Below are 71,425 nucleotides of genomic sequence, written 5' to 3' on the forward strand. Positions count from 1 at the left end.
GGGATTCTTTCAGACCGAGTTCAGAAAAAAATATATCAGCCAGAGGTTCCTTGACCAGAAAAGAAAAGAATTTCTGAGCTAAAACAGGGCAATAGATCAGTATCTGAATATGAAAGAGAATTTGTTCGATTGAGTAAATATGCTCGAGAATGGGTACAGTCAGAAGTTGAAATGTGTAAACGATTCGAAGAAGGGTTGAATGAAGACATTAAGTTACTGATCGGAATTCTTGAAATTCGAGAGTTTGCTACATTGGCAGAGAGAGCTTATAAAGCAGAAAATTGAGCAAAGAAAAGAAACAGGCTGAGAGGGAAGCTCGAATTTTTAGTAAAAGACCGATGGGAAAATCCCAGTTTTCTGCTTCAAAGAAATTGAAGAAATATCAGGATCGTTCTACTTCAGCCATTGGGTATTCGGCAAAGAACGAGGTTCTCAACGCACTAATCCAAGGCCTTCTACTCCATCAGTGACCAGTGTTGGCAGTGTTGGCACTCCTAAACCGAGATGCCAGTACTGTAATAAAGCTCATTTTGGTGAATGCCGATTTAAGAGTGGGCTTGTTACCGATGTGGTTCTTTTACCATTCCTCAGAGATTGTCCAGAAGGGTTGAAAAAGAAGTTGAACATATATCGAAGCCGAGTAATCTAGTTCGAGGGCAGACCACCTCGACCATCCGGTAATGTCAGTGGTAGTCGAGGAGCTACAAAGATACTATAGTAGGCCTGAGGTACGAGCACCTGCTAGGACATATGCATTCGTGCAGAGAAGATGCTTCAGCACCCGATTTATTACTGGTACATTTTCTTTACTTGATACTGATATTACTGCATTGATTGATCCTGGTTCTACGCATTCATATATATGTGTTAAACTTGCAATTGTTAAAATTTATCTGTTGAACCTACTGAATTTGTGGTTAAAGTCTCGAACCCCCTGGGCCAGTCTGTGTTAGTGGATAAAATTTGTAAAAATTGTCCACTGATGGTAAGAGGTTATTGTTTCCCGGCTGATTTGATGTTACTGCCATTTGATGAATTTGACGTGATATTGGGTATGGATTGGTTAACCCAGCATGATGCGGTAGTAAATTGTAAACAAAATATATTGTGTTAAAATGTCAGAATGGTGAGTTGCTCCGGGTTAAATCTGATCAGACAGAGGGGTTATCTGATATGATTTCAGTAATGGCAGCACAGAGGTATGTCAAAAAGGGGTATGATGCTTACTTGGCTTATGTACTCGACACCAAGGTATCTGAGTCAAAGATACAGGCAGTTCCAGTGGTATGTGAATTTTCTGATGTGTTTCCAGAAGAATTACCAGGATTGCCACCAGAAAGAGAAGTGGAATTTTCTATAGATTTGATTCCGGGAACTACTCCGATCTCCATAGCTCCGTACCGGATGGCTCCTATAGAATTAAAGAGTTAAAGACACATTGCAAGAGCTTGTTGACAGGGGTTTTGTTCGACCGAGTCATTCACCTTGGGGTGCTCCGGTTCTGTTTGTGAAAAGAAAGATGGGTCTTTGAGATTGTGTATCGACTACCGGCAGCTTAATAAAGTAACCATAAAGAATAAGTACCCGTTACCCCGGATTGATGATTTATTGATCAGCTGAAAGGTGCTACTATGTTTTCAAGATTGATCTTCGATCAGGTTATTATCAGTTACGGTAAAGGAGTCAGATGTGCCAAAAACACCTTTAGAACAGGTACGGGCATTATGAGTTTCTAGTTATGTCGTTTGGGCTAACTAATGCACCTGCAGTATTCATGGATTTGATGAACCGGATATTTAGACCGTACTTAGACAGATTTGTAGTAGTATTCATTGATGATATTTTGGTTTATTCTCGGGATGAAGAAGAACATGCAGAACATTTGAGAATTGTGTTGCAAATTCTACGAGAGAAGCAGTTGTATGCTAAATTCAGTAAATGTGAATTTGGCTTCGAGAAGTGAGTTTCTTGGACACATTGTATCTGCCGAAGGCATCAGGGTAGATCCAAGTAAAATCTCAGCTATTGTCAATTGGAGTCCACCGAAGAATGTATCTGAAGTTAGAAGTTTCTTGGTTTAGCTGGTTATTATCGGAGATTTGTACAGGATTCTCTATGATAGCTTCTCCAATGACTCGATTATTGCAGAAAGATGTAAAGTTCGAGTGGACTGATGAATGTCAACAAGTTCAACCGATTGAAAGACCTATTAACGAAAGCACCTGTATTAGTGCAGCTGAACCGGTAAGGAATTTGTTATTTACAGTGATGCCTCATTAAATGGTTTAGGTTGTGTTTTGATGCAAGAAGGTAAAGTAATAGCCTATGCTTCAAGACAACTTAAACCACATAAAGAAATTACCCAGTACATGATCTTGAATTAGCTGCTATTGTATTTGCGCTGAAGATATGGCGCATTACTTGTACGGTGAGAAATGTCATATTTATACTGATCATAAAAGCTTGAAATATTTGATGACACAGAAAGATTTGAATTTGAGACAGCGCAGGTGGCTTGAACTGATAAAGGACTATGATTTGATTATTGATTACCATCCGGGTAAGGCTAATGTTGTAGCTGATGCTTTGAGCCGGAAATCTCTGTTTGCTTTACGAGCTATGAATATCCGGTTATCATTGACTGATGATGGTTCAATCCTAGCTGAATTGAGAGCTAAACCGACATTTTACAGCAAATATGTGAAGCTCAGAAGAATGATGAGAAGTTACAGGTTAAAGGGCACAGTGTGAGTCAGGTAATGATTCTGAATTTCAGATTGGTTCTGATGATTGTTTATTATTCAGAGGTAGGGTATGTGTACCTCAGAATTAGAGCTCATACAGAAGATTCTACGCGAGGCCACAGTAGTACTATGTCTGTACATCCGGGAGTAATAAAATGTATAATGATCTGAAAAAGATGTACTGGTGGTCGGGAATGAAACGTGATATCTCTGAGTTGTATCAAGGTGTTTAATATGTCAACAAGTTAAAGCTGAACATCAGGTACCTTCGGGTTACTTCAGCCAATTACTATACGGAATGAAATGGGAAAGAATCACTATGGATTTGTATCGGGCTACCTTGTCTCCGAGAAAAAGATGCTATTTGATTGTAGACGATTGACAAGTCAGCTCACTTTATTCGTACGTATGGATTATTCTTAGATAAATAGCTGAACTGTACATATCTGAGATTGTCAGGTTACATGGAGTGCTGTTCCATTATATCAGATAGAGATCCCGATTTACGTCTCGTTCTGGACAAATGCAAGAAGCTTGGTACTCAGTTGTATTTCAGCACTGCATTCACCTCAGACAGATGTCATCTGAGCGTGTATCAGTATTGGATATGCTCGATTGTATACTAGTTGAAGTAATGGAAGTATCTACTTGATTGAATTGTCAATAAATTATCATCTAGTATTAAATGGCTCCGTATGAAGCTTTGTATGGTAGAAAATGTAGAACACCGTTATATTGGACAGAGCTCAGTGAAAGGAAGATACAAGGGTTGATTTGATCCGGGAAACAGAAGAAAAGTAAAGGTTATTCGAGATAGTCTAAAAGCAGCTTCCGATCGTCAAAAATCATATGCCGACCTTAAGCGAAAAGAGATTAAATTTCAAGTCGGTGACAAGGTATTTCTGAAAGTGTCTCATTGGAAGAAAGTTCTTCGATTCGGTCGAAAGGGTAAATTGAGTCCAAGATTTATCGGGCCCTATGAAATCATAGAAAGAATTGGACTGGTCGCTTATCGATTGGCATTACCACCGGAACTTGATAGAATCCATAATTTTTTCATGTATCTATGTTACGTCGATATCGATCAGATCCTTCACATGTTATTTCTCCGACAGAAGTAGAGATTCAACCGGATATGACTTACAGTGAAGAACCGGTCAAGATATTGGCACGGGAGACAAAAGAGCTTAGAAATAAAAAAATAAATTTGGTGAAAGTATTGTGGCAAAAGCACGGATTGAGGAAGCAACATGGGAACCGGAGGAGGCAATGAGAAAACAATACCCAAACCTCTTTACTGGTAAGATTTTCAAGGACGAAAATCCTTAAAAGGGGGAGAGTTGTAATGGCGTAAATTCAATGTTATCGGAACAGTGGTTTCGTAACCACAAATTCGATTTAAAGAGAAAATTATTTCAATATTTTGCTTGAAAATTTATATGATAGGAAAATCGTGTGAAAATATTGATAGGAAAATTTTATCAATTTAGTGATTAGTTAGAAAAAGAAATTATTGAAGAAATTGGGTAAAATAAGATATCGGGACCTCTATCTCGTAAAAATGAGTCAAAAATAATTTTATAAATATTTATGAAATGTTATTAATGTGGTATTAAAATTTCGTTAGGAAATTTTAATGTTTGGGTAGTCAATTAAATGAAAAGGACTGAATTGTAATAGGTGTAAAAGTTGCTATTGTGATTAAATAGCTTATTAGTCTAATGAGAAAGGATATAAAAGGCAATTACACCCAAAATTTATTTGGGCTGGACGGCAAGGGTATGAAATCAGCAGAAAAATTGATAAATTAAGGGTAAAATTGGAATATTGCAAAATTAACTAAATAAAACTAGGACTAAATAGGAAATATCTAGATTTCTCTTCATTTCTCTTCAATTCCAGCAGCTAAAAACGCCATAGGAGGGTTCTATAAGCTGGTATTTCATAATTTTTGCACCAAGTGAGTTAATCCTTGCCGTTTTCTTGTAATTTTTGTGTTTCTAAGACTTTTACAACTAGATCCTACTATTAAATTCATTAGTTTTTGATTTCATGGATGAAATTTAAAGTCACCATGGTTGAGTTCTGTAAGTTTATGATGAAATAGAATGAAATTAAAGCTTTAATTTGTTTATGAGATGATTTTATTAGGCAATTTCAATGGAAATTGATTTTTGGGACCTAATTGTGAAAATATTTGGAATTAAAGTCTATTGCTGAAATTCTGATTCCTAAAGGTTGTAAACTAGTTTAAAGTGATAGAATAAAATGTTAATTGCGAAAAATCAGCTCAATTGAGAGGCTAATTGAGTAGGGATGAAATTATCATTTATTAAAAGCTTAGGGGAAAAATGGTAATAAACAGCTTGCACTAAAACAGTTTGGACAGCAGCAGTAGACTAACTTTGAAAAATCACCAAAAATTGTAGGAATCGAATTAGAAGATTAACAAAATATGGAATTAAAGCTTATTGAGTCTAGTTTCTCATAGAAGAAATATTGTAAGCAATGGATTTGTAAATTTTGAGATATAATGAATTTTGTGAGACAAGGTCAGAATGAATTCGGGTTCCCCTATTCTGACTTTGAAAAATTATAAAAAATTGAATAAAAATAATTAGGGACTTAAATTTATATGTCTAGAATTCTGAATGAGTCTATTTTTAATAGAAACAAACAAGAACATCATTTGAATTCTGTATAAAGAGATAATTTATTTTTAGTAAAGAAGGGTCAGAACTGTTAGACAACATAACAGGGGTGACTTTGAAGAATAAACTGTACTGATTGGCTAAACCAAAAATTCTTAAAATTTTATGGTAAAAATATATATGAGTCTAGTTTCAGGGAAAATTAATGGATCTTAATTTGGAGTTCCGTAGCTCAAGTTATAAATAATTTAGTGACTATGACTCAAGTAGATAGCCTTGAATGAACTATAAATAATAGTTGAATTATAGAGAATGTTGCATATGAACATGAAATGTATTAAATTGATAATTAAATTTATTTATTTAGATCCAGAAGATTCAAATACGAAGCTAGATCGAGGAAAGGAAAAAGTTCGGGATTAATAGATTTTTACTGTTTACAAACAAGTATCAAGGTAAGTTCGTGTAACTTGAATTATATTCTTAAATGCTTGAAATGCATGTTTTTGATATGAATATGATTTGAATGTTCATTATATGGAAATTTATGAAACATTGATATATTTGATAAAATGGGAAGAAATCCCGTTTGAATGAAAGGAAAATTCGATGGATCTCTGAAAAGGAATTGACGGTAAAAAGGATCTAGCCCGGACGGGTGATCCTATCCTGATATAGCCCTCCCGAAGAATATGTGTAAAATGGATTTAGCCCGGACGGGTAATCCGAATTAGGGTCTGAATTTAGCCTGGACTGGTAATTCAGATCCAAGCTCATTAGAGTAATTGTCGTTGCAAGGGATTTAGCCTGGACTGGTAATCCCGCTGCAAGGTTGAGGCTCGCGGGAGTCTGCTCTCTGAAATGGAAATGTGCGCACATGAATATGAATTGACGGACCCGGAATTGTACACTAAAAGTGTACCTCTGAAAATCCATCGAAATTCCGATAAATTCAACGGGATAAATATGAAAAATAATAAGGGAATGAAAATCATGGTATTGATGAGTACATCAATCATGGTATATATATTATTGATACATGGAAATTATTGTACTAACTTGAATGTTGAGTTTGTGCATGTTAGGGTAATAATGCATTGAATGGATATATGAATGTTTATTATATTGTATTGAAAATATTAGGTAAGTATAATTCTTGTTACATGAGCTTACTAAGCACAAAGTGCTTACCCCGTTTCCTTTTTCCCTGTTTTGTAGTGTTAAGAGCTCGGAGGTCGGATTTGGTCGGAGACACATCACACTGTCAACCTCAGGATTTCGGTATATAAAGAAACTTTATTTTGGAAATCAATGGCATGTATAAGCTAACAAAGTAAATGTTAACGTGAAATGAATGTAAAGTTAGCCATTAGTATGGTTAACAAACCTGGTTATAGATATTACAGGGAAGGTTAGATATTTATAAAAGTTATCATGAAAATATGTTGAATTGATTTGGTTGATGTGGATTGGTCTCGATTTAATATTACAGGGAAGGTTAGATATTTATAAAAGGGCTATATTGAATATAAAAAAAAATTAATTCGTAAACTCCGGTAATGCCTCGTACCCTATTTCGGCAATGAATACGGGTAGGGGTATTACAAAAATACACTATTGTGGTAACTTATCTAACCATTTCACGGAAATAACAATCTATTCGTAAAAACATATGGGGGGACTAAGAAAAAAATTGGGCATAATAAATTGCATTTGGTTTGTTATACCACCATCTGTGTAAGGATACGTGACAAGACAAAATGATACCTGAATAGTAAGCCAATTGGCAGCAAATCGATAAGTCACTCACATGTCTTTCCTTCCGAAGATACCACTTGGTACCTGGGTCTTCAAGCTTTCATTGGGAATATGAAGTCATTAGTCACCAAACACCATGTGGGCTCAACTACTCTATACCATCAAGTTAAAGTGAATGTTAGGGTTTATCCCATCATAGACATCATCATCCCATCGAAGACATCTACCCCACACATCCTATAATCATAACTAGATGGAAAATTCAACACGTTAACATCATCTTACATGGGACCCTCACCTATAAATACCTCAAAGAACGATGAAGAAATGATCGACTCTTCTGTGATACTGAACCAATACTCTATCAACTCACCTTCAACTCTCAGCTTTAGCACTCTCCTCGCCTTCAATCCTTTCTACCTCCAACTTTCTGCCTAGACTAGGTGAATCGGTATTCGCAACAACTACCACTCTTTCCTTCATATTTCCTTGTTGTACCACTATATCGACATGGTTAAATTATGTTATTAGTTTTTGTACTATATGCAAATCATAGATTTAGTTTGTACTCTAAATTACTTGATTTTAGTTTCTCTAATGTTAGGCCCGAAAATACCAAGAAGGGTGAATTGGTATTTTAAAAATCTTTACAAACTTTTCAAAATGATAAGAAAATGAAATAAAAGCTCGGACACTTTAGTTTATAGTGGTTCGTCCCAATTGTGTCCTTTACTACTTTAGCTTTCCACCACTAAAGATTTCTCAATTCATTATTAAAATTAATATATTTCAAGGAGAAGGTATAACACTTACAACACTATCTTTTTCTTAAGGCCTAGATAGAACCTTTCCCCTAGCTTTTATGGTTAAACTAGAACCCTTCTTAGTTTTTATGCTTCAACTAAAACCCTCCCAATTTAAAATTAGTGATATAAAAGAGAGTAAACAAAGAGACCTCTACAATGTATATGTTTACAGAAAATTAAGTTCTCAAAGAAATGAATTGGGAATGATAAATGATCTAACAATAAGAGAATATTTACAAGAGAAATGAATGAATAAAGGTTTGAATACTTTTTTCTTGATCTTGATGCTTGAATATCTCTCTTAAGTCTTGAAGTGTTATTGAAGTGTATTTATATCAATGAACAAGTTTGTGAATGTTTATGGCCATTGAGGTTGGATTCTAGAAGTTAAAAGCATTAATTTCGAGCTTAAAATTTGCCTCTGCCACGTATGTTTAGAGCTTGCCTGAAAAATGGTGATTATATAACCATTGGCAAGCCATGTCTCGAGACATGAAAAGTATCTTTCGAGACAATTTGTCAATTGTCTCTAGACGTACTGAACAATGTCTCAAGACATATTGTTATATAACCATTGGCAAGCAATTTAAAACATATTTTTGAGTATTTTGCAAGCCTTTGAAAATGCTTTAAAAATGTTTGATAAAAATTTTAATCACATTCTTACCAAATGATTTAGAACATATAATACATATAAAATTGTCTTAAATGTTGTTATAACAAAACCTTTAGACATCAAAGCTAAAATCTAATTTTTATATTTTTAAATTTCAGTCTTAACCTAAAAAAATAGCAGTTAAATATGTCAGATCAAATCTTAAATTATTCTCGTATTATGCGTAAGTTATGAACTTAATTTTTCTCCAAATTGATAATTTTTTTTATTTCTTACACTTTTTGAAATTTAAAGTCTCGATCTAGCATTAATTAAATTCATTAAGTAAAATGATACGGTTTTATTTGTAAACATTATGTGGAAATAACAAATTAGTATAACATTCCATGTGTGCTGATATATTTATTATATAATATTTAGAAAATAATAAAATTTAACATAATAAGATTAATGAATGTCATTTATGTTAGGATTATAATTTCAAGATCTAAAAATCATAAAATTTAAAAATAATTAAATTAAAATATATGAATTAAATCCACTTATAAAGCAATAGTTAATTCGCTATTAATTTTTCTTGTACACAATTTAATTATAATGAAAGTAACTTATTTATTATTTTATTTATTTGTTTGGTGAATAAAGGACGTGGCTAAAGGCATAGAGAAAAACCTCATTGACCGACCTTCTAGAACTGTTAGTACATTTTGCAATTTACACACTCAATAAATAAATGAGTTTGCTCAAAGTCCTAACCCTTTAGCTATTGCGTTGAAAATGTAAAATGGTTAATATACCATTTGATATCCGAATTTGGTTTTAATATTTAATTTGATATTTAAGTCTTTTTATTTCAATTCGGTACATAAGTTTAATTTCAATATTCAATTTGATACCAAAACCAAACAAAACATGTGGTCAGGTGAATATTTGACATGTGTGCCCTAAGGTAAAAAAAACATATGTACTTAATTCGTAAAAAAGAATCTCAAGTATCAAATTAAACATAGAGGCCAAACTCATATGCTCAATTAGGGAAAGAAACTCTTGTATCAAATTGAAAAGAAATAGATACCAAATTGAATATTGAAGCCAAACTTAGGTACTGAATTGGGACAAAAAATCCAAATACCAAATTAAAGATTGAAGTCAAATTTATGTACCAAATAGTATATTAGCCCAATAATAAACAACGTGGAGCCCACCACATCTTCCGGTTTGGTCTAAAATCTTAATTATTATGGGATTCAAAGTCTCCGCTTCTAGTTGCCTTATAAATTCAACAGGACGAAAAATAATTTTAATATTTTATTATTCTAATATAATTATTTTAATATTAAAGTTTTCGCGAATCAAATCAACATGACATATGTGGTGTGTTTATCGATAAATATTAATATGAAAATGATACTTCAACGAATACAATAAAAAATTAAAATAAGTTTCAAGGTTCTATAACTTTGGTATATTTAAAATTTAGCCCTCTAACTTTTTATTTTCGATATTTAATCTTTTTAAATGTACCTTCACCATTTTTTAACAGGCTAATCAACCGTTCAATTCAGCTCCATCATTACTTAAGGGAAAATTACACCCAAGGTCATTAAAGTATTACTAAATTTACGTTTTGGTCACTTAACTTCACAAGGTTACAAAATGTTCATCGAACTATTCAAAAGCTTTCATTTAAGTCACTGAACTATTTGAAATTTTTTTATTTAAGCCACTGAGTTGTTAAGGTTTTTTTAAAGTTCGGCTAGCGAGCTCTAAGCGATGATTCGATAATCGGTACGTTAGACCAGTATTAATTGACGAGTAGGATACCTTAGATCCAAGTCGAAGATCAGAGAAGAAAGTTATTTGGGTATTGGTTCGCAGATTTGTGACGTTCAAAATTGTTTTATTAAAAAGCTAAAAAAGCTTAACTATAAAAGAAAAAGGAAGAAGAACTTTCTATTGATGCAAGTGCTGTAAATAAAGAAGGTCATATAATAATGATTTTAATAATCCGATGACTTAATGAAAACTTTCAAATAATTCAGTAATCATTTTGTAACTTTTGAAACTAAATAATCAAAACATAAACTTGATAATAATTTAATGATCTCAAGTGAAGTTTATCTTACTTTAAATATGATGACTTGACATGAATAATAAATACATATTAATATTAATATAATTATTAAACCATTTTCATATATTTTAAATAGTAAAATTACAAAACAAGCTCCCAAATAATAATATTTAATTCAAATGGAGATAAGTCATAAAATATTTATGATTTACATTTGGGTTTTTATTATTTTGACTAATTCAAAGGAAATTAAATCCAAAAACATTTGAAATTAATATTTTAAAGATTCATATATCATTAAAGCATTAATTTATGCATTCTTTGAATCTTTTGACAGTGTGAGCTTGAAGACTTTTTGTTTACCAAGAAATAAAATTCAATAAAAATCAATTTCTTCTAGGTTTTCTAGAAACTTAAATGGGGGAATGTCAAACCTAAAAAAGAATAGGTTTGATGCAATATCATGAAAGCTTTTAAGATTTAGGCAGCAAATTAGGAAGTGCAACATACTTTATGACTATGATAATAATGGATTAATCAGTTAAATCAATTACATTGAAAATTAATTAGTATATTAATATGGATAAATGGAATTAAATCGACCTCTAAGTGAATTACTTGAAATTGATAAAAACTAGAAATTAAGACAAAAATTAACGATTATTATTGAACCGATTGAATTGTGAACTAGTAGTTTGACTAATTCAACTACTAGATAATTTTTTAAAATATTAAGACTCGAATATTCTAATTACTATCTATAATATTTTCGTTCCGATTGAATGCTATCTACAATACATCGAGAGTGAATGTATATATTAACTCTAAAATATACATTATTAAAAATTCATTTTAATTTTTTATTTTAAAAATATTTACATATCCCATGAATAATGATATTTTTCAAATTCAAATATTCAACTAATAATTTAATTAATACGAATTTATAATAATAGGCTTATTTAAAATTTAAAATAAATTTAGGAATTCAAATTTAAATTTTATAAAAATTGCATAAATCTAACTTGTTGAGATGTTTATTTATTGGCATTGATTGAAAGCTTTTAAAAAGGCTATAGAACCAGGGGTCAGCTTTAATTACTAGCTTTAATGCCAACTTCATGAAGTTGGGTTAATTTGAATTTGTCTTAACTAAAAAAAATTATTAAAAATTCAACAGATAAATATTTAAAGGGTAAATTTCACCAATGGTTATGTTTGTTTACTTCATGTTATATTTTAGTCATTTATGTTTGTTACGTTTTAGTCACTTACATTATCGTGTTGTAACATTTTAGTCACTGAGCCGTTAATTGTTGTTAACGATATAACGGTAAGCTGACGTGGTACGTTAAATTATCACTTTAAACAAAAAAATTAGGTTAAATTATACAATCGGTCCCCATATATTTTCATTTTGAGCAATTTAACTTTTTTCTTTTTTGTTCTTTTAACTTTTTTTTTAATTCTTTATTTTCCATTCTCTTCAGTTTCTTCCTTTGTTTTTCTACCTTCTCCATTTCTTTTAACATATTAGGAAGTCGAGTTGGCAATAAAGAAAGAAGCATTGTATGGGTTTTTGGATTTTGATTATAGGCAATGATGGCTGTCGACTTCTTGCTTCTTTTTTCACTACCAATTCGACTTCTTGATATATTAAAAGAAATGGTAGGAAAATAAAAGAAAATGTAAAATAAAGAAAAGTTTAAAGAACATAAAAGAAAAAAAATAAAATTGCTCAAAATGAAAAAAATATGGAGAGCGATTGTATAATTTAACCTAAATTTTTTGTTTAAAATGATGATTTAATATGCCACGTCAGCTTACCATTACACCATTAACAACAATTAACGGTTCAGTAACTAAAATGTTACAACACGATAATGTAAGTGACTAAAACATAATATTTTAAACATAAGTGACTAAAATGTAACGTGAGGTAAACAAAAGTGACCATGGGTGTAGTTTACCCATATTTAAATTATACATTAACTTGGATCTAATCAGCAATGTTACACATGAATTTGATCTCGGGTGAATATATATAATTTTAATTTAATTAAAATAAAAAATACTAATAACATTATTGAATTAGCACTATTAATATTACATATACAAACACAATTATATTAATCAAATATGAAAATAACTATATGTATTTATTTCTTTAAATATTTACAATTGAACCCAAATCAAAATTTTGTGTATACATATGAATAATAATATAAATTTCATGTGTATAATTACACAAAATAAAAAAATTATGTATCAAATTATACATTAAAATAAAATTAATGTATAAATTTGATATTAATCCTAAAATTTAATGAAACATGTTTTTTTATAATTAAAAAACGCATTTATAAACAGATTTGTACAAAAATTAATACATTTCAAAAATCTGACTGGATACACCTTTTCTTTGTCCCGTCAGCTTCATGCAAAATACGTTTGGTGGACCAAGTTTTCCAACTCTCACAAAACTCGCCACTTTTAGAAATAATTGCACCGAACATCTCAAACTATCACTTAAATTCTAATTTGGTCCCTATGTTTTAAAAAGTTCTAATTATATCATTACAATATATATATTATATCAATAAAGTTTTTCATTTGTGTAGTTGTCTGTTTAGACATTAGATGTCAGTTCAAATTTAATGTGAAGTATTCTTAAAACGTGTAGATAATATTATAAACACTATGTAACTATTGTATTGACAATTAGATCGGACATGTTAAAAAGTAGACATTTTCATTAATATATTGGGGATTCACATGTATTTGTATTTTGGCCAATGTATTTCAAAAAAATCCGTAAATAGGGCATTGGTTCCATTCCAAGCCATGTGCAATTAAAGATAGTTCGCCTTCTTAGACACTCAACCTAGGTGTTCATGTTTTGTGAACCCACCATCTCTTTAAAAGAAAATTTGTGTCTTTTCAAAATACACGTAGGTACCTCTTGGTACCTTATATTTAGATACAAAAAATGAGAATTGGTATAGAATTGAGTTCAATTTTGAGTGAATATTTGTTTCTTTATTTTTTAGTATCTCTCTAGATTCATTCTAATTTGTTAGAATAATTCGAATGCAACCACATTGTTTTAACCTGAGATAAATGCATTATATTTTAAGAATAGCACTTCATCTTGCATGATAGAGGGGAAATAAACTATTCTTAAGATAGTTTCTACAATATGCCTTACATTTATAACTTTATAATTTTTTATGATTTTCGAATCCACAAATTTTTTATACAACAATAATCCTCAATAGGGATGATATTGAACTTCAACTGAGCAGATGACACTTTGTATATTTCTCTCGAAAAAGTAAAAAATCCCTCAATAGCTTCACTCAAGATTTGAGTTAACATTTAATACCCATAGGGAGGTTGACGGAAGGATCTGAGTGATATCATAACAATAATTTGAATATTCAATTAAAACATTTTTTGAAGTTCAAGGATTAATTTAAAATCTAAGCCATACTTTAGGGATGTCTGGTGAACTTAACCCATAAACAACAGAAAACGAAAAATATTTGGCGTAGTTTTCCCGGGTCAGGTTCCCCATTTTTGACGTTTTGCGCTTAAAATATACAAAACAAATAAATAAAATAAAACCAACACTCTGGTCTCTCCTCTCGTCTCTTAAATAGCGAAGATATCCCCGCCTTCTCTCTCTCTCTCTCTCTCTCTCTTTCTCTCTGCCTCGCGTGAATTGAATGACGCTTTCATAGACTCGTAATCTTCTTCACTTTCTCGCTTCTCAGCACAAAATCTGTTCATTTCCCCCCTCCGAAATCCTCGATATTATTAGGTAACCCTTTAAACATGTTGTGAAGTAGATCTATCTGTTTTGACTGAATTTTAATTTTTAAAAAAAAAATTATGTTGATCAAAATTCAAAAGAGTTCAAAGAAAATATTGTTTTTATCGAAAATTTATGCAGAGAGAGATTTGTTTTTAAATCTATGTTTATTGAAATTTTCAAACTATGAAAAACGCTGCAGTTTTTGTTGCCTGTTGAGTTGATAAGTAATTTTAGTTTATTGTTAGGTAAGAACTTCGCTGATACGCTGCTATAACTTGCAAGTAGGTGTCATTAATAATCAGCGTTTTTGTATTTATTCTGCAAAACGTAACAATTCTTTGTTTTTCGTTTTAATTAAAATTTTTTCCTTCTTTCAGATTGTAAGATTGTGTTTTGATATCTGTTTGCAGTTGAAATGTTTCTTCGGAGAAAACATTCACAGAAGGATGATTCCGATCAACGAGATTCAAAGGTAACATTTTTTTTTCTTCATATTTTATTTTAATGGTTGATAGCTTTATCATTGTTTGTTTGATCTAAAGATTGGAAAAGACTAGGAATTATCGAGTGGTAAAGAGCTCGATGCTGCTTAAGCAAGGTTCGAGCTTGTTCGGGGAGTTTTGCTTCCTGTTTAGGGTCTGTTCCAGTTTGACTTTGGATTTAATCGGTGCTTAACGTGATTAACGAATACTAAGAGACTTGCACCAATTTTTGTTAACTAATGTTGTTGTGACTAAAAAGTGCATGTGAACCCTAAATTATTCGGTTGATATGCAGGTCAGTGAACTCAGGACTGCTATAGGACCCTTGTCTGGTCGCAGTGCAAAGTACTGCACTGATGCATGTTTGAGGAGATATTTGGAAGCTCGGAATTGGAATGTTGACAAAGCAAAGAAAATGTTGGAAGAGACGTTAAAGTGGCGATTGACTTATAAGCCTGAAGAAATCCGTTGGGTATGTTAGATGAATCCCTGCCTTAAAAGATTTTTCCATTTTGGTACTGTGTAACGAGTTTTTGATATTTCAAAGCTTTTTATAGTTCTAGAAACTTGGATTAGGTTGAGTTTGAGACTTCTTAAAACAGTTTCGGCATCTTTAATTTTGATGATTCTGAAACTTGGTCATTGTCCCTGCATTCTACCTTGCTCAGAGGCCATGTGCTTTATTGTGTATTTGCATATGATTTACATTACTTAAATGCAACTCAAGTGTGAGTGACGGATACGAGTATGTATCCGACATGGATATGTTCAGTTTTATCTAAATTATATTTGGAGGATCCCTTCAAGTTCATAACTGGGAATCTGGGGCAGCTTTTGGTGATAATTGCTTTATTTTTGGTCGCTTTAACTCACCTTATGACATATTCTTCTCCAGCACGAAGTGGCACATGAAGGTGAGACCGGAAAAGTTTCCAGGGCAAATTTTCATGATCATCAAGGAAGGACCGTGCTTATAATGAGGCCTGGAATGCAGGTTTTGTACTCATGTTTCCTTTCCCTCTGTTTGTAACCAAGCTTTTCTGAATTTGCTTTTTTTAACTTTTCCACCTATATTTCTCGGCAGAACACGAAATCAGCTGAAAACAATATCCGACATTTGGTCTATCTTTTAGAAAATGCTATCATGAATCTTGCTGAGGGCCAGGAACAAATGTCCTGGTTGATAGACTTCACCGGGTTTTCGTTGAACACCAGCATTCCCATCAAAGTAGCTCGTGATATTGTTTACATTCTACAAGGCCATTATCCGGAAAGACTTGCTGTTGCTTTCTTGTGTAATCCACCAAAGATTTTTGAAGCATTCTATAAGGTTTGTTCTCCTACCTTTTCTAGTCTAGCTATATGGAGTCCAATTCACTGATCATTCTTATTTTTAATCTTTGATAGATTCATCACTAGACCTGTTATGAATCAGTACCAACTTTAGATGTTGAATCTCGTCCGAGTAGTTTGTTCATTGAGTTGTAATATGTTGGTCTTATGTTACATATATTTTTTTCCGTAGGCTGTCAAGTATTTTCTTGATCCGAAAACAGCTCAGAAGGTGAAGTTTGTGTACCCTAAAAACAAAGACAGCATGGAGCTCATGAAATCATACTTTGACGTCGAGGACCTCCCCGGTGAATTTGGTGGAAATGGAACGCTGAAGTACGACCATGAAGAGTTCTCACGATTAATGGCTGAGGATGATGTAAAAACCGCTAAATTCTGGGGAATTGACGACAAGCCTTACCACATTGCCAATGGCAATGGGCATTCAGCAGCCGAAGTGGCACCCGAGCCAGCAGCACCCATTGCGCAACGAGTAAGCTAAGCAAGCTGATCCTGCCTGCCTGCCTACTTGGCTAGAGGGGCCGGACTTCAATATTTGACGGATTAGCATCAAATATGAATCAATTAATGGGCATTGCATATTAATATTGCCTTCCTTGCTTAGAGGAAAAAACTTCATAACTTCATTTGAGTTTTTAAAATTAACTGATTATATTAATTCTGGGATCGAGATATTTTGAATTAGATCATTTTTGGGTTTGGGTTGTTTGGATATTGATTGTATGGGTTTGAGGATCAAATTTTTTGGGTGCTAAGTTGTTATAAGTTCGGCTTTTTTTTTAAGTTTTAGTCGGTTTAGATTCAAATTATCTTAGATTATTTATTTAAGTTTAAATTCAACAGATTTAAATTAATAGAAATGGTTGAAAATTAGTGTTTAAAATTGGTTATAAAAAAAGAAGAAGATTGAACCAATCAAATGAATCAAGTTATGTTGATTTATCAATTTATTTGGGATTTAGAATTAATTCTTTCAAAAATAAAACAAATTAATTTTTAATTCTTTTAACGGTAATTGAATCAATTATTACTAAATACTCAATACTAGAATTAGTATTTATAATTTTTACTTCATAATTTAAAATATATTATTATTATATCCGGTTCTATCATGGGCAGATTTTGCCTCGTTTGATTCTTTATCTACTTATTTTTTATATTAGTTTAATTCTATTATATAATTTTTTGAAGGTATATTTATAATTGTTTTGCACCAATCCACTAAGTCATCAATTAAGTAAATAGTTTGATTTCCCCGTGTGATTATTTGTAAAGTCTACTTGTATCGTAATAGTTTGATACTTATGATTTACTCGATTGTATATTTTTATTTTTATTTTGATTATATTATATTTGTAACACTTTAAAAAAAAATATTTTATCCATCAGTTTTGAGTTAAAATTAAAAGGTCATTGTTTATAATATTTCGAAGTCACAAAATAAAGTAGCTGATCATATGATCAAGTGCATAGCGACTAATTCCACGTAAATTCATTGGTTTAAAAAACCACCGCAATTAGCTAGAAGTTTAGCTGAGATGGATTATATTCTTACTTTAAGTTACTAGAGTAATTTTTTGAGTATTTCGCTTTAGGTTATTTTTTTCTATTAAAAAAAATATTTTATATATTTTTATTGTGATAAAATGAGTTATTTAGGCGTATAATACTTAAGTTTAAATTTTTTAAACTCAAATAATAATTTGACACGACTCATGTACACATTTAATATGAAAAAATAAATAAATTCTTATATAGAATATTTTTAAATTTTTTACTGTAAACTTTCTTCTAACTTACGTAATTCAGTTTAATACGTCCAAAATATATTTCAGACATTAAACAATACCCAGTGTCAGTTTTTGGTAAACTATACCCAAATGTTTAGTAAATTTATGTTTTAATCATTTAATTTTAAAAAGTTATAAAATAATCATTAAACTTTTTGAAAGTTTTCAATTGAGTTACCTGTTGAGGCGAAGTTAGGGGGTTGGCAGGGGCCCAACGCTCCTAAAATGTAAAATTATTATTTAGACCCTTTAAAAATTTTTAAAATTTTAAATTAGTAAAGATAAAATTACACTTTGGCCCTCTAAATTTATAAAAATTTGATTTAATCTTTTAAAAATTATAAAGATATAGACTATAAAAAATTAAAATTTCATTCGGCCCCCTTAAAAAGTTGTTCTGGCTTCGCCCTTGGTTACCATGTTGTTATTGTATATCTTTCTTTATTCACATTGTCTATACCAAACAAAGCTCTCCTTCCCCTTCTTATCTACAATTCAGGTTTTTTTTCATGAAATACCTTTGAACATTAAGAATTTATGAATCAAAGTCCAAACAATTTTCTTATCTGATCTTCGATATTGATCGTTAGATCGACTTAAATCTAAAATATGTTATTCTACTTGTCGATGTATTGATCCAGTGTACCAATAGTCGAATCATTGCTTGGAGATGGCTAGCTTAAAAAAACTTAACAGCCAAGTGATTTAAATAAAATATTTCGAATAGTTCAATGATTTAAATAAAAGCTTTCAAATAGTTCAAGGACTACTTTGTAACATTTTAAAGTTAAGTGACCAAAACATAAATTTACTAATAATTTAATATCCTTGCGTATAATTTACCTTTTTTGTTTTAATCAGTCAGTAATCAACGCCTTCGATAACTAGTCAACTTCGAATCACTTTCCCCTGTATTCCACCGAAAAAAACCAGAGTGCAAACTACGTCAGAAACCCCCCACCCCCCGAAAAAAAAAAGCCGTACAAAAAGAAGAAGAAGAAGAACAAGCAATTATGACTTTGGGCTTGATCAATGCGAACCCAGTAGTTCACGCCAAGAAAGAACGAGTCGTTCGTAACGAAGATCCTCACGGTGACGACGCCGTTGATCCACTCGAAATCTATGATATCCTTCTTTTACTGTTACTACAAATATAGAGCTACTTTTTTTTTTCTTTTTTTTAATTTTGTTTAATTAGCTTCGCTCGAATTTGAATTTGAATTTCATTTTTGTTTATTTCAGCAGCTAAATAGAGTGATTCCGTTTTTGCTTTTTCTCTTCCTCTTGATTTCTTAATAATGAATAATCGAAAAACGAAGTAACAAAAAATATATAAATGTTGTGATCTTTGACTGGAAGTGCAAATTTCGTGAGGGATATCAGAGATCCTGAACATCCTTATTCATTGGAGCAGCTTAGTGTTCTTTCCGAGGAATCAATCACCGTTGATGAGAAGCTCGGCCGTATTCTGTGAGTAATTTTTTTTCTCACTTTGATTTTGGTCTAAAATTAGTCAGAATTGAACTTGACGTTAGTAAATTTTGGTTTTTTTAAGTTCAATTTCTGAAATTTTGGTGTTAGATTTATCGTTTAATTTAAGCTTTTTTTTAGTATGTTCTTTGGTATTTTCTTTACTATGTGGTGATGTAGTTGATCAATTGTTTTTAGGATAACTTTCACTCCCACAATTCAGCATTGCAGCATGGCGACTGTAATCGGTTTATGCCTAAGGGTTAAATTAAAAGAATGTTTTCCTCCGCATTTTAAGGTCAGTTTTCTTTTTGGTGCTATGATCAAAGTTTATGATACTTTATTTGATTTTTCTGTCAATTAATTATCAGAAAAATGGAATTCTATTGCATTGTTGTCATGGAAAAAAAGTACTAGTAGGGATCAAATTCAGCTCCCTCTTTTCTTAAGCTCTAAACCGCTGAAAATAAGCTGTTTGATCTTGGAATCTTCTATTTTTCTTCTTCCTTTTATGAAAAATTGAAGTGAAATTTTAGAATATGAGTTATGCTTAATGATTTATCTTTATAGGTTGACATTAAAGTCGCCCCGGGATCTCATGCTGATGAAGAATCAGGTGATGTTCGAAAAACCAACGCTTGTAAAAGTTTACTTATCATTTTTTGTGAAAATGAATGTGTCATGTTTGAAGTATTCGGGGTCTTTGGTTATGTTCATGTTTGAAGTATGTTCGAAACAAGTCTTGATAATACATGCAATGCCTATGCTGAAGTGAAAACTCACTATATTAGTATATTTTATCTGCAATTCTTACCACTCATTTTTTCATTTTCTTTTTTGGTTCTAAATGGATTTCATTTACCTGGCATTGCAGCAATTACCGATAAAAATGTACCGCTAAAAAGATGTTTATAGATTCATATAGGTGGTCTTCCTTTAATGGAATTTCTTTGATATGAATTAGACAAACGGGATTTCGATGTTTTAGCTTCTTCTTTCTTAACAAAAGTTCAGGGATTTTCTTTTGTGGAAAGATGAGAGATATAATAGACTAAGAGAATATGTTATTGGGATTTTGGTGTGAGTGTTGGATATGAGTATGGATTTGGAACAGATACCTTCAATTTGTTTGAAGGGTCTTTAGAGGGTTATATTTTTCTATCTATGTCAAGGTATTTTTTTTTTTGGGGGGGCATATGTTCAATTTAGTTGCTTTATTTAACTATTGTAGTAGTTTTTTCTTCATTGCTATAGTAAGTTTTTGTATATTAAAACTAGTGGTAAAAGTATCATAGAGGTCCCTGTACTAGGAGTTAGATTGCATTTTTCCCTTCTACTAAAAAATGAGCAAATTAGCCCCTGTAAGTTAAATCAAATAGTAAATTGTTCCTTTATTTAAAAAATTTCAACCATTTGTACGGTTAAAAATTAACGTAACTGATGGAATAACCAAATAACCACGTGTACCTCATGCTGATGTATAAGAACCGGCTTTTAACAATAGAAATAGATAAAATTTTTAATAGAAGGATTAATTTGCTCTTTGATTTAATGTACGGGGACTAATTTGTTCATTTTTAGAGTAGAGGGGGAAAAATGCAATCCGACTCTTAGGACAGGGGCTTTCATGGTATTTCTACCTAAAACTAGCATATTATGCGATGGATTTCTAGCATGTAATATGTTTTCTTACCATTCTATCTCTTAGTCTTCTTGATCTAGTCATTAAGAAGTTCACTTTGTTCATTCCTCAGTTAATAAGCTGTTGAATGATAAAGAACGAGTCGCCGCTGCCTTAGAGAATCCTAACCTTCGCCAACTTGTGGACGAGTGCCTTTATTCCAATGAACTTTGAAGCCAAGTACTAATCTTCTAAAGCTTATTGTACAGGTCAAAAAACATCAGCATCTCTAATTCAATAAGAAATAACATGGCTGCAATGTTTCTTCTCATTTGCAGAATGTATATGCTTGTGTGTTGTCGTTTTACTTTGCAGAAGAGTGCATATGCGTCTAGGATATCTCTATGTTTTTTTTTTTAATTATTATTTGTCTGCAATGGCGTTTTTTCATGTGGCTATTCGAAACAATGAAGAGGATGGGAAACTTTGGTTTTTTCTTTTTCTTTTTTGTTTGTAACAATGAAGAGATGTTCCAGTAATGGTTCCGTCGTGCAATATTTTCCTTTTGGTTAAAATATGTCATAAGTCCTTGTACTCTTTGTAAATTTAGAATTTAGTCACAATCTTTTTAATTTTAGGAATTTAGTTTCCTTACTTTTTCAAATTTCAAAATTCAGGTGCAATTCATAATATCGTAAAAGTTATTTTGTTAAATTCAAGTTCATTACTGCATTTTTTAATTACATTTTTACCAAATGGATTTTCTTTTTAATGTCACACTAATAAATTTAATTAAAAAAAGTAATTTTACAAGGACATATGACATATTTTACATTTCCTTTTTAGTTGTAAACGTTCATAAAGATTTATCTAGTTAATATATATCTTTTGTCCTAAATTTTTACAGCTATCGATAATTTCTGTAAAAATCGAATTTGAATATGTAAAATTTACTTTAAAATCCGAATATGTTTATCTATATTAAATTCGAGTATTTTATTTGAATTTGATTTAATTAAATTATAATTTTTATTCAAATTTTAATACATATATTTAGTATCAGTAAAAATTAAGAGGGTAAACTATGCTCAATGTTATTAGTTTATTAGTAAATTTATATTTTAGTCACTCAAAAAAGTTATAAAATGATTTTTGAAAATTTTCATTTGACATATTTAGAAATTTTTATTTAAGTTATTGGTTATTAATTTTTTTAAAAAAAATTCTTTAGTTCACATATTTACGATGTTTAAAGTTGTTTTTATAAAAAACTAAATTATAGAAGAGAAGGGGAGGGAAATGAAAGCTTTTGATTGATACAGAGAAGATCACACAATAACGATTTTAACATTTTAGTGAGTTAAATGAAAACTTTCGAATAATTCAGTGACCATTTTATAACTTTTTTAAAATTAAATAACCAAAACATATACTTAGTAATAGTTTGATGACTTGAATATAATTTACCCAAAATAGAAAAAAAAGCGGTTATTAAATTTGGATATTTGAATCCATTACCAGTGAAATAAATTAAATTACATATGGCTTAAAATAATAATCAGAATATCTAAATTCAATCAATACTTATTAGAGCAAGTATTGAATTGTGAAGAGTTTAACGTATTGCAAGTTATTAACTTTGTGTTTTATGAACGGAGAGAGCATCGAAAAAGAATTATCCACTCATTTTTTGGTTGACTTTGAATTTCAAATATAAAAGAGTTTTGAATTAATTTTTAAAATTTTAAATACTATTAATTAGGTAATATTTGTGAATTATTTATTAATAAGTGAAATTATTATATTCAGGAGTAAAATTAAATTTTTTTTATGGAATTTATAATTTTTATTATAATAAAAATATAATTTTACTATTTTAATAAGATATATTTTTATAATTTTTTAAAAATTAAATTAAAATTTTAATTTTACTGTTACTATTTTAAAATTTTTAAACAAAACTGAAAATTTTTCATTTTAGTTCGCAGGGTATTTTCTGTAGTTTTTGAGACTGTTTTTAAATCCGCCGCTTATTGAATGTGACGTGGCGGGATATAAATTAGATTCTATTACAAAAAAACGCGGGACCCCGCGCCAACGCATCGCATAGGCCCCAAATGTACGCTTGAATTTTAACGATGTCGTTTAGTTACTCATTCCATACTAAAGCGAAACTGCAGTGATTTGAGAAAAGGCCATAAGCAAAAACCGAGGAAAAAAAAATGGTGCATAATGCCTATGATTCCTTCAAGCTTATTAACAATTGTCCCACTAAAATCGACGCCGTCGAATCCTACGGTTCCAAGCTCCTCGTTGGCTGTTCCGATGGTTCCCTTCGAATATACGGTCCTGATTCCTCAATCGCCGACCAATCTCCACCGTTCGATCCTCTCACGTTACGGAAAAAACCTTACGCACTGGAGAGAACCGTTGCATGGTTTTCAAAGAAAGCTCTGCTTTCAATGAAGGTATTGGAATCGAGAGGGCTACTTTTGTCGCTCTCTGAATCAATCGCTTTTCATAGGCTTCCGAATTTTGAAACTATTGTTGTGATCGCTAAAGCTAAAGGCGCTAATGTCTACTCTTGGGACGATCGTAGAGGCTTCCTTTGCTTTGCTAGGCAAAAAAGAGTTTGCATTTTCAGGCATGACGGTAATCTCTTTGATTTTCCTTCTTTTATTTTTTTTTCAATTTTCAGTCACCAGTAAATCTATGTTTCTATCTAACCGTAATTTTTTTTGAGAATTTTCTGTTTAAAATGGTTAAAAGAAGAAAAAAGTGAAGTCTGTTTGAATAAATAAGAAAATAGCATTTTTAAAGTGTACTATTTCTGTTGCATAAATGCATGATTTAACTGTGATATTGAATAATCAATTTGAATCACTGTGCCATTCGAATCATAGTTTTTGGGTTACTATACTATTTGGTACCTGTACTTGAGTTTTTTTTGTCAATTTGGTATTTGAGTTTGATTTCAATGTTTATTTTGGCACCCAGTCTAAATGATATCACGTGGCTTGAAGGTGTTTTCTAGTTGAAAAAATATAAGTAGTTAATTGGAAAAAAAATGCTAAAGTAACGAATTGAACATTAAAGTACTCGTGTACTTAATTGGGACCAAAACAAACTCTAAGTACCAAATGGGAAAAAAACTCGGGTTCCAAATTGATGGGAAAATAATATTGAAGCCAAACTCAAGTACCAAATTAAAAAAAAAACACTCGTACCAAATTGAACATTGAAGTCAAACAAATTAAACATGGAAGTAAAATTCAGGTACCAAAATGGAAAAAAGCTCAGGTACTAAATTGGAAAAAAAATTGTCACATCATCAAATTTTGAAGCCATTAAATTATTATTATGCACCCATCCATATTCAATCTACTCTCCTATTTAGTTAAATTACTTAAAACATAAGTAATTAAAATAAAAAATAATTTATAAGTAATTTATATGATTTTGAAATTAAGGTTTTTTGTTTTTACAAATTTTTTATCCCACAGTTTGCCTTATCATTTATAAAATTTTGATATTATTAAAAAGAATTTCTCAATCAACAACTTCATTCACAATAAATACTAGAATACAATCATATTATTAAGAAAGTCAAATTTCATATTTTTAAAATTCGATGATGTGACCAAAACTTTTTGGCGCCTAAACCTTAGTTTTCAGTATCATCCTAATATGAATTATTCCTTTTTAATAATTTATTTATAGTTAATCAGTTCTTTTTTTTTGTGAAAAAAAATGCAAATAGCAAAATTAACTATGTAACAAGCCTTATTGATGTGAATTATTTTGAGATTTTGGATTTGATGATTGGATTTAAATTTTGAGGAATTAATGGTTATTGCCTGCCTTACCGTTGAATGAAATTGATTTGGAAAGTAATATGCATAGGACATGGATTCTTGGAGGTGAAAGAGTTTGGTGTACCAGATACAGTGAAGTCGATATCATGGTCTGGTGAGAACATATGTGTAGGTGTTAGAAAGGACTACATGATATTAAAGGCCACGAATGGCGCATTGTCAGAGGTTTTCTCTTCGGGGAAGATAGCGCCACCATTAGTTGTTCCTCTTCCTTCTGGGGAACTTATTCTCGGGAAGGTACTGACCTTAATGATTTATAGGTAGCATTAGAGTTCGTCCGGTTAAGACTAATGTGAAGTGCTGTTTATAGGAAAATATTGGAGTCCTTGTGGATCAAAATGGTAAGCTTGTTCAAGCTGGTAGGATATGTTGGTCAGAAGCTCCTATTGCTGTTGTTATCCAGAAGCCATATGCAATAGCTCTGTCTCCCAGGCGTGTTGAGGTCGTATGACTAAATGTGAAAGAAGACTGGTTTTTGCCTATCATAATGTTTATGCACTTTCACTTTTTTATTCTTTGCAGATTCACTCCCTCCGAGTTCCATATCCTTTAATACAGACGATTGTCCTCCATGATGCTTGTCATCTTATAAAAAGTAACAATGCCATTGTTGTAGCATCAAACAATTCAGTTTATGGGCTTTTCCCTGTTCCTCTTGGTGCACAGGTACTTTTACCAAGTTTAATGCTTTGCATCATAGTTTGCCTTTGTAACTATATATATTATTGTTACATGCAAATGCTAACACCGAAGAAGTGCTTCGGTTATTACATTAAGAGATTCATACTTGCATTGCAGATTGTCCAATTAACAGCATCTGGAGAATTTGAGGAAGCGTTGGCTTTGTGTAAGCTGCTTCCACCTAAAGATGCAGACCTTAGAGTTGCAAGGGAGCGTTCGATTCATACAAGGTGGATATTTCTCCATTAACGGTTATTATTTTGGTCAACTATATCAAGTTAAGTGGCTTGTATTATGTTTATTAAGAATTTCTCACAATGCTCATTTCATGTTCAATAAGAATTTCTCACAATGATACATCTATATCTTACTTGAAATTCGTCCATTTCCGGGTATGTTCCTCAGGTTATACATTGTGGTTAAACTGTAGTGTCGCATTGTTGCAGATATGCTCATTATCTCTTTGACAATGGTTGCTATGAGGAGGCAATGGAGCACTTTTTGGCATCTCAAGTGGATATTACTTATGTTCTTTCTTTGTATCCATCCATTGTTCTTCCCAAAACAACTACAATTCCCAAGCCGGAGAAGTTGATAGGCCTCTCTCCGGATGATTCATCCTGCCTGTCAGACGATCTGGAAACCTGGCTTCCACAACCATCAGACTCTGATGAGAATGCAGCATTCGAGTTCAAGAAAACGAGCCACAATACTCTCATGGCTCTTATTAAGTACCTACAAAAGAAAGGATACAACATTGTAGAGAAAGCTGCTGCCGAGGGAATGGAAGAGGTAGTTTTAGATGCCATCGGGGATAACTTTACTTCAGCTAGGTCTAAGAAGTCAAATAAGGTGAGGCTAATTTCACTTTATCATCAATGCATGTTAAAGTGAAGCATATTTTATGATTCTATGTGTACACCAGAGTTCAATTTTGTGCTGAAATGCACAATTCCGATATTTCCAAATTTTATATAACCTTTTCTTTTTTAATTAACTAACACTATGCATGTTCCCCTAGCGGCATGGTAACATTCCAATTAACTCAGCTGCTGGGCATATGGCAGCTATACTTGATACAGCCCTCCTCCAAGCTCTGCTTCTTACTGGACAACCATCTGCAGCTTTAGAATTGCTGAACGGTCTTAACTACTGTGACGTAAAAATATGCGAGGAGCTTCTTCGAAATGGGAATCACTATGCTGCTCTGGTAGAACTATACAAAAGTAACTCAATGCACCGTGAATCTCTTAAACTATTACATCAATTAGTTGAAGAGTCGAAAAGAAACCAATCACATGCTGAGGAGTTCGGTCCTGAGGCAATTATTGAGTATCTCAAGGTCAGTTTGTCGGTTGGTAGGAATCTTTGTTGCTCTTTTTGCATTAAATGTGTTTGTGTTTTGGGAGCATTGGGATTTTTGGGCAATCCATGTTGTGTGGGATGTGAGAAGACATAACTTTGCTGTTGCTTGGTTTTACAAACCACAACCAACTTCTTTTAGAATTAAGCGTATATATTGCTCTTATTTGATGCGATGTTTATTCTTTTGGCTCGATAACATTCTGTGATTGATGAAAACTTTTGCTGGTTTTATCTGCAGCCTCTCTGTGGCACCGATCCGATGCTTGTGCTTGAGTTCTCGTTGTTTGTTCTCGAAAACCATCCAACACAAACCATTGAGCTATTTTTGTCTGGAAATATTCCAGCAGACATGGTCAATGCTTATTTGAAGCAGCATGCTCCAAACATGCAGGGCAGGTACTTGGAACTTATGCTCGCGATGAATGAAAATAGGATCTCAGCGAACCTGCAGAATGAAATGGTAAAGCCATTTTGTTGTTATCAAAAGGGTTAAATCACTTTGAGTCTAAATTTAGCAACTACTCTCGCATAGGGGCTTGAACTTTTTTTGAATCCAAGCTAATCCCTAAACCTGACAATTGTTCCCACATTGGAATATTGACTTTTTCTAGTCCAAGATAGTCCCTAATATTTTATTAAAAACTCTAAAGTAAGTTCAAGCTCTAACGTGGGAAAAATTGCTTAATTCAAGCTCCAATATTACTAGCAAATGGCAATTGTAGGTACAAATCTCTCTCTCAGAAGTACTTGAATGGTATTCAGAGCTAAGTGCTCAACAGATGTGGGATGAGAAGGCTTATTCTCCGACAAGGAAGAAATTATTGTCTGCATTAGAAAGCATCTCGGGGTACAATCCCGAGGCTTTGTTGGAACATCTTCCTCCAGATGCTTTATTCGAAGAGCGTGCAATTTTGTTCGGAAAAATGAACCAACATGAACTTGCGCTATCACTATACGTTCATAAGGTAGTTTCCGACATGGTTCATCCAGTTCCTTTGTGGTAAAATCTGTTGTTTTTCATTGTAAATATGCTCCAAATAAATGAACACCTTTTTATCTTTGTAGCTTCATGTACCTGAACTGGCACTGGCCTATTGTGATCGGGTTTATGACTCTGCAGTTCATCGACTCCCGGTAAAATCCTCTGGCAATCTATACCTCACTCTTTTACAGATTTATCTGAATCCTCAAAAAACAACCAAATACTTTGAAAATAGTATTATGAATTTGGTATCATCCTCAAATACAAGCACGCAAAAGGTTAGTTCAGTGGCTTCACTGAAATCTAAAGTAGGACGTAAGAAAATTGCGTCAATAGAAGGTGCGGAGGATATGCGTATCAGTCCTAGTAACACCGATACCACCATCGAAGAATCTAGTGAGGAAGGAGGCTCTACTATCATGTTCGATCGGGTACTTGATCTTTTGAGTCGAAGGTGGGATAGAATCAATGGAGCTTATGCACTCAAAATCTTACCGAGGGAGACTAAACTACAGGTATGTCGTAAAATCTTAAGTCCTTCACAAACGTTAATTTTATACTGTCATGGACATCTAAGTTGTTCCGAGGATGAATTGCAAGTTTCGTTCTTTAAGGAATTTCGTCTTCCACCTGCAGAACTTGCTTCCATTTCTGGGACCTCTTGTAAAAAAGTCCAGTGAAGCATACAGGAACTCCTCTGTCATCAAGAGCTTGAGGCAGACTGAGAGCCTACAGGTATGTAAATTGTTTTACGGTCACTTTGATATTTAAACTTGATAATTAGAGATATTTTGGTCCTTGAATTTGGCTTCTTTCAAGATTTTGAAACATGATCGAGTTGTCTGTTGGGCTGATTGGACCGAGAATTGATTCGAAACAGATAAGAATAAAAAACCTGTTTAATAATTTTTATAAATTTTTAATTAATTAATTAATTATTATTGGTTTAATAGGTGAATTGATCAAACTGATTGAATTGAAAATTAGTAGTCTAATTGGTTCAACTACTGATTTGGCAATTAGAACACTGAATATATGTGACATTCTAATATTGTATCACATTGTCATATCATCACATTTTTATATTTTTAAAATTTATTGGCTAAAATTAATCTGGTTGTCAAGTTAAAAGTAGATAAAAAATGGATAAAAAAAAACGATGGACCTAGTTGTAGAGTTTAGGGTAAAAAAAATTATATTATGCCTTTACGTGTCATATGTTTGTGTATACATGGGTATTTATATGGTAAGCTGCTCAAAAAGTACATTTGGTTTTCCGTTTTTCTTTTCTCGAATCATAATCGAAACAGGTTAAAGATGAACTCTACAACCAAAGAAAAGCTACTGTAAAGATTTCGAGAGATAGTACGTGCTCTCTCTGCGACAAGAAAATCGGAACAACCGTATTCGCCATCTACCCGAATCGGAAAACATTGGTTCACTTTGTTTGCTTTAGAGATTCACAAAATAAGAAAGTTGTAACCAGAGGCTCATTACTAAAGAAGCGATGATGTTGGAGTGTATGCATAATATGATGTATATAGCTCTTAGCGATGCCAAGTTGCAAACTCAAATGCCAGAAATCAAAAGCTGTAATCCAGTTTGACTACTGCTGCTGCTTGTGTGTTGTATAATATTGTTGTATTGATGTGAAAGTGTTTTTTCATGATTGGAATTGATGTGTCGTAAAAGTTAAGTTTACTTTTTAATTAATAGTATATTTATGGTATAGTTATGGTGAATATATATATCGTTTATACGAAGATTAAAAATATTAGTAATTATTTTTTTATTTAATCGATAAATTTAAGTGATTGATTTAAATACTAAAATCAACTAAATTAATTATTAACGAATACGACAAAAAAATAAGTCAGGAAAATAAACAATTAATACCAAGAAACAAAACTAAATACTCAAGAGAGAATTCATTTAGGTTTTATCCATTTTGTATGTAAATCTCTCTTTCGAGAGTAAAAGTAATTGATTCTAAATTGATTAATTGGAATTTCTTTTTAATTAAAATTTGTATTCTCGTATTAACTCGTGCTATGGATTATCTTATTATATTTGACTCTAATTCGGTAGATTTATATCGTTATATTTCTAGGATTGCATGTAACTATACTCAATCACACAAGATCTACTCTTAAATATGGTTTATTCATCCTTTTATTTAAACACATTAAATATGGATCAATAATCTAAAAACATCTAACCAATAATTAAACACACATAATTGAGAATAAAATTTAAGTTTTTATTACGTAAAATATAAATCAATAGACAATTTACCATAAAGTTCATCTCTCTAGATATTTTGAAAATTAGTTCATACTTGCAAATAAAAACATTTAAGAGATAGTATAGCCGAAAGAACTAAAGAAACTCATGATAATTTTCTAATAAATTAAAATGTGAAGGTTCAATATTGACGAAAATCTTTTTCAAAATCGACTTCAATGGTGTTTTTCGAGTTGTTTTCTTGAATATTCTATGACGGCTCATTCTTATTATCTTATTTTTGTTATATATATACATCTTAAAATGCTCTAAAAACCTAAAAAATACGATTTTACGTAGTTAAGAGTGCCAATTTACAAAATTGACACGACCTATCATATGGTCGTGTGTATTAAATTTGAGTATTAATATTTGAATTTAATTTAAATTAATTGAACTATCTATGAAACTCAATTAATAAGTCACATATTTGAACTTATATTTTATTAAAATAAAAAAAAGGAAAAATAAATTTGAATATATTAATATTAATATATTATCAATAAAAATGAAGTAAATTAAATAATTAATATATATTTATATTATGGCTTAAAAGGAAATATATATAGATTATTTTTTTAATTGGAATTAAGTCATTTTTGTAAGATTTAAAAAAATAAATCAATTTTAGAGAGGATGTGAAAACCCGTCTATTCACTCTATTTAGCCTTAGATTACATGAATATATAATATGCGAATCCTAAAAAGAATTTAAATCAGATATCTACCTATGATTGCGACCGGTGGAATAATTTAAACCAATTATTGGAACTCTCAAATGATGAAAATAGAATAACTGCTGAAGCAAGGAATCTTTTCAATCCATTTTTGGTAAATCATCAAACACATATTAAACAAAATTAGATTAGACAATTATCAACTCCAATTAACATAGAAAAAGAAGCAGCAAACCATCGAATTTAACACACCAATTTCATCGACTTCGTCGACAAATTTTTGGTAAATTCCCCAAATAAACAACAATCAAACATTAAATTTTCCCAATAAAAGCATAAACAACAACTCCTATTCGAGACCCTTCTTTGGGAGGATCTGTATGTAAAATCTCAACATCAAACAGTTTCTTTGCTTTCTTGAAGAAGACAGAGTCCTTTTTCCACCTTCTCAAATGAGCCATAACGAAAACTCTCCTTTTTGTTCCTCCATTCAACAGCAAACGCAGCGTTTTAATCAACGGCTCAAATAGATGATCATGGTAAACCACATCAGAACCCAAAACGAGATCAAATTCCCGCCCGATAACCACCACGTCATCATCTTCTCCCCATCTCAACGGTGCCACGTCAACTGTCCCACCTCTTTTAGTCACCACGTCAGCGTTTGCTTCCGCGTTGAATTTCAAATTGGGGATGACGTGTGGCAAGTCTGTCACCGTCACGTTAGCTCCCAACGTGACGGCCGCTGCGATTCCAACGAGACCGGTACCTGAACCGAGCTCTAAGATTTTTAGTTTCCGGTCAGTTGATAGGGTGGCTGTTAGAGGGCTTTTGCTAGGGTGACGGTGGTAGTTATCGAGGAGCGTGACGAGGGTAGTAGCAGCTGGCCAAAGCTGGAATGAAAGCCCTTCGGAAGGGAGTTGTCTAATCACAACCGTTGATTCGATTGAACGGATGTAATGCTGCTCCACTTGTTGACTCGCTGCACCGTCACCTACCGTAGTGAGCTTCTCCGGTTCACCTTCTTCATCAGGCAAGATCATTTTAACGCGATCTATATCGGCTTCATCGTCTTCGAGAGTAGCCATTTGTTTTGACACCGTTTTCTTTGGCGCCGCCAACGTCTTAATGCTTGCTCTTCCCCTCCATTTTTAAAGCCGGTATCCTTTTCTAGGGCTGGTCCAGAAAAAGATGACGTGGATTATTATATTTTATATGGTCAATTTATTTTTTTAGTCCTTATACTGTGATTAAATTTGAGATTTAATTCCTAATTTGGTCTTTCTATTTTTATAATATCATTGTTTAGTCCAAATACTAACTACCATTAAGGATTTAACCATTCCAATTAGAATAGGGCATACTACCAAATTTAATATTTACCCATTTTGTCATTTTGCTCTATTTTTTTATCATTTTCATTATTAACCTTTAAAACCAAGTGATGTTATTATTATTTATATAAAATTGACTGAAGTGTTAAAATTTTAACGGGATTAATGTGGTAATTTGTATAATAGTCTATGTGTACTCTATTGTTGGTGTATGTTTTTAAAAAAAATTGTTGAATATTTAATATTTTTTTTGAATTTTTATGAAATACAATTAGATTGTAATACTAGTTAATGCCCGATAATTTAACTAAATTTTAAAAGATTAATGGCCAAAATGATCAAATATAAAAACTAAATTAATCATTATATTATTGCAAAATTAACTTGAAATTCATATAAAAAATTTCACTATAACATGATAAATTGAAATTAGTATTTTTAAAAAAAATTCATGCAAATATTTTTAATTAAAATAGTTCAGTATGTTAGGGCAAATTCAATAGATGTCATCCAATTATTTATCATCTAACTATAATAACGTTTTTTTTCCCGACCATATTTCCAATTTTTAACCTTTGAAATTCCATCGTTACTATCGATTGGTTGAAGACCTTTTTGTCCTTTCGTAAATTTCAGAATATTATATATTTACTTGATGTGAAATTTTAAATTTCAGAGATCCAAAAGCTCTGTTTGGTTTTTAGAGCGAGAGAGTGGAGCGAAAATGATAAAAGCTGTGATGGTGATGAACACTCAAGGCAAGCCTCGCCTTGCAAAGTTTTTCGATTTTCTGGTAAACTTCGCTTTTTCTTTTTGAGATTTTTCTCTCATTTTATTCCTTTTTATTTCCTTCTTAATTTTAAAATGAATGCCGTGATGTTATTAATATTAATTAATTCGATTTCCTTTGCTATCCACGTCGCTTTGAATTTTGTTGAAATCAGCCAGTGGAGAAACAGCAAGAACTTATGCGCCGCGTTTTTGGAGGTTCGATCTCTCACCTACTTCTACTTCTTCTTACTTTAGCTGTGATTAATTTGAACTTTCCGTTGTTTGGATGGAGAGAATCTTAGAATGTGCTTTTATGTTCTCGTACATTATTCGATCCAATCGATAATTCTTGAGTTCGTACTTGGATTTTTTTTTTTGCTTTCGATTTTTATTTTGATCTTCTAACAGTCTTGTGCAGTAGACCTGAGAATGTAAGCAATTTCATAGAAGCGGAATCAATTTTTGGTCCGGTAATCTCATTTTTTTCTTGATTTCTAATTTGAATCTTGTTAATCACTGATATAGCTTTATTTTACCTCTGCTTTTGTCATAGAACTCTGTTTAATTATTATTTTTTAATTCTCATTTGCAGGACAGTCGCCTTGTCTACAACCATTTTGCTACTCTTTACTTTGTCGTTGTATTTGATAGTTCAGAAAATGAACTAGCCATGCTTGACTTGATACAACGTAAGCTTCTAATATTTTTTGTAAAGTTACTTATAATGGAGTAACCATCTATGATCTTTTCAAAGTTAGGGGTTGAATTACTCGATTGTTTGACATGTCTGAATATTGAAACCTTGCATTATAGATGGGAAAAGTTTTCATAAAGCTGAATACAGCCTGTTTGATTATCTTTGTGATCATTTGACGACTGGAATCAATAATCATTGATGTATTATCAAATTTAGTTGAGTTTTAAGTCGGTGTCTTCTAGGTGTTAAAGGTTAGATCGCAGCAATAAGCTTTGTAGATGTTAATTGTATATAACCATTTTTTTTGTTTGAGTGTAAGATTAATGGAATTGTTGGCTCTAAAATTACATGATGTCTAATAAGATCAACATACCGGTTTTGTCATGCATGCTCTTTACAAACTAGTAAGTTTCATTTTGATTAAACTCTTTTATGAAATAGATTTTTTCATTTGAGGACTGGAATCAATGATCATTGATGTTGTATCATCAAATTTAGTTGAGTTTTAACTCGGTGTCTTTTAAGTTGAAAGGTTAGATCGCATCAATAAGCTTCGTAGATGTTAATCGTGTAAAACCATTTTTGTCTAATAATTGCATATTGTCTAATAAGATCAATGTACTGGTTTTGTCATTTACTTTCTTTACAAACTAGTAAAGCTGGATTGTAACGATAATTGCTGATATTTTATTTCAAATATTGGATAATTTTACTTACTTTAGATGTGATGCATTCAGTTCTTGTGCAACAAACATTGGAAAGATGCTTCAAGAATGTTTGTGAGCTTGACATTGTGTTCAATTACAGCAAGGTTGTGTTTCCTCTCATCACTTTATAGATATATATTTGTATATATTTAGTGCCATGGAATGTTAGATTCTACATGTAAACGAGATTTAGTGTCTTCATTGGAATAATAAACATAAAGTACAAGAGGATAGCACCTAGGTAAATAGGAGTTGATGTTGGAATATATAAATATATGTGGGGAGTATACTTTAAGATTTTAGATATTAATTGATGGCAGGGGAGGCTTTCTTATCTATGTTACTTGGACTCAAGCATAAGTGTTGGGTTTGGGTACGTGTCTTTTTCAATTATTCAGAGGGTCTTTGCAGCGATAAATCTTGAGACTAAGCTTTGGGGCCTAATTAAAATTTTTAAAAATTTTAAAAGTCTAATGAGATTTTTTTTTCAAAAAAAATTGAGGGTCTAATTAAAATTTATAAATTTTTTGTAAGATTAATGAGAATTTCGAAAAATTTAGAAGAGCTTGATTAAAATTGTCAAAGGGGCCAAATTAAAATTTTCAACAAGTTTCAAGGAAAAAAATTACGGTGTGCTTCATATCCATTGTCTAAATATAAGTCAAACACTATAGAAACGAAAAGTCGGAATAAAATAGCTTTCTTATGGTGCTTGGTGCTCTCTTGCAATTGAGCTTGTTAGTTGCTCAAAATTAGCTTTTGCCTAATTTCCCGAGTTACTGGCAGAGTGGAGCATTAGTGTCTTTATGCCCTGTTAGCCAAGGATTACTTTTTATGACATCATTATAAGGCCTTAGGTGTACACTCGGAACTGATTTAACGACTATTAAAACACTTTATTACTACAATATTTTTATTTAAATCTATCAAATGATTGCTTTTGTTTGGTGCTCTTATCACCGATTTGGCTTTCTTTATCTCTTCATTTTTGTTCAAAGCTTCAATAACTGTTATTCAGATACACACGATCTTGGATGAGATAATTTTGGGAGGCCAAGTGCTTGAAACAAGATCAACAGAAATTATGAGGGCAGTCGAAGAGATATCTAAGTGCTCTCTCTCTCTCTCTCCTCTTTTTGTGTGTGTGTGAAGCATACTATATGTTTGCTTAAGCCTGCCTATATTAAATTACTAACCTAAATTTGGTTTATACAAGCTCATATTATTTTTAATTTAATATTTAATATTTTAGATGGCTTTTGTTTTTTTTAATTTTAAATTAAATAACATATTCTTTAATGTTTATACAGTATTATATATTTAATTTTATTTGATTTAATTGTGTAATATATAAAAATATATTCTAAAAGTATAAAACGGGATGGGCTAACTTAAGCTTGGAATGTTGATGCCCAAGTCCTGCGCAGGCTTAATTTTTGCCTAAGCCTATTATTCAGGTCTTGTATGTTTGTCTAAACTTTTTCATATTTCGGATGGGTATTTGAGTAACCCAATCCATAAACAAGTCTACTGAAGGGTAACATATACACATATCTAACACTTAAAAAAGGATAGTAAGTATATACATTCATGCATGCAAATTTGTTTTATATATCTTCCTCATTGTATTTATATACTGATTAACTGATGACCCTTAAACCATAATGTAGGTTAGAAGCTGCAACAAATGCTATCTCATTCATCCCGAAATCTGCTTCCAGTTGGCTAAGTAGGTAGTTCTTCTGCATTCAAAGAAAGTTTAAATCAACCCTCGAATTATTTTCTTCTCAACGTGAGTTTACTTTTAACCAACCTTTTTTGGGTTTGTATATTAGCTTAAATGCTTGAATGAATCTATTTTCATATAGATCCACATAATCACAAAAGTTTAGAGGGATGATTAAAATTATTTTCTGCTTACAACTTCTAATATTTGTCCTGATGTTTGCAATTCTTATATGCTTTTAATCTGAGTTCCTCAAGTTAGTGTTTATGACTTTTTAGACCATTGGTTTTTGCTCTTTCTTTTGGGGCTAGAGTTCTATTGCAAGTATTTTCATAGGGGTATGCAAGTTTCTTTGAATGGTCCAATTCCTTTGTTGTCTGAACATACAAGAATATGTACTGCTTAGGCTGTCTTTAATGAATCCAACTGAACCCTCGTGCATATAATTACTAATTAATATAATAAAATATTAAATTAAATTATTATATAATATATAAAACAATTAATACAATTATTCTTAATTTAATAGTAGGGTTTAGAGTTTATTATGGAATTTAAACTGTAATAATTATTTAAATTATATTAGACTAATTTATTAAAATATAATCATTATATATGATATTTAGGTTTTATAATATACTTATTAATTAAGATTAATATCCTATTCACTGCTGCTGCAGTATATAAGGAAAATACAAATTAAACAACAGGGATTTATGATAGTTTCTTAACTTTGCTTGTAGGTTGGAAACTTGGAATGAGTACTATTGATTAGGAATCAATAATTTTATTTTATATGGATTGTGTACATTTAATTAAAAATTCTAAAATTTTAAAAAATACAATTAATAGTTATATATGTAATTAATAATGGTTAAAATTCATTGTGGAATTTATATAAATAAAAACTATTTTTAATTGATACATGAATTTAGTTTTAACCATTAAGCAATTTTTGTAACGTGGAAGTTTTTTTAATTATAATTATTAATTATATTCATTTATTATTATTTGAAATATAAAATACATTTTAATTAGTTTCATATGAGATTAATATAATAACACTGAATATTGTAATAACAACCATTAAATTTTTAATTATGCAATAAATTAATTAAAATTTTACTTCATTATGAAAATGAAATTACTTTATTCATTTAGCTAATTGGTTTAATTATTCATTAATATTATTAACTTTTTTTTAATATATATGTTAGCAATTATATAATTTTATTACCAAAATGTTACAAGAATTATTATCATTAAAATGTCAATTATACAGTAAATATAGTAAGCAAAAAAATACATGATTTATGAAAATAAAATTATATTACCAAATAACTAAACAAATTAATAACTATAGTAAATGGCACTTAATATTTAATAATCAGATAAATTATAAGTGTTTTGTTATGAAAATAAAATTACCCTATTAATTTAGTTAATTGTTTTTATTTTTTACTAATATTATTGACCTTTTAGAAAATATATAAGTTGCATTTTAGAGTAATAATACTTTTATTGCCAAATATTCGTTAATTATACAAAGAAATTATACTTAAATATGAACATAAAATTATATTACTAAATAACTAAACAAATTAATAATTATAGTAAATTATACTTTTAAATATATTAAAAATATAATTATATTAATAAATAAAATAAACAAACTCTGGTTATATTAATTAGTATAATATAATTAATCTAAATTATAATTAATTTATTTAGTTAACTAGTATTAGATAGTAATAATTAGTAATAATCAATCAGGCATTGTAGTAATAAATTAAAAACAATTTACGTGAAGGACTAAAGATGAAAGGATATCATTTCCCAAATCATAACGAAAAAAGCAGAGCTGATCTTGATTTTCTTTTTTTCTGACAATCAATTCATTTTTTTCTTGAAATCTTCAAGAACCAGCTTTGCTGCATTGCGGCCGGGTGCACCCATCACACCACCGCCTGGATGGGCACCACTCCCGCACAAGTAAAGACCTGGTAATGGAGTCCTATAATTCGACCTACATCCATCCACACATTTGGATTATATATCAATTAAAATTTGATATAAAATTTATACATGCATTTTTCTCTTCTAAAAAGATTAATAAAAAAAAATGAGAAAGGGAAAGGAGTAATCAAATTTACCATCCTTTAACAGGTCGCATGAGGAAAAGCGAATCTAATCCCATAGCACCATGAAAGATATTTCCTCCTAATAACAATGAATGTCAGTGACTTAGAGTCCATGAGTTATTTTTCTATTAGATGGTAAAACAGCGGGTCATGTATCTACCATTTTTGTAAAGTTCAAATCAAAATATACTAATCTGCTTTTAGAAAGTAGAGCGGATACCGTAAAAGTAAGAACGTTCAAGGTAAGTCACGAGTAAAAATCAATGAAGAAGTTAAACAAGGAACAGATTAGCAGGCTCAAAGGACTATAGATATGAAGAACCTGTCAAGCCAATTTCCCTTTCAAGGTCAAGAGGAGTTAGCATGTCGTAGCCAATGACCGACGAGCTGAAACCCGGTGCATATTCATCAATCAAGTTGAAACATCTTTGTGCAAATGATTCCTACAATATTAAAGATACGATTATTACAAGGAAACAGTCAGCAATGGAGCAATGATACCTTGCATCTTGCCCCAAAAATAAGCTTATGGTACCCAAGCCAAAAACGAGTGTTAGACACGGATAGTTTAGGGAAAATAAAGGCTCCCATGTATCATGGCGAATAAGAACAAGTTTGATACTAGAAAATACACAAACACGGCATAAATATATGAATTGCCAGTTCTAATGCTAACTAATGGCCAGTTTAGGAAGTGCTTTTGGGACAAAAACATTCCTAAACAAGTTGCTTTTTGAGAGAAAAAATGCTTCTCCCAAGCCAAAAATTTTCCCAAAAGCACTTGATACGAGTCACAAAAGCCCAAATTCTTGAAGGCGAGGCCCAATAAGCAAATTCCCAGCCCAATCAAGAAATCCATCCATACTTAGTTGAAAATCAGGCCAAATTGTCAAAGTGGCCCAAGTTGTAAAGTTTTATTTTTATTTTTATTTATTTATTTACTTAGTTTAAATTTTTATGTCAATATTCAGTCCAAGAGTCCCAGATAAAATGACCTTTGACCGAATTTCCATATTAAAATAATTAGGAGTTTTTTTTTATTTTAGTTTTCTAATTAGATTAGGACTAGTTATAAGGCCTATTTAAAGGCATGACTGTCCACCTTGTTAAACACTTATCATTATTATTAAAATTTCAGATTTGTTAAGAGCAGAATTTTCTTTGAGTTTTCTCCAAGATTTTTCTCTTGAGTTTTCTTTAGAAGTTGTTTTAACAATCTTGTGATTGTGGGAGCCATCTTCAACCTTCTTCTTGCCATTGATATTCTTTGGAGGGGAGATTAGAGCCGTTTGAAGGGAGTTGTGAGATCTTTCGAGATTTCAAGGCTTCTTAGGACTTATCTTTTAATTTCTTACTGTCAATTCTTTCTTTATTTCTACTTGTGCTGAATCATTATCTAATCTATTTTCTGTTCTTATTGTGTTTTCAGCCTTTTTCTATCTTAAGGAATCAGCCCAAAAATCCCCAATTTCTAGGGTTTTTCCATACTCTTTTTGGGTGAAATTAGATTGTCGAAATTTGGGGAAAACTATCTTGGTGTTCAATTGGGCATAATCACAATCTCCTTGAGGGTTTCAAGAACCCTAATACTTATTTCTATTCTCAATTTAATTCTTTGCTGATTTGGGGATTTTATTTCAGATCTGAAAATTCAAAAATCTAATCTTTTAATTTTCTGTTTCGTTTCAGATCTAATTGTTTAGGGTTTTCGTAGGAGTTTCTCGTGACTTGGCAACTCGATCTTGGTCCGCGCGCAACCCCGTATCATTTGGTATCAGATTTTGGGCGTTTTGGGTGTTCTTGGTTGATTTCTAAACTGATCTCTATTTTTTAAAGCATAAACGGCAGTTTTACCCAGAAAAATTGTTCAAAAAAATTCATTTGAGTGGGTAAACGTTGTCCGATTGATCTGAAATTTTACATACATGTGTTTGGCACTGTGATTGAATATAAAAAATTATTCCCGCAAAAAAATCAGTCAAAAAGTCAAAAAAATCGAAAAAAGACGAAATCCAATAAAAATTTAAAAAAAATTCAGCGGGTTGAGTTTTGTGCCCAAACTTTCCAGATCAAAAATTAAATATTTAAGGACATTCGAGATTTAATTTTGTGATTTTTTGAGATCAGGAACACCTCGAACGAAGTTGTCAAGTTACTCCACAGTTTTTCGGGTTTTCTGTTTTCAGCAATTTTTATTGATTCTTAGCTGTAGGTTTTCATTTGTTTGCTTTTTATTATCCTTTTAAAATATCTAACACCTTCTTGTTTCTTGTGTTAGTAGGATTTAAACGTGTGCACAATCCTTCCTCGGTGCAACACGAATCACTTGGTGTCTCGTCAGTTTTTGACATCCTAGTCAAATTAGGATTCTTTGGTAGTTTGGTTCACACTCTCTAATTGGTTGATATAAACTCTGATAAAAAACTCACAAGATTGAATTCGACCTCATTGAGAATTTGATTTTTCTTTTTGAGTGATTAATGGTGAGGTTTGCTAACTTTTATTTTTGAGTGTTGAGTGTTTATTTTTTACAGGTTTTGAAGATGTCTAAAGGTGATAATAATGATGCACTTATGAAAGTCCAACAACAGTTAGACAGACATACTGCTGCAATCACACAAATAAATGTTACACTTCAAGCATTGAATACTACTTTGAATGAGGTACGAGTGAATCAAAAACATCAATATCGAGATCCAATTAAGAAAGATAGGGATAACCAGCCCCATAGGTGCAACCCTCAACGTGTCCCTAGAATGGATGATGATTGTCATGATCATGGACAATCATCTTTGGCAAAACCAAAGAGCGAGCAGCAACGAGAACATCTCTTTCATACTCGCTGCCACGTACAAGGTAAGCTTTGTAGAGTTATTATTGATGGTGAAAGTTGCTCGAACATAGCCAGCACGACGATGGTGGAAAAGCTTTGCTTAACCACTACCAAGCATCCACAACCTTATCAACTACAAGGGCTTAGCAACGAAGGCCAATTTAGGGTCACTCAACAAGTGCGCATCGCCTTTTCTATCGGTAAGTATCAAGACGAAGTTGTGTGCGACGTAATGCCTATTCAAGCCTGCCATTTGTTGCTAGGAGAACCGTGGCAACTGGATCGAAAAGTCACTCACGATGGTCGTACCAATAGGTATTCTTTCAAGCATCAAGGAAAGAAACTCACCTTAGTGCCGCTCACTCTGGAACAAGTCCATGAGGACCAAATCAAACTGAAAAATTCTGTTAAAACAAGTGAGAAAAAAGAAAAGAGAATGAAAAAGAGCAAAAAGAGATTGAGAGTGAAAAGGAATGTGAAACAGAAAAGAAAATTGAAAAAGAAGTTGAAGAAAGAAGAGAAAATGAGTTAGAAAAAGAAACAAAAGAAAAAGACGAGTAAAGGCTAGTGAGGAATGTTTCCACTAACCAAGAAATGAATTTTTCTTGTGTTGCTACTTTTCAAGTTCCTGAAAGATCGAAAGATAACTTTCAACTTCAATACCTCTCAAATGAAAGACGCTTTCATACGATCAACTTAGGCAAAGATGAAATCACACTACATGATCCCGAAGGTAAGCAAGGTAAGGAAATTTTAGAAACCGAGTCCAGTGCAGATTTGAAAATTATTAATAAAACTTTTGGTGACTTAGTTCTTAAAAGATCCCCTCATTTTGACCCGATTAATTGTTACTCTTCGATTGTGGTTGATAAAGTCATTACGAAAAGAAGCGTGATTTGTTATTCTCTTGATTTACCTTGTGTAAAATCCTCGAATTTGTCCAAATCTGTTTTGGAGAATAAGGTAACGAAATTTTTCAAATTTGTTTTCAATTTATATTCGTGCCTTAAACAGTTTATGTGGTTGTACATGAAGTTTGAGTTCCATTTGACAAAGGTTAACTCAACAACGGAGATTCGACTACACTATGCCCCCGATGAGCGAAGGTTTGTTTTAAATGAAAAAGGTAAAATCGACCCTTATTCTTCTGCTTATCGAGGTAAGATGCTTGAAACCTTTGAAACACTTTTGTACTCCTCGGATAGTGATAAAGATCGTGTTGATGAACACTTAGATCGAAACGTGCTTGACTGTCCTATTTTATTTATTGATGATCTATCTGTTTTGATAGTTGATAAAAAGATTCTTGTTTTTGATAATGCATGTGTGAGTGAATCTATAGACCGTCGATTAATGCATGGTATGATTATGCAACTCTGTGAACCATGTGAATCTTTTCAAATACCTACTTGTGACGATTATGTTTACCATTTGATTTATTACTCGCAATTTATTCATGGTTTGTGGGAACAATGTGAGACGACTGAATGCCTTAAAACATGTCCATCTTTGTTTCAAATATTTGACGAGGCAGTGGTGAGTAAATTAGATTGTTTGCATGGTAATCTGAATCTGTCCATTCACATGCGTTATACCTGTTCTGTTATGCTTATGATTGGACTACAAGCTTGTTTCCGTTGCTATTTACTATCTCATGGCTATTCTTTTCAGTGGACTCAATTGCCATTAGTCCCGTTCGATAGAGGAAAGTCGAGTTTATTTGATTTTTCAGATTCGAGGACGAATCTTTTTGAGGAAGGGGGGAATGATACGAGTCACAAAAGCCCAAATTCTTGAAGGCGAGGCCCAATAAGCAAATTCCCAGCCCAATCAAGAAATCCATCCATACTTAGTTGAAAATCAGGCCAAATTGTCAAAGTGGCCCAAGTTGTAAAGTTTTATTTTTATTTTTATTTATTTATTTACTTAGTTTAAATTTTTATGTCAATATTCAGTCCAAGAGTCCCAGATAAAATGACCTTTGACCGAATTTCCATATTAAAATAATTAGGAGTTTTTTTTATTTTAGTTTTCTAATTAGATTAGGACTAGTTATAAGGCCTATTTAAAGGCATGACTGTCCACCTTGTTAAACACTTATCATTATTATTAAAATTTCAGATTTGTTGAGAGCAGAATTTTCTTTGAGTTTTCTCCAAGATTTTTCTCTTGAGTTTTCTTTAGAAGTTGTTTTAACAATCTTGTGATTGTGGGAGCCATCTTCAACCTTCTTCTTGCCATTGATATTCTTTGGAGGGGAGATTAGAGCCGTTTGAAGGGAGTTGTGAGATCTTTCGAGATTTCAAGGCTTCTTAGGACTTATCTTTTAATTTCTTACTGTCAATTCTTTCTTTATTTCTACTTGTGCTGAATCATTATCTAATCTATTTTCTGTTCTTATTGTGTTTTCAGCCTTTTTCTATATTAAGGAATCAGCCCAAAAATTCCCAATTTCTAGGGTTTTTCCATACTCTTTTTGGGTGAAATTAGATTGTCGAAATTTGGGGAAAACTATCTTGGTGTTCAATTGGGCAGAATCACAATCTCCTTGAGGGTTTCAAGAACCCTAACACTTATTTCTATTCTCAATTTGATTCTTTGCTGATTTGGGGATTTTATTTCAGATCTGAAAATTCAAAAATCTAATCTTTTAATTTTCTGTTTCGTTTCAGATCTAATTGTTTAGGGTTTTCGTAGGAGTTTCTCGTGACTTGACAACTCGATCTTGGTCCGCGCGCAACCCCGTATCAGTACTTTTTTCAGATGCTGAAAATTTTAGCTTCTCCCCAAAAGTGTTTTTTTCGAAAAAGCACTTTTGATAAGCATTTTTAAACTAGGCCTAAGCTTTTGGAAATGGATAACTTGAACAAAATTCTACTCACCCTGTAAACAGGATCATCCCAGCTGCCGTCGGATGGATTATAAGGGGTATATTGGATGAACAAGTTGATGACATGCTTACCTGTGAAAACATATAAGATTCTGTCAGTACTATTAAGTAGCAAATCTCATAATGGTCTAATGTAAAAAACGTCAGTTTAAAATATGAGAGAGAGACAGAAGAAAAGGATCTAACAATGTGATGATACAAAAATTCCCAAATTAGGTACCAGGTGGAGAAATCGTCTTGTCCAGTATTGATGGAATTGTCATTTCAATGACTGGCCTTCTTGATGGCAATCCATTGACTGCATCTTGACAAGCTGAATCGATCTCCTCCATGCTGAAAAAATCGCACGATATCTTTGAGTTTGAACTTTGGATCCAAAACAGAGACGATATAGTGAAGTAACCATTATGATATTAGTGCTAGGGTTAGCATTCTAAATGACGATTTTCTTTGCAAGGACCAGAAAACATGCGCAAAAGAATAGCAATATACCTCTCAGAACCGATATGAATGGTACCGGTGTACTGAAGACCATCAATCGACTTGCAACAATGGAAATCAGGCAACTTATCAACAGCTACGTTTATTTTGGTAGTTCCCTGTTTCAATAAATGATAGCAAAATATCTTTAGCACATAGCAGTATAAATACATTTTGTAGACATGCTTTATCAGCAGAGTAAATTGATCCCACAACATATCCATGCTTGCTGAATATTAGAAACCTATGTTGCTCAGACTCTTTAGCTGTGGCCAACACTCATGTTCGACACACAAATATAAGGACATACATACAGCACTCACACAAGTCTGAGTAACATAGTTAATAGCTGATTTATCTTTTGGCTAGTAATTGTATGTATAGCCAAGTATGTGATGTAAAAAAAATTAATAAGTTGCGTTAAATAAATGAATTAAAGAAAGGATCTTACAGAACTGTAATCAGAATACTTAATAGAACGTGTGAAATCATCAGGAAGAACATTTTGTGGCACCAATTCCTACAACAGATATTAAAACATGAGCAAAAAATAAATAAAAGTACATTTAAAAGCACAATTTAATTACCAAAATAAACAGGCGGTAGAGTTTTACCATGAAAGTTTTGTAAGGTGTCGCATTTGATAAAATGTTTGAAGACTGCACCACCGTACCATCAGCCAGCAACACCTAAATAATGTTGGTCATATTTAAGAAAATGAATTAGTTTGATTCAAGCTTAAAGATCTGTTACATTGCAGAAAAAACGGGTACGAAAACTAACCCCATTTGCTTTGCCCGAGTCATCAACTATCAGCTGTGAAACCTTGACAATATAATAGCCAACATAGTGAAGGTAAGAATTGAAGCATAAAGTTTAAAGCCAGAATCCACATGATTTGCTCAACATGCATTACTAGAAAGCATAAACATCAAAAGGAAACTAGAGATTTAATTGCATGACAGTAACCAAAATAAATCCAATTTTCTTTTCTTTTTTCCTTTTTGCAAATTCATATTCATAAATATGACTCGATGCAGTTGTACAATCACAAAAGAGATCAAATAAAACTTCATAGAATAAGTTCCCTTCATCCATAAGGAGAGAAGGGAGTCAAGCAACTGTACCCCTGCACTTGTGACAATATGAGCCCCAGCTTCCCGGGCAGCATTGCCAATAGCCATGGATACCGACCCCATTCCACCTTCAACATATCTACAAAATTGTTAGTCTTTGGGAGCATTGGTTGCTTAAGAGAAAGCTTATCATGATAGTACAATAGAATAATCTGAAAAGACATTGTCTCTCTCTGGAATAAATGTAATATGAACATAATGAAAAACAGAGCCCAGCGAAGGGAAAGTCCCCATAGTATATAAGTGCAAAATAAATAAGTGTTCATTATAGACCATACGTAATTTATGAGCATGGTAGCACAGACCCTAACAGAATTTCACAATGTCAAATTACAAGAGACTAAATTGCCCAAGTTTGAAAAGAGTAGTGGCACCACTTGGTTAGGAAGGAACGATATGAAATCTTAATTTTAGGTCGTAATTCAGAAGTAGCATCTTGATCACATTACTTTTGGTCTCTCAAGAAGAAACAATAGGCTCGCTCAACAACCAAAATGAACAATTTAGATGCCATTGCAGAAAAATTAGATGTAAGTTCAGATTAATCATTGGAAAGCATCAACGAATACCTAATTTTCTCCACCATTTTGTTTCTTTAGTAAAGATAAGTAGTATAGGAAGTTCTGTGATCATATGCTTCTAGATATGCAAGTTGCATCAACTGTCAGAAGAGCATTTGAGTATATCTAAAAGTAAAAACGCACCAATAGCCAATGCCACTATAAAATATTGGCACCACTTTTATTGTAATGAAATAACCACAACAGGTAACTTACTAAGAGAAAGATTAAGAAAAAAGGCAAAAGAATATTATAGGACGCATAACTTAGTTACCCCATATTGTAGTCAGGTAATCATTCTTATGCTGAGTTGGTTAGACTAGAACCACAAAATTTTGTTACCAAGTTTTTCTTCTTAAAGGCTCTCTTAAATCCAGACATACAAAGTAGCTTGTGACCGTTAGTAAATATATAGTAAAATATTCTAAAGAATGGGAGAAGGATAATGAACCAATTCAAGGCTTACTAGGTCATTGATTCACAGCAAATCAAGCAACAAAATACTTACGACCAAATTCCATGATCACCATCAGTTTCTCCCATCACATGATGCAGCAGTACATATCCACTCCCTGGTGTGTTGACACTGGCCTACAAGACAAATTGAAGAAGAAGATATAAAATAACCCACAAAGTAAAAATTCATCTCTTAACATATCACTCCAGTAAAATAGGATGCCTGTTAAATTGTACAACGTGTTTAGGTTATAGCATTTATCCCTCTATGACTTATTATAGAGACTAATTTAGATTGAAACCATGGCATTTTACTGCTTTTGTTAGAAGTTCTTACCGTACTCCCTATCACAGCATCTGTTGCAAGGGTTGCCTTCAGAACATCTGTCTGTACATATCACAATCAACAAAAAAAACTGTAAACTAAAGAGCATAAAACTCATTTTATTTTTTATTAATACGACTATTTTGAAATTGGTCAAACCTATATGCGATCCTTTAGCTACTGCAGAGAATGAAATAAGCATCCAACCGGTTTTAGTATTTGTCTAAGTTATCTTGTTTCAGGCTAGGCAAAGTATTTGTAAAACAAAACAAAGCTGAAATCACCATAAATCAATTTCTTTATGACATTGAAGGAAATAAACCAAGTTTCCTGATTATTGTAAGCAATGAAGTTAAAAGGATAATACAAATGGGAATTAAAGGATCAAACAACAACCTCAAACCAGTTATTCAAAACCTTCGAAGCTGGGGACAATAAAAGATCCATAAAATCCCTGTAAAAGAAAATAAAAAGACATGACGTAAGGCTTAGACTGAATTCACTGGAATGGACTGACAGACTTCACAAATGAAATGTGCAAGCACCTCAAGGTAGGTAGTTATTTACTTTGTACGAACTAGACTGCACAAAGTATCCCTATAGATAAGTTTCTAACTACTTTTATATTTGCAATTGCGACATTGACAACATCAGAAGCCATTTCAACTTAGAGAAAGGAACTCTTACACCATGTCTTTCTGCCCCAAGGAAGCAGCCTGGTGCAGCAAACGAGTCCAAAATACAGAGTTGTGTACTTTATTCTTGAGACGATCTTGGAGAGATGAAATACCTTGCAAAGATTCAGGAGGCGATGAATCCAAAAGTGGATCCATGAGTGTACAGAATCTCTCTAATTGACTCTCATATCTATGAAATTAAAAAGAAACAATAAAACAGATTGTTGAGAAAGAAAAAGAAAATCAGAGATCGCTGTTTGAACTTGCTACCACTAGAATTCATCTACAATTTAGAGTAATCTCGTTTCAATACTAGAAATTATATAACATTATTCACAAATAAATTTAAGCAGCAAACTCGAATTTTTAAAGGAAAATTAGGAAATTAAAACCAATACGTACTTCGGATAAGCATCGGCATCTCGTTTGGAGAACTTGGAGATCTCCCTATGATTAAGCACTTTAGTAGGCCCTAGCAAAAGATATCGCCCATCCAAACAAGGCGTAAACGATGATGGATTCCTCTTCAACAACTTCAAACCATGTCTCGCTAACTCTAGTTCACTAATAAATTTAAACATGAATAAGAAGAAGATAGCCTCATTTTAATCTTTAAAAACAACGAAAAAGTTCAAAAATGAAATAAATCAGCAGAATAAAATGTGCTTTGAAAACCTGATAACGGAGGGACGGAGGAGGCTCTGGAGGTAACTGCATCGAGAGAACTTAAAGCCAGGGACCAGTTCTTCAGTCACCGCCGCTCCACCGATAACGTGGCGTCTCTCGAGCACGGCAACAGAGAGACCGCCGAGAGCTAAGTAAGCCGCTGCCGTCAAACCGTTATGGCCACTTCCGATCACGAGCGCGTCCCACTTCTTCTCTTTCAGAGCGTCCACCGCGTGACTGCTGGTACCGAAGCTCCGCCGCCACATTTGCTCTGAACTCTAAGCTCACCTTAGGTTCTTGCTGCAGCGATTTTGAAATCTGTAGTGAAAAATAACAGTGGAGTAGCAGCAAAATGCTGGTTTTGGCAGCGTTTCAAAAGGTTTTTTTCGAAGAAAGGAGAGAATCGAGACAAAGGAATCCGCATCGGTATTCAGTCACTGATCAATATTTTATATATCTAATAATCAAAGACAATGATTTGTTTGTATATTATGGATTAGAAAATTTTTGAAATTCCAAGCATCCACCACTACCAAACATACTTTTAGATAAATGGAAAATGAAAGCGTACTTTTTTAGATACTATATCAGCTTGTACTCACTATAACATATTCAGTCAAGTGACACGCACCCCCCCCAATATAAAATTTTCTCAAAAATTTTAAAATTTTTGAATTAATAAAGGTAAAATATCATTTTGGCCTTCTAAAATTATAAAAATTTAATTTAATCTTTTATAAATTATAAATATATAGACTATAAAAAATTAAATTTTTATCCGGCCCCCTAAAATATTTTTCTAGTTTCGCCCCTGGTGACACGTGTCAGGCCCTCGAATCACAAGCTTGGTTGAATAATGAATCGAGGGGTGCCATATAGCTTACCTAATCTTCGCAAATTTAAAAATTTATTCAGTGATTTAAAAATTCGATAAAACAAATATTAGACCAATATGGGGGGATAGGCACAGGGATTGCAAGAAAAAAGAATTTGAAGCAGGTATGCTATGCCAAATACAGGCCTCTCCTTTTAGGTCATTCAAACATGCACTACCTTTTAGCTTTAAACACTTAATTCAAGAGACATATGCTATCCTCAGTAATATTGCTATCACTGATCAGAATTTTAATATTTATGTTGTGCAAGATCCATTATATGGCAAGCACAAATCATACTCTATTAATTATTCATTGTTAACTCATCTATAGTTTTTCTAAGAAGAAGAAGACTTAGAGAAACAGAGAAAATTTAGAAAGCTATGAATATAAAACACACTGATATTTTATTGATAGGAAACTCGATGATCCTTACACACTGATATCATCTCCTTTTATAGCTGAAGGAGGGATAATACAACAAAATAGTAAACATTAGCAAATAGTAGTTATTATGACATAAAGTAAACAGTACAACAAACATTATTATATAAAGACAACAATACTGGAGACATGAAGTAGCTAAGTATGAGTGACATCTTTCAGCTGTTAACGTTTGAGTAGGGATATTGGGCACTGTCCATGGAATCTTCACTATTTGCTGTCATATCTAGGTCTTCATCCATATACTCATTATCATTATCGTCTTGTTCTTGATGCATCTTTGAGAGACTGATTTGACTACAATACCAAGGGTATTCTTGAGACCATTCTGAGGGATTTGGGATGCTCTCATAATAATCCTGAATGGCTTTTAAAATTCCTTTGCGATAAGGTTTATATCTTATTGGCCATGTGTCCTAAGGAGCATCGATTTCTGGAGGAGGCCATATCTCAAATGGGATAACTCTATTGAGCTGGCAAAGGAACTTTTGTATAGTCCTGTAGTGTAGACCAGATTTTCTAATATTTTCATCAAGAACTTTGTGAATCCATGCAGTAGGAAAGGATCCTAACTGAGTTGCTCTTTCTTGTTGAACCAGATATTGTGGCTTGTGATCATATAGTTCCCTTTATTTTTTTGATAATATTGATCAATCATGTTCAACCATTGTGTTAGAGGATGGAACCAACACAAAGAAGTGAAGAAGTTTGTATGTTAAGGTTCAACATTTCCTCTAATGGCTTTTATCAGAAAATAACGGAGATCAGGGATGAGGAATTGAATAGCTATGTGATAAAGATGAGTGAGGTACCACAAGAACCATTTTACTTCATCTAGTTGTTCCACAAATTCAAAATTGATGGGATGAATGAAAGGATAATCAGGATGTACACCCCATGGTTTTAGGATAAGTCCTCCAAAATTTTTAAAGACTTGAATTTGATATTCAAACACCATGTCTATAGTTTTTGGGTGGAAGTTTCCTCGTTCAATCAGAGTCATTACTTCAGGTGGAAATTCTGGATTAAGGTTTGGAGCAACAGGATAAGGAGTAGGGAATGAAGAAGATGAAGAGGAAGATCTATACATCATAATGGGTCTGGCTGGAAAATTCTTCTGTAGGCTAAGGATTTCAGTTTTGGGCCTAGAAAGTAAGTCGGCAAGGACATTTTGTTTTCCTTTTATGTGTTTGGTATCAAACTTAAATTGAGCAAACCATTCAGCCCATCTGAGAAGTTGAGGATGAGGGATTATTTTCTGAGCATTCGTGGGAATGATGACATGTCCATTTCAACAAGAAAATAATATCTCGCAAGATGAAATTTAAAATTTTCAATACCTCTTTTGACAGCAAGGATTTCTTTAAAAGTGGAATGATAATGGATTTCTGCATCTGAGAATCTTCTACTTTTGTATCCACACAGATGTTTTTTACCATTTATTTCTTCAAATAAGATTGCTCCCCAATATTTATCACTGATCAAAGGTTCTACTAAACAAGTAAGGGAATATATTCAAGCCTCAAGGTTTGATAGTTATCCCATCACTGCTGCCTCACCAAAACAGTTTGTCACACTAGAAATTCCAGCAGAATTTCCAGCAGAGTGGACACGTGCAGGATATGCTCATATCCATTTTGGAGCTATTCGACTTGCTCTAAATTATCATGGCACAGTTGGAAAGCCCGTAGTGGCAAGAACTGCCCTATTGGATTCCAGATACTTGGAATACCAAAATGCATGTATTGCAACTATTGAAGCAACCCTGAACTCTGGCCTTGTAATGGTCACTTTGTTTCCAAATTTCACCATGGCATTGGCAGATCCCAACCTGACCACAGCTTTGAAAGTCCAGATTCAAATTGCAGGAGCACCATAAGTAGCATCAATCATTGCTGCAACCCTTCATTACCAGATCGTTTACAGAATCCAAGATCGTGCCTTTAATCTTTCGAGGCATACTCCCTACTTATCTCAGTAAACACAAATAATTAGCTCTATTTTATTCATGTTCTAAGGAAGATTCCCAAGAAGGAACTCATTAAACTTCTCCCAGAGAAATAGATTACCAGTTATGAACAATTACTTGAACATAGCCAACCAATCCAGTCTACTTCTAGCAAAATTACTTCAACGGGAGATGGAATTACTGAAATTAAGTTTGACCACGGTCATCTTCAAAGTCCAAAAAATCCTAATATTTTCCCGACCCAGTTAATGATGCAACCAATTGAAAGTTCAGCACAACTATATGATCAAAAAGATCAGACTATTGCTGCCCGTTATGTGAATTTGGCCTAGAATGAAGCCTGATACAAAGTTTTTCTACAGATGAAAAACCTTTGTATATGTTTAAAGACCCTGTAACAGGACATTGTCCTTGGGCTCTTAATTGCTCATGTGAGTTATGTGCTGGTGATAGAATGGCTGCCTGGATTGATAGCATGGACAGAACTACATTAAAGCGAGGAAAGAAAAAGAAAAGTAATAACTCTACTCAATCTGAGTTTTACAAGATATGGATAGAAGGAGATTCGGATATTGGTTTATTTGGAGAGGATAATGGTAAATTTGTTTGACTTGTTGATTATTCATCTCATAAATCTCTACCAGAAAATAAGGTTTCCCCAAAACCTTGTAATCCTCCCATTCTTCCTTCGAAACCATCCACTTCCCCTTCTCCACAAAACCCAAAACCATCAAAACAAAAGCTCTTCCCTCAGCCCTGTTATAGAAAGATAAACAAGTGGGTTAAGAAAAACCCAGACTTTCTTGTCTCTCAAGAACCAGTTCCTACTGTATGTATGATGCAGCCTATTGCATCCTATGACAAAGATTTTCCTCCTCTTGAAGAATATTCAGATAAAAATTACACTCATGCACTAAAAATCCCTTCAAAAATCCAGACAGATATATCTGGTGCACCATAAGAAATAAGTGCTGCACAAGCGACCCTGAATTGGCAGACAGAAAATACTATTGCCGAAAATCATGCCTTGAAAAAGATTGATTCAAAGATCTCAGCCGTTGAAGCAAAGGTAGATAAAGATCTTATCCATCTTTTACAGAAAAAGATTAGATGCAGTAGCAAGAGAACCAGCAGCACTAGGACAAGATTTCTTTTCTCATCTTATTCAAAGAGAAAAAGAAATTCAGAAGTTAAAAGATCAAATCAAGACTCTTCAAGAAACAGGAAAGATTCCTGAGCCAACCCAAAGAGTAGAGACAATTGAGCTGTTTCCTTCTATCAGACAGAGTAGTTCTCTTCCAACAGAAGGAGTGAGAATTACCTTTCTAGAATTTCCAAAACGTACTAAGCCAAGTACATATGAAATTTTTTTAGAAATTAAGAAGTAGGAAGCTAAAAAAAGAAGAAGAAAAAAGTCACTGAAGAAGCTAAAATACCTAGTGAAAGTGAAGCTTATCAAATTGAAAAGAAGCTTGGAAAGAGGCCAATTTTAGAAGAATCTCCACCAAAATCGCCTCCTCCAAAACAAGTTTCAAAGTCTCTGATGATCCAGGATGGACATCAAAATCCTTTAACAACCTTCTTAAAGGATTATACAAAGTCCACAATCCCAAGAATTTCAGCTTTGCAAAATCAAGAGCAAGAATCAGATGATACTGAAACAAATTCATGGGAAAATTTAAGCACGCCAGAAGAATCTAAATCTTTATCAGAAAGAACAGAAACAGAGGATGAAGATCTTCTGAAAGCTTTCCAAACAACTAAAGTGGAAGAACCAAGTGATGAAAAAATGCAAGATATGCCAAAATCATCTTCTGCACTTCAGAGATAGATGCCAAAAACTTTTATTGGGAGAACTACTTTTACTCTTGATGATTTATCACCAGCAAAATGGCTAGAAAAAATCCAGGAGTTCCATTCCTAGTTAGAAACTCGCAAACTAACTGAAGATAGCAATTACAACATTCTCATGGAATTTGTTTCCAGATTCACGAGAATGTTAAGAGATTGGTAGAATGCTATCACCCAACATGATCAAATGCAGTTTCTAGTTTTCAAAGATTTGGCCAAGCCAATCAGAATCATACATAAACATTTTGTAGGAAACCCTGAAGATTTGCTAACATTAAAGAGAAGGGAATTCTACAAAAGAAAATGCTGTTCATACAACAAAAATGATTTAGCAAAGCACTTTAAAATAATGACCAAATTATTTTGTGCTTTAGGTTTAAATCCAAATCTCAAGCCAGTTATCCTTACATCTCTCCCAGATCTGATTCAAGTTGCAGTCAACCAAGCTCTTCAAAAACAAAATAAAGACATTTTTCAAATAACAGTTGGAGAACTTCAACAAGAAGTCTTTATTGCCTTAGAAGATATTTGCAACAAAAGAAGGATATTCAAATATTATCTCCATGGCGACAAAAAGATCGATAAAACATGTGATGACTCTTATCTGAAGTATAAATGTGCAAAAGATTTATTATGTGACTGCCGCACAAAGAAAAAGAAGTATTTCAAAAAATATTCTTTTTCAAAAAATACTTCAAGATAGAAGAAAAAGAAAAGGGTCAGGCCTCAATAGAGATCTCTCAAGAAAAAAAAGGAAGACGACGAAATCTTATCGCTGCTATATCTGTAACCAAAAGGGACATTTTTCAAAAAATTGTCCAAAAAAACAAACATGCCAAGAAGATTGCACAGATGGTGAGAAATTAGGGATTAAAATACAAGAAGAAGATGATATAGAGTATGTTTGCTCCATTGAAAATGAGCCCTCAGACAAAATAATTTGTGCTATTCCGACTTGTCTTAGTGAATCTCCAGAACCTGAATCAGATTACTCAAATATACAGATGATGCAAGCCAAAGTCCAGAATGTTTCTGCTGATATAGTCCCAGTTCCTCATGTGCCTGTTAAGATCTATTTAGACAAATATAGTAAACCCATTACTATAATTGCCTTTATAGATACTGGAGCATCTAAAACTATCATGAATCCAGATGTCTTACCTCCAGAATGGTGGAAACTACATATAATAAGGTACTTTAACTCTGCTGCTGATCACCCTTTCGCCATTCATCTGATTAATAAACCTATTACTATTCAATTCTTCCCAGGCTGTTGTGTAAAAACTACAGTACTTGGTTCAAAACTCCTAAGAAAAGATATTGTAGTAGGTTTTGACCTCTACATAAAAGCCCAACAGTTAAGAATATTCCCAGATGGAGTAAGATTCAAAAATCTTTTTCAACCTTTTGTGAAAATACCAAAACTCTTTTCTATTCAATCAGAAAAAATCCTCAAAATCATTCAGGAATTGAAAACTCAATCATGTGCAGACTCTCATTCTGAATTCCTAAAAAAATACCCAAATCCTTTGTGGTAAAACTCAGAACTCTTCATTCATCTTCTTTTCAAGAAAAATGAAGATATCAATCCAACAAAGGCCAGTCATCAAGGAATAAATCCAGATCACTTATTTCTGGCGGAACAATAATGCAAGGAACTTCAACAGCAAGATTTGATTGAACCTTCAGACTCTCAATGGGCGTGTGAAGCTTTTTATTCCAATAAAAGATCTGAGCAAATTAAAGGAAAATTAAAATTTGTAATAAATTATCAACCTCTTAATTATTTCCTCCAAGATGATAAGTTTCCTTTGCCAAACAAAGATTTACTTTTTTCAAGTTTGACTAAGGCAAGAGTTTTCTCCAAGTTTGATCTCAAAGCGGGATTTTCGCAACTAGGAATACATCCTGATGACAATTCAAAAACAGGATTCTGTATTCCTAATAGACATTTCCAGTGGAAAGTAATGCTGTTTGGATTAAAAACAGCTCCTTCTCTCTTCTAGAAAGCAATGATAAAGATTTTTCATCATTTGATAAAAAATGCTTTGATCTACATTAATGATATCTTGCTTCTTAGACAAGATGATGAATCTCATGCTCAGCTCCTTGAAGTCCAAAGATTAAAAGAATTGACCCAGAATTTGCCTCCACTCCAAATTCCTTCTGATGGGAAAAGAATTTTACAAACAGATGCTAGTGATAAATATTGGGAAGCAATCTTACTTGAAGAAAGAAATGGTAAAAGACATCTGTGCGGATACAAAAGTGGAAGATTCTCAGATGCAGAAATCTATTATCATTCCACTTTCAAAGCAATCCTTGCTGTCAAAAGAGGTATTGAAAATTTTAAATTTCATATTGCGGGATATTATTTTCTTGTTGAAATGGACATGTCATCCTTCCCACAAATGCTCAAATTCAAGCAAAAAATAGTCCCTCACCCTCAACTTCTCAGATGGGTTGAATGGTTTTCTCAGTTTAAGTTTGATACCAAGCACACAAAAGGAAAACAAAATGTCCTTGCCGACTTGCTTTCTAGGCCCAAAACTGAAATCTTTGCCTATAGAAGAATTTTCCAACCCAGACCCATTATGATGCATAGACCATCCTCTTCATCTTCTTCATTCCCTACTCCTTATCCTGTTGCTCCAAACCTTAATCTAGAATTTCCACCTGAAGTAATGACTCTGATCAAACAAGGAAACTTCCAACCAAAAACTAAAGACATGATGTTTGAATATCAAATTCAAGTCTTTAAAATTTTTTGAGGACTTATCCTAAGACCATGGGGTATACATCCTGATTATCCTTTCATTCATCCCATCAAGTTTGAATTTGTAGAACAACCATATGAAGTAAAATGGTTTTTGTGGTACCTCACTCATCTTTATCACATAGCTATTCAATTCTTCATGCCTGATTTCCGCTATTTTCTGATAAAAGCCATTAGAGGAAATGTTGAACCTCAACATCAAAACTTCTTCACTTTTTTATGTTGGTTCCATCCTCTGACACAATGGTTGAACATGATTGATCAATATTATCAAGAAAATAAGGGGAACTATATGATCATTATCTTTTACAAGCCACAATATCTAGTTTAACGAGGAAGAGCAACTCAGTTAGGATCATTTCCTACTGCATGGATTCACAAAGTTCTTGATAAAGATATTAGATAATATGATCTACACTACAGAATTATACAAAAGTTCATTTCCCAGCTCAACAGAGTTATCCCATTTGAGATATGGCCTCCTCTAGACATTGATGCTCATTGGGACACATGGCCAATAAGATATAAACCTTATGTAACAACCCAATTTTGGGCCTAGTCGGAACAGTGGTTTTGGAACCACTATTCTGAGGCCAGATAAAATTATTTTAGTATTATTTTATGTGTTATAATATAATTTTATAAGTGCATGTAAATTTTTGGTAAGTTAATTTTAGCAATTTCTAGTCCAATTTCGAAAAAGGACTAAATCGCGTAAAAGGTAAAAGTTGTGTGTTAATGCCTAAATGTGTTAATAGACTAGAGAACTAAAATTAGAGGCATTTAAAGGGCAATTAGACCCTTTTTAAGTGTGTGGCCGGCCAAGGGGAGACCAATTGGTCAAAAAGCCAAAATTTGTGGCTTTTAGGTGTTTTAATTGACTAATTTGTAATAAAATAAGGAAAAGAAATAAAATGTCATTTCTCTTTCATTTCTTCTTCTTCCTCACGAAAATGGCAGCAAAGAATAGGGGTTTTGAGTTTTAAACTTTCATCCACTTTAAGCCCTAACAAGTAAGTGATCTTTGGTTGTTTCTTGATGATTTTTACATTTTTGGAACCCCTAAAGCATGAGCTTTCATATGAGGGGTCTAGTTTGCAAAATGATGAAGAGTCTAGGGTTTTTCCATAAGAGTAAATGTGTTGTTTTCTTTGTTTTTATGGAAGACTATGAGTCCTAGTTGTCTAATAAACAACTTTTGTGAAAGAAATTGCATGAAAACACCTTAAAAAGGGCTAGTTTGCCAAGTTGTAAGATAAGGTGTTAGTGTGTGTAATAATGATTTTTGTGAGTTTCCATAGTTATGAAAATGGTTTATCTAGGCTTAAGAAGTAAATAAATTAAATAAAAATCATTTTTCGAGCCTAAGGGCAATTTGGTAATTTTGGCAAAATAGAGGGGCAAAATTGTAAATTTTTCCAAAGTGTGTCAATGGACTAATTGGATTATTACATTGTTTTAATAAGCTAAATGTGATGTTTTAGATGTTGAAAATCGAGATTTGGACTTAGAACGGAAAGAAATTGATTAAGGGATGATTACGTCCTTTTCACCTTTGTGGTATCGAGGTAAGTTTGTATGGTAACAATAATGCAATATCATGCTTGAATTAAAATTTTTTATTGTTATGACATTAAGTGTATGACCTAAAATATTAGAAGTTTGTATGAAAGTAATGCTCAATTTCATGATGATGTGTTTACTACTTGATATTGTACAAAATGTGGATGTATGCCTCTACTGGAATTGACTTGTGAGGATTCAATGAAAATGTGATGATATGTGTGCTAGTATAAGACCATGTCCGGGACATGGCATCAGCACTAACATGAAACCTCGTATAAGATCATATTCGGGATATGGCAACGATATGTGGATCCATGTAAGACCATGTGAGGGACATGGCCTTGGGCATTCCATTCGGCGTATGATAATTCTGGACATCCTTTAGCATCTCAAGTATTCAACGGGTAATGAAATGGATGATGTGATGAAAGTTCTAAGAAGGGCATGCTAAAGAAGGTATGATTATATACTTTAATAAGAGTTGGTACAGGTATGTACTTGAGTTATGTTACAAGTTGTACAAGTATGTACACTAAGCTTATGAGTAACTTAGTGATACGGGGTTACGCGCGGACCAAGATCGAGTTGCCAAGTCACGAGAAACTCCTACGAAAACCCTAAACAATTAGATCTGAAACGAAACAGAAAATTAAAAGATTAGATTTTTGAATTTTCAGATCTGAAATAAAATCCCCAAATCAGCAAAGAATCAAATTGAGAATAGAAATAAGTGTTAGGGTTCTTGAAACCCTCAAGGAGATTGTGATTCTGCCCAATTGAACACCAAGATAGTTTTCCCCAAATTTCGACAATCTAATTTCACCCAAAAAGAGTATGGAAAAACTCTAGAAATTGGGGATTTTTGGGCTGATTCCTTAAGATAGAAAATGGCTGAAAACACAATAAGAACAGAAAATAGATTAGATAATGATTCAGCACAAGTAGAAATAAAGAAAGAATTGACAGTAAGAAATTAAAAGATAAGTCCTAAGAAGCCTTGAAATCTCGAAAGATCTCACAACTCCCTTCAAACGGCTCTAATCTCCCCTTCAAAGAATATCAATGGCAAGAAGAAGGTTGAAGATGGCTCCCACAATCAAAAAGATTGTTAAAACAACTTCTAAAGAAAACTCAAGAGAAAATTCTTGAAGAACTCAAAGAGAATTTTCACTCAAATCAAATCTGAAATTTTCAATGTAATTGTAATGTAATGTAGGGTGGCTGGCCAAGCCATATAAATAGGCCTTTCAAATGTTTTCCTAATTTAATTAGAACACTAAAACTAAAACTAAAAAAAAAACTCCTAATTATTTTAATATGGAAATTCGGCCAAGGGTCTTTTATTTGGGACTCTTGGACTGAATATAAAAATTTAAACTAAGTAAAATAAATAAATAAATAAATAAATAAAAATAAAACTTTACAACTTGGGCCACTTTGACAATTTGGCCTGATTTTCAACTAAGTATGGGTGGATTTCTTGATTGGGCTTGGAAGAATTTGGGCTTGTGATCCATCTCCTACCGAAATTGAATCGTTGATGCTCGTAATGGAGATCCAATGCGCTTTGGCTGCAAGATTTGGTGTCTTGGACCAAGATTCCCAATATTTGAAATCTTGATTTTCCCTTTCTTTTGTGTACGCATCTAAGGCCTTACTAACAAACTCCTGGATGGTCCCATTTAGTTTGGAACGCATTTGTCGGGCCTTTGATCTCGTATCACTTAGTCTTGACAGATTTGAGTTACTGCAGTAGTGTAACTTTGAAAATACACTAAAAATAGTGAACAAGCTGAATAAAATATGAGAATAAAGCTTATTGAGTCTAGTTTCTTATAAAAGAAATCGTGTAAGCAAAAGAATTTCCTATAATGAGATATTCAAAGTTGCATGGGATAAAGTCAGAATGACTTCGAGATCCCCTGTTCTGATTTTAAAAAATCATTATAAATTGTAAAAAAATGGTTATGAGTTATGATTTATATGCTTAGAATCCTTAATTAGTCTAGTTTTAAGAGAAATAGATGATAACATTATTTGAGTCCTGTGATATGAGATAATTGAACTTTAATGCAAAAAGGTCTGAACTATCAGATAGTGAATCAGGAGTAACTTTGAGGAGTAAACTGTACTAATTGGCTAAACTAAAAATTCTGGAAAATTTATGGTAGAAAGGTACATGAGTCTAGTTTCAAGGAAACTTAATTTGGAGTTTCGTAGCTCTAGATATAAATAATTTAGTTTCTGTTGCTCAGGAAGACAGCTTGTCGTGAACTTGAGTATATGTTGTAAACGTTGATAAAACATGTAAATGAGCTGCTAATTGTTTTCATATGAACTTACTAAGTGTAAATCTTACCCCCCTTCTTTCCCATGTTCTCTAGGGTTACCAGGTTTGCTCGGGTTGGAGGCCATTAGAGATATTATCACACTGTCAAGTTAACGCTATTGGTGTAAGTAAATATTAGTGTTTCGAGTTTATGGCATGTATAGGGTTTTAATGTTGAGTATGTGATATTATGATTTAGCCAAAGGTGTTGGCTTGTGTTGATAAAGTGTTGTAGCCATGTGAATTGGCCTATGTTGGCTAATGATGTTGTGGGCCTAAATGTTTGTTCATATATACGTATGATACTATCTCTTGTGATATGGCTTATAGCATGTATGCCTAGAGATTGAAATGAGATTCATTGATGAGTTAGTAACTAATGCAAGATTATGTGATTGGTAAATAGTTAATAGTGCTTCATGAATGGTTTGTGGAAATGATTATGTATGCTTAGTGATGGACATGAGGTTTGTGATGTAATGATAGTTATGACTAGTATGTGGTAATGATGTGAGCAAATTCTATGATATTTATTGCATAAGAAAATGACTTGAGCATAACATGTTTGTAGATGTTTAAGAGCTCATTTATGCCATATTGTATGTTATTGGATAAGTATGTGTGCACATGTTGTGAGGGTGACAAATAGCTTGGAAAATAACCTTGTAATTGTCCACACGGGTAGACACACGGGCGTGTGGCTAGACCGTGTGTGACATACGGTCTGCTTCCATGGGCGTGTTGTCCAACCGTGTGTCCCCTGCACCTAATTTTTTCAAGTCAGTATGCATAGTAGTAGTACACGGGCAAGAGACAAGGCCATGTGTCTCAGCCGTGTGAAGGACACGGTCATAGGACACGGGCGTGTGCCTTGGTCGTGTGGTTTTGGCAAAATGTCTAGGTTTTTGGACAGGGGTTCGGGACACGAGCGTGTCCCTAGCACACGGGTGTGTGCTCTATACCTACACGGGCGTGTGAAGCCTTGATGCAAGAGATTTTCTAAGTTTTTCATGAGTTTTTGGTTGGGTCCCAAACCACCCTGGATGTATGTTTTGGGCCTCGTAACCCCATATATGGGACAGATTGCATGTGAAAAGAAAAGTTTTAAATTGATTAAAATTTTATGGCACGGTTTTTATGTGATTGATTGAGTTTAAGTCAGGTAACACCTCGAACCTTGTCCCGGCGTCGAGCATGGGCGAGGGGTGTTACACCTTATCACAAAAGAATCTTAAAAGCTATTTAGGATTATTATGAGAGCATCTCAAATCCCTCAGAATGGTCTCAAGAATACCCATGGTATTGTAGTCAAATCAGTCTCTCAAAGATGCATCAAGAACAAGACGATAATGATAATGAGGATATGGATGAAGACCTAGATATGACAGCAAATAGTAAAGATTCCATGGACAGTGCCCAATATCCCCACTCAAACGCTAACAGTTGAAATATGTCACTCATACTTAGCTACTTTATGTCTCCAGTACTGTTATCTTTATATAATAATGTTTGTTGTATTGTTTACTTTTGTCATAATAACTACTATTTGCTACTGTTTACTATTTTGTTGTATTATCCCTCCTTCAGCTATAAAAGGAGATGATATCAATATGTAAGGATCATCGAGTTTCCTATCAATAAAATATTAGTGTGTTTTATATTCATGGCTTTCTAAATTTTCTCTATTTCTCTAAGTCATCTTATTCTCAGAAAAACTTTAGATGAGTTAACAATGAATAATTAATAGAGTATGCTTTGTGCTTACCATATAATGGATCTTGCACAACAGAAATATTAAATTTTGATCAGTGATAGCAATATTGCTAAGGATAGCATATGTCTCTTGAATTAAGTGTTTAAAGCTAAAAGGCAGTGCCTGTTTGAATGACCTAAGATGAGATGTCTGTATTTGGCATAGCATACCTGCTTTAAATTCTTCTTTCTTGCAATCTCTATGCCTATCCTCCCTCGTATTGCTTCAAAGTTGTGGTCAGGTTGGGACCTGCCAACGCCATGGTGAAATTAGGAAACAAAGTGACCATTACAAGGCCAGAGTTCAGGGTTGCTTCAATAGTTACAATACATCCATTTTGGTATTCCAAGTATCTGGAATCCAATAGGGCAATTCTTGCCACTACAGGCTTTCCAGTTGTGCTATGATAATTTAGAGCAAGTCGAATAGCTCCAAAATAGATATGAGTATATCCTGCACGTGTCCACTCTGCTGGAATTTCTAGTATGACAAACTGTTCTGGTGAGGCAGTAGTGATGGGATAACTATCAAACCTTAAGGCTTGAATATATACCCTTACTTTTTTAGTAGAACCTTTTATCAGGGTTCTAATAGACTTTATAGGAGAAAAGACAGATTTTCTATATGCAGCATAGGGATTTACAGTAGGAAGATCAGTAGGTTGGACTTTATCTCTTTCATCTAAATATTCTACTTCATAAAGAGAAGAAATATTTTTTGCAGAATGGGTCTTAAGGGTAAACTCAGGTAAGGAAATAGGAGTAGAAGAAGTTGAAGGTCTTGCTAACATTTTATCGGTCATGGTTGAAAAGTTTTCTTTAAATCTTTCTATCTTAACAAAAAATACGATAGATGAGTTATTAAACCTCTGGCTCTAATACCAATACGGGGTGGATAGTGTAACACCCCGTACCCGAGACCGTTGCCGGAGTCGAACACGAGGTATTTACGGACTTATTTTGTAACAGCCCGATTTTGGGCCTAGTCGGAATAGTAGTTTCGGGACCACAAATCCGACGAGGGAAAATATGGTTATTATTATATTTTTATGGTCTACAATTTCACGAAAAATTTTCGTAAAAATTTCGTTCGAAAATTTCGACGTTTGGGCACTCAATTTAGTCAAAAGGACTAAATTGTAAATAGTGCAAAAGTTGAGTTCTATATGTAGAAGTATCTAATTGATATGAAATTTTAAATTGGAGGTCTTTATGTGGTAATTAGACCATTAGTTAGTTGATGGACAAAAATAGACATAAGAAATGAGAGAAATAGATTTTTTTTAAGTGGGGGCATATTAGTCATTTGGTAATAAAAAAAATAAAATGGGAAAAAGATGACAAAAATCATCATCTTCCTCATTAGTTGCTGCCGAAATTTGAAGGAAGCCATAGCTAAGGTTTCTTTGCTTTCTCAAGCTCATAGTAAGTGCATCCTACCCCCGTTTTTAATTTTCTTCGCATTTTTGGAATCCTCGTAACTCGGTTTAGCTTATTCTAGCAATAATTCGTGTTAGGGCTCATATTTGGAAAAATACCCATAGGTGAAATGTGTTTATTTTGCTGTTTTATGGTGGAATATGAAGCTATAAATTATGTTAAACAACTTTTGCTAAGCGATTTTAAGCGAAAACGGGTAAATAGGCATAATCGGTAAAAATAATTATTGTTCATAAGTGTATGTTAGAGTGAGAATTTGATGTTGCCATAGAAGGGAAAAATGTTCAGCATGTCATAAAACCTAAGAATAAGTTATGAAGTTTAATTTCCGAGCTTGGGGACAAAAGTGTAATTATGCAAAAGTTTGGGGGCAAAATTGTAATTTTCAAAAAGTTGGGTGGTGGATTATTTTAATGAATGTGAACATTAAATGAGTTAAATTTGCTATTATAGATCAAGAAAGACGTGAAGATTATCTCAAACGAGGAAAAGAAAAGATAGTGGAGTGAAGTGCAATATTACGATATTTTGCACCGAGGTAAGTAAACACGTGACTTGATGTATTATTTTGACATTAATTGATATATGTTGAGATTTATTTGGAATTAAAATAAATGTTTGGCCATATCCTAAAAATGTTGTTAAATCGGGAAAGGTGGTAAAGGGTTGCAATATATGATTTATGGGTTGAACACTCGGAATAAGCCGAAGTATGTTGTACATAAAGGGGTTGCTGTGTGCTGATTCCCCGATTCATTGGTGGTGCTATGTGCGATATCCACCGTATCTTTGAAATGTAAAAGGGGGTTGCTATGTGCTGATTCCCCCGAGGGGTTGCTAAGTGCTGATTCCCCAGTTCATTGGTGGTGCTAAGTGCGATATCCACCGTATCTCTGAAATAAAAAGGGGGTTGCTATGTGCTGATTCCCCCAAGGGGTTGCTAAGTGCTGATTCCCCGATTAAGTGGTGGTGCTAAGTGCGAGATCCACCAATAACGGTTAACATTCCGAGTGCTCAACGAAAAAGTGTGGAAGGTGAATATTGCCATATGGTGGAAATTTTTATGGGGCAAATATTGAGTTGGATACTAAATCGATCCATGTATGAGATGGGAGAAAATATCAAAAACGAAAAAAAAAACGATTTAGTTATAAACTGTGTTGAACAACAGCAGATGGGTAACTTTGAAAAATCACCATAAATGGTGGAAAATGAATGGGAAGCTGAATAATATATGAAATTGAAGCTGAATGTGTCTATTTTCATATGAAATAAATAGAATAAGCAAAAGAGTTGTATTTTTGGAGATATCTGAATTTTACTGAAACAGGGCTGGATGGATTTCGGGATCCCCTGTTCTAACTTTGGAAAATCACCAAAAATTGTACAAAAATAATTATGGTGTGAAATTTATATTCCTGGATTCCTTATTGACTCTATTTTTAATAGAAACAAGCGAAACCATTTTTAAAATTTTGTACAGAGAGTTAAGTGAATTTTTTGAGGAAGGGTCAGAACCATTGGGCAGTGAAACAGGGGAAGTTTTAATGAATAAACTGTACTAATTTGCTGGGTAAAAAATTCTGAAATTTTTATGGTGAAATGGTATATGAGTCTAGTTTCAGGGAAAATTTACGAAACTCAATTTGGAGCCCTGTAGCTCCGGATAAAAATAAATTAGCGACTATGATGCAGAAAAACAGTTTGCTGGAAATTGCCTAAACAATGAAGTTATTCATGAATAAGTTTATATTTTGGTGTAGTTATGTGAGTAATTACTTATTTATCATGTGTTTACTTACTAAGCTATATGCTTACTCGATTTTATTTTTCCCTTGATTATAGTGACTTCTGACAACTCGGAAATTTGGAACGAAGTCAGACAATCATCCACACTATCCTTCACACTTGGGGTATTTTGCTACTATCGTTCCGGAAAATTATGGCATGTATAGACGACCTATGAAATATGGAATCATCATGTAAATATATGTTATGGTTTGATTTAAAATGTGGTGTTCATTAATAGTTAAATTGTGAGTATTATTATAAATGAGTTTGGTTGATATATATATATTGGATTGTGATTTAAATTTGCAGGAGGTTTAAGCAAAATTAAGCAGAAATGCTGTCGAAATTTTTTTTTAAAAACTTAGTAATACCTCATACTCTGTTCCGAGCCGGAATACGAGTAAGGGGTGTTACATATTTCATTGATTCTCACAGTCCAAAAAAAAAATTTCCAGACAAGCTGGCTAACTGCGTCACTGTTACCTTAAAAATCATATCTTGAGTTCCAAAACTCGAAAACCAGTTTTGTAAATTTTACCTGAAACTAGACTCATATATCCATCTACAAATTTTTTTCTAGAATTTTTGGTCGAGCCAATTAGTACAGTTTATTAGTTAAAGTCTCCCCTGTTTCAGGGTTCGACTGCTATGACCTTCATGCATTACGACTTATATATCTTCCTGTACAGGGCTTCATTACTTATGCGGTTTGTTTCTAAAGAAACTAGACTCAAAAAGGAATCTATAAATATATGGCATGACCTCTAATTATCTCTGGTTAATTTATAGTGAATTTCTAAAGTCAGATCAGGGGATCCAGAAACCGCTCTGGCCCTGTTCCACGAAAACTTAAATATCTCCTAAAATATGACTTATATGATTGTTTCGTTTCTTTCATATGAAAGTAGATTCATCAAGGTTCGATTACATAATTTATTCACTATTTAATTCTATTTCTACTATTTTTAGTGATTTTTCAAATCCACACCACTGCTGCTGTCTGCATCTGTTTTTAAGGTGAACTTTACCTATTTCATGGTTTTCCATGAATCAACTAGAATTTGTCATACAAAGCACCAAAATGATCATGATTAACCATTTCAATGGCTAATCGTTACCAAACATTCCATACCTCTCAATGAACAACATACAAAACGATTTTTAATGTTATGCTCAAAGTATATATATAAGCCATTTTCGCATGGCTATCCAAATTTATACAAAACCAAAGGGTACATGACCAACAACAAAAAAGGTAGTCCTATACATGCCATTTTCAGAGTTCAACCAAAAGTGTACCAAAAGGGCTTTGATAGTGTGGACGACTTCGACTTCAACAATCCCGAATCCGATAGCTGACGAACCAAAATCTATAAAACAGAGATTCAAAGAACGGAGTAAGCATTTAATGCTTAGTAAGTTTTGAGCAATGAAATCATGCACAACTAAAGTATAGCATTCATACGACTAAACGAATAATTTCATATACACATATTCTCACAATCATACCTACTTCACATTTTCAACCTTTATATTCATACGTAAGGAATCAACTTGTCTAAAAGCCGGAAGCTTGTTAGTCGATTGAGCAAATACTATTTAGAAGGAATCAATTATCTCAATGCACATACGAAACATACCTCATTGTTGGGATTTTACGAGCGTATTAATTGAAATTATTACAGCAAGATCGCTCATTCCCAAACCCAAGTATCTTCGGGATTTAGCCGGATACAACCACTCGCACAAGGCCTTCGGGTCTTAGCCCGGATATGGTCACTAGCATAAATGCCTTCGGGACTTAGCCCGGATATAATCGTTAGCACAAATACCTTCGGGTCTTAGCCCGGATATAGCAACTTGCACAAATGCCTTCGGATCTTAGTCCGGATATAGTCACTAGCATAAAAGCCTTCGGGACTTAGCCCGGATATCATTCGAATAACCATGCACATATATCAATAATCATGACACATCCATATTTCATTTTCATTACCAAAGCTCAAACACAAGACACTTATCACACTTACTAATTTCGGCTCAATAGCCACATACAAAGAGCACGATTTTGATTTACTTTATGACATGATCTCTATGCACATACGGCTACCCATCATACGTATAGACTAATTAATTCAACATATAATTCAAGTAGAATCATTATATCACCGTATTTTTGTTATGACTATACGTCATGACTTAATCAAATCGTAAACTAAGTTTCATTACTCAAAAACTTACCTCGGATGTTGTCGAACGATTTCGACGGCTATTCGATCACTTTTTCCTTCCCTTTATCGGATTTAGTTCCCCTTTGCTTTTGAGCTTAATTTAACAAATAAATTGATTTAATCATTTGAACATCAAAAAGAGAAACTCAAGGTACTTAACCCATATATACATTAGACATTAGAGTCACATATATATGAAATCATGAATCAACTCATCATATTAGCCCACACTCTCTTTTAGCCGATTATCTAAGCCAAGATAAAAGCATCAATATGCTTGCCTCTAACCGAATACATGCAACACCAATCTACCTCATGTGGCCGAATATGCATGTCTATGTTGAGGCCAATTCTATACTTAATACATTCTACAAATATGGTTACTTGTATTGACTAAATACCATTTTGTTTCAAGTTCAAAACTCGGCTAATACCCATATATACACTAGCAATCAAATACTAACATTTGTACTTCACCTTAATAGCTAGCTTAGCAAACCTTAATTTAACATATAATTGTTCATAACACAATTAAAGCATCCTCTCCATTCCATCAACTCAAAACACATACATTAACATAATATCAATTAACTAAGCACTTTAACAATTTTTTCTTTAACTACACACATTCGGCAATGACAAAGACAATTTAACAAACCTTAAATTCAACTTATAACAAAATGTTTCACCCCATAGCATGGCCGGCCACTAGCTCAAATTTTGGGTAATTTGACATGCAAACCCATCATTTTCATAACATGCATTAATAGGTCACTTTACATTTGCCTAGCACATTTCTAAATTTTCTCACATAAGTCCTATTTAATAAAATTCACTTACAATTAAAAAAATTCAAATATGAAATTTTCACACATGCATATATACATATAATAAGCATCAACTATGACAGTTAATTATTTTTATGACTCGGTTTACTGGTCCCGAAACCACTTTCCGACTAGGGTCAATTTAGGGCTGTCACAGATAGGCATAGGGATTGCAAGAAAGAAGAACTTGAAGCAGGTATGCTATGCCAAATACAGACCTCTACTCTTAGGTCATTCAAACAGACACTACCTTTTAGCTTCAAACACTTAATTCAAAAGACATATGCTATCCTTAGCAATATTGCTATCACTGATCAGAATTTTAATATTTCTGTTGTGCAGGATCCATTATACGATAAACACAAAGCATACTCTATTAATTATTTATTGTTAACTCATCTAAAGTTTTTTCTGAGAAGAAGAAGACTTAGAGAAACTGAGAAAATTTAGAAAGCCATGAATGTAAAACACTGATTTTTTTTTATAGAAAACTCTATGATCCTTACACACTGATATCATCTTCTTTTATAGCTGAAGGAGGGATAATACAACAAAATAGTAAACAGTAGCAAATAGTAGTTATTATGACATAAAGTAAACAGTACAACAAACATTATTATATAAAGACAACAGTACTGGAGACATAAAGTAGCTAAGTATGAGTGACATCTTTCAGTTGTTAGCGTTTGAGTGGGGATATTGGGCATTGTCCATGGAATCTTCACTATTTGCTGTCATATCCAGGTCTTCATCCATATCCTTATTATCATTACTGTATTGTTCTTGATACATCTTTGAGAGACTAATTTGACTATAATACCACGAGTATTCTTGAGACCATTCTGAGGGATTTGGGATACTCTCATAATAATCTTGAATGCCTTTTAAGATTCCTTTGTGACAAAGTTTATATATTATTGGCCATGTGTCCCAAGGAGCATCAATGTTTGAAGGAGGCCATATCTCAAATGGGATAACTCTGTTGAGCTGGCAAATGAACTTTTGTATAGTCCTGTAGTATAGATCAGATTTTCTAATATCTTCATTAAGAACTTTATGAATCTATGCAGTAGGAATTGAACCAGATATTGTGGCTTGTAAAAGAGAATGATCATATAGTTTCCCTTATTTTCTTGATAATATTGATCAATCATGTTCAACCATTGTGTTAGAGGATGGAACCAACACAAAAAAAGTGAAGAAGTTTTGATGTTAAGGTTCAACATCTCCTCTAATGGCTTTTATCAGAAAATAACGGAGATCAGGGATGAGGAATTGAATAGCCATGTGATGAAGATGAGTGAGGTACCACAAGAACCATTTTACTTCATATGGTTGTTTCACAAATTCAAACTTGATGGGATGAATGAAAGGATAATCAGGATGTACACCCCATGGTCTTAGGATAAGTCCTCAAAAAATTTTAAAGACTTGAATTTGATATTCAAACATCATGTCTTTAGTTTTTGGTTGGAAGTTTCCTTGTTTGATCAGAGTCATTACTTCAGGTGGAAATTCTAGATTAAGGTTTGGAGCAACAGGATAAGGAGTAGGGAATGAAGAAGATGAAGAGGATGGTCTATGCATCATAATCGGTCTGGGCTGGAAAATTCTTCTGTAGGCAAAGATTTCAGTCTTGGGCCTAGAAAGCAAGTCGGCAAGGACATTTTGTTTTCCTTTTGTGTGCTTAGTATCAAACTTAAACTGAGAAAACCATTCAACCCATCTGAGAAGTTGAGGGTGAGGGACTATTTTTTGCTTGAATTTGAGCATTTGTGGGAAGGATGACATGTCCATTTCAACAAGAAAATAATATCCCGCAAGATGAAATTTAAAATTTTCAATACCTCTTTTGATAGCAAGGATTTCTTTGAAAGTGGAATGATAATGGATTTCTGCATCTGAGAATCTTCCACTTTTGTATCCACACAGATGTCTTTTACCATTTCTTTCTTCAAGTAAGATTGCTTCCCAATATTTATCACTGGCATCTGTTTGTAAAATTCTTTTCCCATCAGAAGGAATTTGGAGTAGAGGCAAATTCTGGGTCAATTCTTTTAATCTTTGGACTGTTTTTATTTGAGAGGAGGACAATAAAGGAGGTTCCTTTTTGAGCATTTCTGTTAGGGGGTTAATATACTTAGAAACTTTAAGGATAAAATTTCTAAAATAATTAACAATCCCTAAAAATTGTTGTACCTGTTTAAAGGACAGGTTTTTAGATGGGAATTTGAGAAGTTCTTGAGCAATATGAGAACCTGGAGAATATCTTCCATCTTTAAGCTCCATTCCCAGAAATTCAATTTCTAATTTGTTAATCTGCATTTTCTTTTCTGACAGCATTATCCCATATTTAGAAATAGGGGATTTAAAATCTTCAAGGAGCTGAGCATAAGATTCTTCATCTTGGCTATAAAGTAAGATATCATCAATGTAGATCAAAGCATTTTTCATCAAAGGATGAAAAAACTTTATCATTGCTTTCTGGAAGAGAGAAAGAGTTGTTTTTAATCAAAACGGCATTACTCTCCATTGAAAATGTCTATTAGGAATACAGAATCCTATTTTTGGTCTGTCATCGGGATGTATTCCTAGTTGCAAAAATCCCGCTTTAAAATCAAACTTGGAGAAAACTCTTGCCTTAGCCAAACTTGAAAAAAGTAAATCTTTGTTTGGCAAAGGGAACTTGTCATCTTGAAGGAAATAATTAAGAGGTTGATAATTTATTACCAATCTTAATTTTCTTCTAATTTGCTCAAATCTTTTATTGACATAAAAAGCTTCACATGCCCATTGAGAGTCTGAAGGTTCAATCAAATCTTGCTGTTGAAGTTCCTTGCATTCTTGTTCTGCCAGCAATAAATGATCTGGATTGATTCCTTGATGACTGGCCTTTGTTGGATTGATATCTTCATTTTTCTTGAAGGGAAGATAAATGAAGTATTCTAAGTTTTTCCACAAAGGATTTGGGCATTTTTTCACGAATTCAGAATGAGAGTCTGCACATGATTGAGTTTTCAATTCCTGAATGATTTGGAGGATTTTTCTGATTGAATAGAAAAGAGTTTTGGTATTTTCATAAAGGGTTGGAAAAGATTTTTGAATCTTACTCCATCTCGGAGTATTCTTA

At 32.9% G+C, this 71,425-nt stretch overlaps 7 protein-coding genes across 9 annotated transcripts in view; 4 read left to right on the forward strand and 3 right to left on the reverse strand.

The window, feature by feature from the left end:
* The first annotated feature begins 14,293 nt into the window (after positions 1–14,293).
* LOC121202999 (phosphatidylinositol transfer protein PDR16) lies at positions 14,294–17,066 on the forward strand. 2 transcript variants are annotated; one of them, XM_041080889.1, is made up of 6 exons: positions 14,294–14,472; positions 14,877–14,938; positions 15,244–15,420; positions 15,844–15,942; positions 16,033–16,278; positions 16,474–17,066. In XM_041080889.1, exons 2-6 carry the CDS (start codon positions 14,882–14,884, stop codon positions 16,780–16,782), a joined length of 888 nt encoding a protein of 295 aa, XP_040936823.1. In that variant the 5' UTR covers positions 14,294–14,472; positions 14,877–14,881; the 3' UTR covers positions 16,783–17,066. The 2 variants fall into 2 exon arrangements, with proteins under 2 accessions (XP_040936823.1, XP_040936819.1); XM_041080885.1 differs by lacking the exon at positions 14,294–14,472 and having other exon boundaries at positions 14,838–14,938.
* A 1,930-nt stretch (positions 17,067–18,996) lies between these two features.
* Positions 18,997–21,675, forward strand: LOC107909395 (protein AE7-like 1). The gene is made up of 5 exons (XM_016836892.2): positions 18,997–19,216; positions 19,456–19,561; positions 19,760–19,859; positions 20,132–20,177; positions 21,316–21,675. The coding sequence occupies exons 1-5, from the start codon at positions 19,105–19,107 to the stop codon at positions 21,414–21,416; spliced, it is 465 nt and encodes a 154-aa protein (XP_016692381.2). The 5' UTR covers positions 18,997–19,104; the 3' UTR covers positions 21,417–21,675.
* Positions 21,676–23,298: 1,623 nt separating this feature from the next.
* LOC121209709 (vacuolar sorting protein 39) lies at positions 23,299–29,760 on the forward strand. Its single transcript, XM_041080891.1, has 12 exons — positions 23,299–23,834; positions 25,086–25,294; positions 25,368–25,499; positions 25,580–25,723; positions 25,856–25,968; positions 26,185–26,590; positions 26,760–27,080; positions 27,342–27,563; positions 27,826–28,068; positions 28,169–28,600; positions 28,722–28,820; positions 29,396–29,760. Exons 1-12 carry the CDS (start codon positions 23,405–23,407, stop codon positions 29,594–29,596), a joined length of 2,952 nt encoding a protein of 983 aa, XP_040936825.1. The 5' UTR covers positions 23,299–23,404; the 3' UTR covers positions 29,597–29,760.
* Positions 29,761–31,254: 1,494 nt separating this feature from the next.
* On the reverse strand, positions 31,255–32,365 carry LOC121209710 (protein N-lysine methyltransferase METTL21A). Its single transcript, XM_041080894.1, has one exon. It carries the CDS (start codon positions 32,131–32,133, stop codon positions 31,360–31,362), a length of 774 nt encoding a protein of 257 aa, XP_040936828.1. The 5' UTR covers positions 32,134–32,365; the 3' UTR covers positions 31,255–31,359.
* A 566-nt stretch (positions 32,366–32,931) lies between these two features.
* Positions 32,932–36,545, forward strand: LOC107909398 (AP-3 complex subunit sigma). The gene is made up of 7 exons (XM_041080896.1): positions 32,932–33,172; positions 33,324–33,366; positions 33,559–33,620; positions 33,743–33,839; positions 34,585–34,658; positions 35,573–35,664; positions 36,225–36,545. Exons 1-7 carry the CDS (start codon positions 33,104–33,106, stop codon positions 36,289–36,291), a joined length of 504 nt encoding a protein of 167 aa, XP_040936830.1. The 5' UTR covers positions 32,932–33,103; the 3' UTR covers positions 36,292–36,545.
* Positions 36,546–37,995: 1,450 nt separating this feature from the next.
* LOC107909400 (pyridine nucleotide-disulfide oxidoreductase domain-containing protein 2) lies at positions 37,996–49,054 on the reverse strand. The gene is made up of 16 exons (XM_016836896.2): positions 48,454–49,054; positions 48,181–48,342; positions 47,789–47,968; positions 47,498–47,555; positions 47,114–47,164; positions 46,829–46,911; positions 45,752–45,839; positions 45,408–45,449; positions 45,239–45,313; positions 45,076–45,144; positions 44,637–44,743; positions 44,365–44,477; positions 44,137–44,216; positions 38,744–38,864; positions 38,434–38,500; positions 37,996–38,306 (listed from the first exon to the last, which is right to left on the reverse strand). Exons 1-16 carry the CDS (start codon positions 48,708–48,710, stop codon positions 38,171–38,173), a joined length of 1,689 nt encoding a protein of 562 aa, XP_016692385.2. The 5' UTR covers positions 48,711–49,054; the 3' UTR covers positions 37,996–38,170.
* Positions 49,055–66,408: 17,354 nt separating this feature from the next.
* Positions 66,409–71,425, reverse strand: part of LOC107909401 (pyridine nucleotide-disulfide oxidoreductase domain-containing protein 2) — a 13,185-nt gene continuing 8,168 nt past the window's right edge. The window contains exon 17 of one of the 2 annotated variants that reach the window (XM_041080914.1): positions 66,409–66,607. In XM_041080914.1, the coding sequence (XP_040936848.1) occupies position 66,607 (1 nt within the window). In that variant the 3' untranslated portion in view covers positions 66,409–66,606. Of the gene's footprint in view, positions 66,608–67,478; positions 67,563–71,425 lie in introns of those variants that run through there. The other variant, XM_041080903.1, reaches the window with a different exon arrangement.

Source organism: Gossypium hirsutum, chromosome A02 (assembly GCF_007990345.1).
Source record: "Gossypium hirsutum isolate 1008001.06 chromosome A02, Gossypium_hirsutum_v2.1, whole genome shotgun sequence".
In the NCBI taxonomy this organism is placed as follows: domain Eukaryota; kingdom Viridiplantae; phylum Streptophyta; class Magnoliopsida; order Malvales; family Malvaceae; genus Gossypium; species Gossypium hirsutum.

Coding starts and splice junctions, on each gene's coding strand:
- LOC107909395 (XM_016836892.2), top strand. CDS start 19,105: ATGACTTTGGGCTTGATCAATGCGAACCCAGTAGTTCACGCCAAGAAA. Junction 19,562..19,759: donor GAGAAGCTCGGCCGTATTCT/GTGAGTAATTTT, acceptor AATTGTTTTTAG/GATAACTTTCACTCCCACAA. Junction 20,178..21,315: donor TCATGCTGATGAAGAATCAG/GTGATGTTCGAA, acceptor TTCATTCCTCAG/TTAATAAGCTGTTGAATGAT.
- LOC121209709 (XM_041080891.1), top strand. CDS start 23,405: ATGGTGCATAATGCCTATGATTCCTTCAAGCTTATTAACAATTGTCCC. Junction 27,081..27,341: donor CAATTATTGAGTATCTCAAG/GTCAGTTTGTCG, acceptor TTTTATCTGCAG/CCTCTCTGTGGCACCGATCC. Junction 28,069..28,168: donor TATCACTATACGTTCATAAG/GTAGTTTCCGAC, acceptor TTATCTTTGTAG/CTTCATGTACCTGAACTGGC.
- LOC107909398 (XM_041080896.1), top strand. CDS start 33,104: ATGATAAAAGCTGTGATGGTGATGAACACTCAAGGCAAGCCTCGCCTT. Junction 33,367..33,558: donor TATGCGCCGCGTTTTTGGAG/GTTCGATCTCTC, acceptor ATCTTCTAACAG/TCTTGTGCAGTAGACCTGAG. Junction 33,621..33,742: donor CGGAATCAATTTTTGGTCCG/GTAATCTCATTT, acceptor TCTCATTTGCAG/GACAGTCGCCTTGTCTACAA.
- LOC107909400 (XM_016836896.2), bottom strand. CDS start 48,710: ATGTGGCGGCGGAGCTTCGGTACCAGCAGTCACGCGGTGGACGCTCTG. Junction 45,840..46,828: donor GGTGATCATGGAATTTGGTC/GTAAGTATTTTG, acceptor ACAATTTTGTAG/ATATGTTGAAGGTGGAATGG. Junction 38,307..38,433: donor ATGCGACCTGTTAAAGGATG/GTAAATTTGATT, acceptor GGATGGATGTAG/GTCGAATTATAGGACTCCAT.
- LOC121209710 (XM_041080894.1), bottom strand. CDS start 32,133: ATGGCTACTCTCGAAGACGATGAAGCCGATATAGATCGCGTTAAAATG.
- LOC121202999 (XM_041080889.1), top strand. CDS start 14,882: ATGTTTCTTCGGAGAAAACATTCACAGAAGGATGATTCCGATCAACGA. Junction 14,939..15,243: donor CCGATCAACGAGATTCAAAG/GTAACATTTTTT, acceptor GTTGATATGCAG/GTCAGTGAACTCAGGACTGC. Junction 15,421..15,843: donor AGCCTGAAGAAATCCGTTGG/GTATGTTAGATG, acceptor ATTCTTCTCCAG/CACGAAGTGGCACATGAAGG.